We start from the raw sequence: 72,089 nt of genomic DNA on the forward strand, positions 1-72,089 counted from the left end.
AAGACTTATGAACTAGAGCTGGAACAGGATGAGGTATTGGAGAAGGGAAGAAAGAAAGGAGGTTCAGTTGCCTTGGTAGCTGAAAATGAGAAAGAATGCAGACAAGAAACTGTGAGATCTACATCAAACTCCAAAGATGGCACAAGAAAATCAGAATCAAGCAAGGGTAAGGAGCAAGTTGCTGAGAATGAAGACAACTCCAGCCAAGATGACTCTGATGGTATTGATGAGCATCTTGCATTTCTGTCCAGAAGATTTGCAAAGATGAAATTTAGGAAAAACACTAGAGCCACTAAACCTCATAAGAACATGGTGGACAAATCCAAGTTCAAGTGTTACAATTGTGGTACAAGTGGACACTTTGCAAGTGAGTGCAGAAAGCCAACTTCTGAAAAGAAGAAATTTGACCAAGTAGATTACAAAAAGAAATATTTTGATCTGCTCAAGCAAAAGGAGAGGGCTTTCATTACTCAAGAAAAAGACTGGGCAGCTGATGGAGAAGAAGAGGATGAAGATGTGGAATATGTCAACTTGGCTCTCATGGCTGATTCTGAGGAAAATGAAGTTAGTTCATCAAGCAACCAGGTAATCACTACTGATTTAACACAGCTTACTAAAGAAGAGTGCAATGATGCTTTTAATGACATGTCTACTGAACTGTATCATTTGCGTGTGTCTCTTAAATCTCTTGCTAAAGAAAATAGTAGGATTAAAGAGAACAATTTGTTTTTAAGTGATAGAAATGTTGTGTTAGAAGATAAGTTGATTGACCTAGAGAAAACTAAGCTACATTGTATATCTGTTGAAAATGAACTAGCTGAATCTATTAAGAAAGTAGAAATACTTTCTAATCAATTAGAGAGAGAGCAAGAGGTGATTAAAGCCTGGAAGACATCTAGGGATGTTAGTGCTCAAATTGCCAAGGTCCAAGGAATTGAATCATTCTGTGAGACTGCCTGGAATAAAAACAAAAAGAAACTGGAATTAATTGATGGGCTGTCAACGGATGTGGAATCAACGGATGATGAAAGTTATCCGTTGAAGGAAGAAAAGGAGCATCCATTGAAGGTTCCTCAATTAAAACAGGCAGATGTTTCTAAAAGTGAAAATCTAAGGAAACTCAACAAAAAGTTTGGTTCAACTTCCAAGAACTTTGTCAAAGAAGAAGCAAGCACATCCAAAGATTTCAGTAAGGTGAATATAGGACACATGACCTTAGAACAGTTAAAGAATAGGCTCAAAGTGGTTGAGGATAAAAAGGAAACTAAAAGGAAATCTAATAGAAATGGGAAGGTAGGGGTTAACAAACATAACAATTACACACCTGATAAGTATGCTCCTAGAAAAAGCTGTGTGCATTGTAGTAGTGTTAATCATCTATCTGCTAATTGCAAATCTATTAAGAAAACTCCCATACATGTGCCCTCTTCCATGCCTAATATGTCTGCATCACCTCTGCATGCTATGCCTGTTATGTCTCATCAGAATCCTTATGCACATTTTGCTAACATGCCATATTTTAACAATCCTTATCTTGCTGCATTTAGTATGCCTCAAATGCCATACAATATGCCAATATGGAATAACATGCTTGCACAATCCATGCCTTATCAAATTCCAAATGTGCTAAATGATTCTGTGACTAACCTTACACCTCAACCAACTACATCTAAGATCAAGGTTGACTCAAAGTTACCTAAGTCTAAAGATGCAGAAGGAATGAAGTCTAGGAGAAAGGCTAACAAGAATGGACCCAAGGAAACTTGGGTACCAAAATCAACTTGATTGATTTTATGGTGTGCAGGGAAAAAGAAGAAATCTATGGTACTTGGACAGTGGCTGTTCAAGACACATGACAGGAGATTTCTCCCTGCTCACAGAGTTTAAGGAGAGAGCTGGCCCTAGCATAACCTTTGGAGATGACAGCAAAGGGTTTACTATGGGATATGGCTTGATTTCAACAAGGAATGTCATAATTGATGAAGTTGCATTAGTTGATGGTCTCAAGCATAACTTACTGAGCATCAGTCAACTATGTGATAGAGGGAATACAATTTCCTTCAATTCAGAAGCCTGTGTTGTCACCAGTAAGAAAGACAACAAAGTGGTTCTAACTGGAGTTAGAAAAGGAATTGTGTACTTAGCTGACTTCAACTCTACAGATGCAGAATCTATTACTTGTCTCTTCAGCAAAGCAAGTTCAGTTGAAAGTTGGCTATGGCACAAGAAGCTATCCCATTTGAATTTCAAGACAATGAATGATCTAGTCAAAAAGGACTTAGTTAGAGGAATTCCTCTTGTTGAATTCTCAAGGGATGGTTTGTGTGATGCTTGTCAGAAAGGCAAACAAAGGAAAGCATCATTCAAAAAGAAGCTTGAAACAATAATTGATGAACCATTACAGCTGATACATGTGGATTTGTTTGGACCAGTCAATGTATTGTCAATTACAAGAAAAAGATATTGCTTGGTGATTGTAGATGATTTCTCAAAGTTTTCATGGGTCTATTTTCTTGGATCAAAGGATGAAGCAAGTGAAATCATTATCAATCACATCAGGCAAGTCAATAATCATCCTGACTTGAAGGTTAGGAATATCAGGAGTGACAATGGAACTGAGTTCAAGAATTTGACAATGAGGCTGTTCTGTGAAGAAAATGGAATCATGCATGAGTTCTCGGCTCCAAGAACACCTCAGCAAAATGGGGTAGTTGAAAGAAAGAACAGATCTTTAATTGAGGCTGCCAGAACAATGCTTGAAGAATCAAAGTTACCAACATATTTCTGGGCTGAAGCTGTTAATTGTGCCTGCTACACTCAGAATATTTCTTTGATCAATTAAGCTAAAGGCATGACTTCTTATCAGTTGTTCAAGAGAAGAAAACCAACTCTAAACTTTCTTCATGTCTTTGGATGTAAATGCTTTATACTGAGAAATCAATCTGACCATAAAGGGAAGTTTGATGCAAAGGCTGATGAAGGGATATTTGTTGGTTACTCAGCTGGAAAATCTTATAGGGTCTACAATCTAAGAACCAACATTGTTATGGAATCTGTGCATGTTGTGTTTGATGATAAAAAGATTGATGGACTAACAGATGAGGGACACCATGAAAGACTCAAATTTGACAACATTGAGATATATTGTGATGATAGTGAAGAGGAGATTGATGGAAATGACACTTCAAAAGGGATTCAAGATATGCCCTTGGATAATGCACAGAATTCTGCATCCGTTGAAAGAGGCAATGCAGTATCCGTTGAAAGACATAATGCATCATCCGTTGAAGTACATAATGAAGCATCCGTTGATCATAGTTCATCAACGGATAATCGATTTACATCATCAGTTGATAGAACTCCAAGTTCCCTACAAAGGACCAACAACTCAGGGGGAGTTTCAACTGATCAACACTCTGTCTCACATCACGACAATACTGAGGCCACCTCATCTAGAGCACATCTTCCACCTCAAAGGAAATGGACCAAGAATCATCCCTTTGAACTGATCATTGGTGATGCATCATCTAAAGTACAAACAAGAAAAGCTACTCAAAATGAATGTCTGTATAGTAGTTTTCTATCTCAGGAGGAACCTAAGAAAGTGGAAGAAGCCTTAATGGATCCAGATTGGATATTAGCTATGCAGGAAGAGCTGAACCAATTTAAGAAAAATAAAGTTTGGAAGCTGGTACCCAAGCCAAAGAACAAGAGTTCCATTGACACAAAATGGGTATTCAGAAACAAGATGGATGAAAATGGCATTGTCATAAGGAATAAAGCCAGATTGGTTGCTAAAGGCTATTCTCAACAAGAGGGAATAGATTTTGATGAAACATTTGCTCCAGTTGCAAGACTTGAAGCCATCAGAATCCTTCTAGCCTATGCAGCTAATGCCAATTTCAAAGTCTATCAGATGGATGTCAAGAGTGCATTTCTAAATGAGGAATTGGAGGAAGAAGTTTATGTAAGCCAACCTCCAGGTTTTGAAGATCAAAATTTTCCAGACCATGTGTATTATCTGTTGAAAGCACTCTATGGACTAAAGCAAGCACCTAGAGCCTGGTATGAGACTTTGTCAAAGTTCCTTCTAGATAATCATTTCACAAGAGGTACTGTTGACAAAACTCTCTTCTTTAGAAATGTTAATGGCTCTAAGATACTTGTACAAATTTATGTAGATGATATTATATTTGGATCTACAGATGATAAGCTTTGTAAAAAGTTTGCTAAATTAATGCAAAGTAAATATGAAATGAGCATGATGGGAGAGCTAACTTACTTTCTTGGGTTACAAGTTAAACAAGTTAGTGGTGGAATTTTCATTAGTCAAACTAAATATATTTTTGATCTTTTAAAGAAGTTTGACTTAATGGATTGTTCACCTGCAAAAACTCCCATGGCCACTGCCACTAAGCTTGAATTAAACAAGGCTGAAAAGTCTGTGGATATTACAAGTTATAGAGGCATGGTTGGCTCACTTTTATATTTAACTGCTAGTAGACCTGATATAATGTTTTCTACATGTCTCTGTGCTAGATTTCAAGCTGACCCTAAAGAATCTCACTTAGTGGCCATTAAAAGAATTTTCAGATATCTCAAGGGGACTCCAAATCTAGGAATTTGGTACCCTAGAGAGTCTGGTTTTGATCTAATTGGCTACTCAGGTGCAGATTATGCAGTTTGCAAAATAGACAGGAAAAGCACAACAGGCACCTGTCAATTTCTAGGGAACAAGCTTGTATCATGGTTCAGCAAGAAGCAGAATTTTGTTTCCACATCAACAGCTGAAGCTGAGTACATTGCAGCTGGTAGTTGCTGTGCACAAATACTATGGATGAGGAACCAGTTATTTGACTATGGTATGACTGTTGACAAAATTCCAATATTTTGTGGCAACACAAGTGCCATTGCCATTACTGAAAATCCAGTGCAGCACTCAAGAACCAAGCACATTGATATCAAGTACCACTTCATTAGGGAACATGTGATGAAAGGTACAGTGGAACTTCATTTTGTTCCAAGTGAACAACAAATTGCAGACATATTTACCAAGCCACTTGATGAATCAACATTCACAAGATTGGTAAGTGAGCTAGGTATGCTTAATTACTCTTAAAATTCATGTCCTTATTGCAATTTGTATTGAAGCCTGAAATGTATTAGCTGCTAGAATAAATTTGATTTTTAACACAGATTATTCCATCAACGGATATTCCCTATCCGTTGAAAGTCAAAATTGTTCTGTCAACGGATGTTCATTATCCGTTGAAAGACATATACATTTCTGGAATTTTTTTTTCCGTCAACGGATAAAACTGAAGTGCTCTTCAACGGATGACAGATTACTTTATCCGTTGAAATATCACATCAGTCAATTCAGGTGTTTCACAACCGTTGATTCTATTGTCTTAACCGTTGATACTCATACATACAGCTGTATGTATTTGTTTTAAAGGTAGTTTTTAGAATACTTACAGTTTATTCTTAAACGGCTCAAATTCACTTACATATATTTATTGTTTAATCTCTTATTTATGCTTTTTAATTTGAGAAAGTATATAAGCCCTTCTGATTTTTCATTTTTACTTTACGCTTTCTTGAAATTTCAAAGCTTTTACCATTTTCTCTCTACAAAACCTTCAAGTTATTCTCTGCAAATTCTACTCACAACAATGGCACCAGTAGTAAAGATTATGTCTCAATCCGGATTCATCTATGAGAAGAACAATTTCATAGCTTTGGTAGAAAAGAATGAAGCCCATTCCGATTATCACAAAATGATGGACTTCATCAAAAACTGTAAACTTAGCTATGCAATGCTGGAAGCCCCAACGATTTACTGTGAAGTAGTTGAGGAGATTTGGACAACTGCTCAGTTCAACTCAATAGATATGACTATCTCCTTCACCCTCAAAGGTAAAAATCACTGTGTTAACTGTGATGATTTACTAGCATGTTTTAAATTACCTGAGAATAATGCCATGACACCACACACTGATAATGATGTATCCAGCATGTTAGATTCCATAGGTTATTCTCTTAACTCTGCTAGTTTAGGGAGTATTAAAAGAAAAGGCCTTAGGAAAGAATGGAGTTTTCTTGGGGATGCCTTTATCAAGGTTTTCTCTGGGAAAATTAGCAATTTTGATGCCATAACTTCATCTCTTGTTAATATGCTCTATATGCTTGTTTCTGATAGGTATTTTAATTTTAGCAACTATGTTATGCTAGAATTGGGTACTAGATTAGGTAACAAAGCTAATAGATCTAATAACATCTATTATGCTAGATTCTTTATGTTATTGGCTAACCATGTTGCTGAAGGTTTGGTCATAACAAATGAGAATAATAAACTCAAGTGCTGGGCACAAGAGAAAAGAGTTCTTGCAGATTTATTGAGAATGGATCTCAACAGCAGTGTGCCATTGGTATATTTACCAATCATGAATGCACCACAGGTAAGTGAGGTAATTGCTTCTACAACTCCTACTTCTTCCAACCCCTCTATTTCTTTATCTTTTAGTGTGGCCATGGAATCTGTGACAATGCCCCAACAGATTCCTACCAAGGTCACCAAAACTAAACTTTCAAAATCAAAGACAAAGAAAACTACCTCTGTTGTTTCTCAAAAGACAACAGTTGTAACATCTACCATTAACCCTGAGGGGAGTGAACAGGGTGTGAGTGGTGAGGGGAGGGGTGAACATCAAAGAAACCCCCAGGATAAGGAAGGAGAGATAAGTGCTTCCCAAGCTAGCCAAGCCACAGTTTCTCAAAAAGCTGTGGTGGTTGAAAGGGTTACTAGCATATCCCTAGCTGCATCCTCCCAAAAGGATGTAACTATTGAAAATAGTTCCCAACCAGGAACACAGAACAAACGAGGGAGGGACAATAAAGCCAAACACTCACCAACAAAAGCCTTTATTAGAAGAAAGAGAGCCAGAACCCAATCTTCTACACAGGGTGCACACACTGCACAGATACATCCATCTATATCTATGCCTTCTCAAACTCAGTTTGATGTGGCTCCAACAAATGTGGAGTCACAGCCCCATTCTCTCACAATTAACACACATCAATCACCACACACTTCATCACCATCTCTAGATGTGGATATGTTATTCCCATCAATTCCTGATTCTCCCTCTTTACAACTCAGGGAGGAGCCCCACTCAAATACAGGTGATCATCATCTTTTAGATGATTTGTTGGATCACCCGCAAATTCTTTCAGATGTAATTGAAGGATCTGTGTCACCAAAACTCATATCAATCTACACAGATTCAACAGTTATATCACTTTCAATTTCTACTTCTTTTCCTTCTTCAACGGATATCACTCATCCGTTGACAAGTGGTTGTTCTTCAACGGATAAGCTTAACAGCAGTTATCCGTTGATACCATCAGTTTCACCTTCAACGGCTATTTCGCATCCGTTGATAGTCTCTACACACACAACTGAAACAATTTCAAGTGTAGAAGACTTGATTACTGTACAATCACTTCTAGGACTGAGGGAAGGGAGTGACAATTTGAGTGAGAGGCTGGGTTGCTCCCAGGCAAAAGGAGAGATTGAGAGCTCAAATATGCATGCTATTTTTTCCAGCATGGCAAAAGTAAGTGAGAGGAGTACCACCTTAGTAGGTGAAGGTGAGGGAGTGAGTTGTGTGAGCCAGGGGGAGCCCCTGATGCAAGAACATAGAGAAAATGAGAGAAAGGCAGGTATAGCAGATAGAAGGATGGAACCAGCCATTGCTAGTGAGTCAATGATTGTGAATGATGCTGAAAAGGAAAGACAATTTCAGCAACATTACAAAGCTGTAATTGATAACATTTCCTTGGATGCTGACACTTTTACTCATCCTGTTTCAGCCTATCAATTATTGGCTGCACAGGGCAATGTGGAGGCAGAAAAGACACTACATCTAGTACATACAACAGCATCTCTTCAAAGGGACAAAGCTGCTATTAACAAGATGCCTTCAACAGCTGGTGAGTCATTTGAAGAATTTGGAGTAAATTCTGATGATGATGACTTTGTTTCTTCTGATGGAAGCATGAACTTAGGGGGAGATGAAGGCCCTAGTTCTATTCCAAATCTACCTGAATGGGCCTTAAGAAAGGAGTCTACAACAGGGCAATTCAATGTCTCCTTAGTCAAACAAATCAGTACTATCAAACAGGCCATTCAGAAAACTTCTCATGCTGGTACAAAGGCTATCCTTACAGCTCACTTGGACTCACTGCATCTCATGAAGTTGCAGCAAGTAAGACAGAATCTGAGTGTGGATGAACTCAGAAAGGATATTGCTGACTTGAAATCCTACAATTCTGAAAAATTGGATTCAATCATGCCCTATGGTACAATGCAGGACATTTTGTTGAGATTGAAAAAGGAATCACATACTGAAAAGAGGCTGGCCAAATTGGAAGACAGAGTTTATGTTATTGAAGATTCTGTGGCCACCATTCTTCACAACCAACAATCTCAAACAAATCTACTTATGCAGCTGGCAAAAGCACAGGGCTTGACCCCTCTCCTTGATGATAACAAAAAGGGGGAGAGTAAAAGGGAAGGGGAAGGAGAGCCATCTACAAAAATCCAAATATCTAAAGTGCTAGTTCCTGCCATCACTACTTCTCCAATCATTCAAATCAAAGGAAAGCCTGATAGAATTGATTTAATCCAGCTAGCAGCAGCTGAAATTCAAGTGAAAGAGCAAAGGAGGAGAATTGATGAAAGGATGCAACAGTTGTTTGGCTCTACACAAGATAAATCAATATCTGTGAAACATAGCACAAAGGTTGAACCAATCAATATGGAGCACAAGCCAGAAAGGAGAAATAAGGTTGGAGAGACTTCTTTCAAGAATCTAAAACCTATAGTTCTCAAGCCCAACACTAGATCCAGCAAGGACTCCACAAAGAACCCTCTAGACTTTGCTCAGATGAAAGAAGTGGACTTTCCTCTTCCAAAGCCTGATGAAGACAAAGTTTTGGGTGCTAGCATCATAAAACACAAGGAGACCATGGATGAGGCAGTAAGGAGAAACATGGCTATTATCTTTTGAGAGGGAAAGAGCATATGTGTGATGCAAGGACATCCCAAATTCTCAATAGCCAAGAGGGAAGAAACCAAAAGGTTAAAGAAAGAAGCTGAAAAACTCAAGGCTGGCAAAAGAGCACAAGCAAAGCTTGAACAAAAGCTAAAGTCAAGTCTAGTTGAAAATGAGAAAGGAATTGAAGTCAGGGGTGAAGACAAGATTGCAAACTTAGATGAGGTTTTTGGGAGTATATTTGGTGAAAGTATGGAGGAAAAAGAGGAATGGCAGAAGGGAAACAGAAGAAAGGCCAAGGCACATAGAAGGAGTGAAGACAACACTGAAGAAACTAAATCTCTACCTTCCATACCTGAACCCTTTGTTGCTGATCCCACTATAAACATCCATGGTGAACCAATCATCCCAAAAGAGGAACCTATTGATAGGGACACCATCAATTTGCCTACCTTTTTAACCACTCTTCCACTACCAAAGAAACAGAAAAGAAAATCCAAATCTACACCTCCCCTATACTCTAAGAAATTCACTCAAAAACATAAACCTAACCCTAAGCCACCCATTTCTAAAGATGATTATGTTCACATCTGTGACATAAAAGAAATTTCAGACATTGAACTCTATCTGGATGAGCTGGAGGATGTAAGGGGAATTGCTGCCTACAGACAGCTACCAGAGAGATTGGTGTTCAGATACAAAGGAGCTGGGGAAAGAACATGGCCTCTCTACAGGATTCTGAATGAAGGCTACTCTACCTTGATCAGAGTCTTTTCAGCCATACAAAAGGATTCTGGCTTTACCAGGACTGCCAAGACTGAAATTCTCAACAAGATTGCCAACATAAGGAAAACTTGGAGGGAGCCCAATGCTTTGCCCAGAACCTTACTCATTCAAGAAAGGGGAACTACAATTCACAAATCACCTCATTGGTTGATGGAATTCAGAGATGATAAAGGAGTCAGAAGATTTTTCAGACTTGAAGACCAACTCAAGATTGCCAGCAATGAAACTCTCAAAGAAATGCAATCTAAGTTGGATATCAGTGATGAAGATGAAGCTGAATTCTTCAGACAACTCCAACTCCAAATTGAGGAAAATGACAAGGGGCTAGGAAAGAAAACCAGGGAACAAAGAAGAAAAAGATGATTTGCTCAGGCTAGAGGAGCACCCTTGGAAATACTGTAAATCTTCAATTACCTTCTAGTACATACACTTTTGCAGCACTTTTAAATTTCTACTTAGTTTCAGTTCATATATTTGTTAAGTGTTTTGTTATCATCAAGTTAACCTTGAATTTATGTCTACAATTCTTAGACATAAATAGGGGGAGATTGTTAGGAATATATGTGCATTAGTTTGATGATATGTTTAACAAAACACTTAAGTAGAAAACTAGTGTTTGTAGCCTCAACGGATAAGACCATTTTGGCTATCCGTTGATGGTATAGCTTTACTTAGAAATAAGTCTAGTGTTGTAGCACATTTCAGTCTCTGAATTTGAGATATAATTCTTAAATGTTGAGGGAAATTATAAGTCATGTTGACTACTAGAGGATATGCAGATAGGAAGGCCAATTGTAAATATTTCATGCTTGTAATTTTGTATAAATGAAAATGGTGTCAACGGATAACTTAAAGACCTTCAACGGATGAGAAACAAAGCTTCAACGGATGTCTCTAAAGCTTCAACGGATAACATCCTTCAACGGATGAGTGCATCAACGGATAGAGCTTCAACTGCTAACACATCAACGGATGAAGCCATCAACGGATGAAGGCTTCAACGGATGTTCTGTTAGATAGCAGTTGACAAGTGGTAGTTGTACCTACAAACAGAGGCACATGGGTTGACAGAGACAACTGAGATGTGGTAGCCTATTTCAGGAACATCAGAAAAAGCAGCCGTTCTACTCTAGTATAAAGAGGCAATAGTCAACAATATACTGGAGTAAAATGGAGAAGAAACAAGTGGAGAACTTATTTTATAATTGTACTTTTTATCTTTGTCTTCACTTGTAAACTTGGTAATATATAAACCAAGTAGCAGCTAGTAATTAGATATGAATTTTTCCAGAACTGTTTAGAAAAATCTTGAGAGAAAAATTATTTAGTTTGTACTAGGATGCAGCTGTGATCAACTTCTTGAATCACAGATTTTCTGAAATACCATCTCTGGTGGAACAACAATCTACCAGAAAAGTTTTTAAGGTCTGTTGTGTTCTTTACATTAGTGTTTGAATATATATCTGTCTGTATTAGCTTAAAGCAATTCATACACTTGTTTATCTTAAACACATAGCCTTTGAAACTGCTCAAAACTTGAAAAAGTTTTGAGATTTACATTCAACCCCCCTTCTGTAAATCTCATTGTTAGTTCATTAGGAATAACAATCATAGTACAAACTATAATATTCCTTACAAGTATAAATGGAATGCCATAAACTACCATAATGAAAACAAGGATTTTGTGGCTTATATCTAACAGACTGACTCTTAACTCCTGATTTTGAAGGTAAGGAGTTTATATTCTTATTCTTCCTGTAAAAAGAAGCCAGATGGTTAGAATTTCCACAGTTGTGACATGTTTTTCTAGGAGCATTAGGAACAGGCTTATAATTGTTACTTTTGTTCACACCTTCCTTTCTATTCCTATTTTTCCTAGGTGGCTTTACCTTGTTTACATTCTTAACATCTTTCAGCTTATGCTTAACCTGCTTCTTTGTCATTAAGCCTATATTAACTTCAGTTGGCTTATCCTGTTTAGGTTTGTCAGAAGTTACTTTCTCCTTAACTTCTGATTTCTCAATATCAGACTTTGCAGTTACAAACTTAACAGGATTTACCTTTGGTTTTTGTTTAACAACTATAGACTCAGTTTCTACAGTTCCCTTATTGTTCTTATTATCTCCATAACCTAAGCCCTCTTTCCAGTTTCCACTACTAAGAATATCCTGAGTTGCTTTACCAGAGTTAGTCCAAGCCCTGATAATTTCTCTTTCCTTTTCTAACTCAGTTTTTAGAGATTCATTCATTTTAAGCACTTCATCTCTAACATAGAAAGTATCATCTCTATCTTTCTGAGTTTGATGGAACATAACTAACTCCTTTTTTAAATAATCATTCCTTTTCTTAAAAGCCAGATTTTCAGAAGTTAACCTATCACATATTAAAGTCTGATCTCTATAACTAATGAATATGGTTTTAAGATAAGATCTCAACTCAGTAATATTATCAGTATCAAAAGCAAGAGTTGATAGAGGTACCTTCAATTTAGCAGTTTCAGGACTGCTATCAGAATTTGCCATTAAGGCATAGTTTACCTCTTTTTCAGAATCTGAAGTGTCTGAATGGTTTTTCTTGCAATCAGGAGAGATATGGCCTTTGTCAGACTTTCCTCCTTTGACTTCACTCTTTTTTAGCCCTTTCTTTTTAGGACTTCCACCTTTCCTGGAAAGCTTCTTCTCGGAATCTTGTGTCTTGGTGGGCATGGATGGAGTTTGTGTTTCTTCAGACATGATTGTTTTGGATATTTACTGTTTGTGTGTTAACAGATAGCTCTGATACCACTTGTTAGGTCACACACACTGTAGAAGGGGGTTGAATACAGTGTTTAGCACAATCAAATCGAATATAAGAACTCAAGTAACAGAAAACAGATTTTATTCAACACAATAAACTATGTTACAATATGGAACTGTCCTCTCTCAGTGATGAACAAATTATCACGAGAGCTGCTAGGGTTACAAAGAATAATAACTTCGATAATGATAACACTTATAGTGTAAACCCTATGCTTGTGTTTATATACTACACAGTTACAAGATAATATTCTAATTGATATGGAATATAATTCTGCTTCCAAAAATATATCAACTAGTTATCTTTTCTTCCAAGTATTCTATTCTTCATAGAATTCCTTCTTCATGCATATTTCTTTCTGTCTTAGTCTCGATCTTCTTTCCCTTCAATCAGCCGCCTGCCTTATCTGAAAGTCATCTTAAGTCCTGATATTATCTCCTGATAAATATCTTCTGATTAACTTAAGTTCTGATAACTTAACTTCTGATATCTTAAGTTTTGTCTTCAGTATAAGTGATGATTTCCAGTTAAGTACTGATTTGTCCTGTTAGGTAAGATCTGAAAACTAAACACAAATCATATTACACATGACATTATCAAATATATCTAACATTACATAGCTTGCAAATTTTTATTTATAGTCAGAGTTAATGTTCTCCAGCATTATTTCAGTCAGGCAAAAGTATTGTTGCGGTTTATTATTAAATTAATGTGAAGTTAAATTGAAGTTTCTAAACTTTATGCATTTGTGTTGCAGTAAGAGTAGTTGTCCCTTATAAAAGGAGCAGATGTCCTAACATATCCTCTCAAGACATGCCACCGACTTTTTCTTCCAAAGGTATGCATAGGTTCAGATGCATTTCCTTATTTAACGGTGATAAATCTCAAATATTTAAATAATTGCGTGCTTTTAAGAGTTGCCATATTGGATTGACGAGCTTCAACAGTAACATCCTGATGAGGCTATTTGTATGACAATATTTGTTTGATTCCAAAGATATAGTTCTTATTATATATGATTTTTTCCATTTTATGCTACAATGCATGCATATAGAGCAGAATGAATAACAAAATAGGATGTAGAAAAATAACTCAATGATTACTATCTAAATATTGTTAAGGATATAAATTTAAACAATAGTCAATTTGTCATACTCTGTTTCAGTATCTTATGGCTTAATCAGACCACTATCAAGTCATGTACTGCATATTATCAAGGCCAAATAAATAAAGAGTCGTCATTGGAACTAGTAAAAAAAAGAGTCGTTATTGAGTAAGATTCATGGAGTGAAAACTTTTTTAAAGGGCCCATCTGTACTATTTTTGTGCCATTCCCGTTATTTTTTCTTTAAATAAAGTATGTTATTCTTTCAAAACTTGCAATTTTTCAACACAAAATCTCTCTGCTTCTTCGTTTGTGCCATGGAAAAATCGCCATTACTAATCTTATCAATTTTCCTAAGGAATTTTCTTGCGTTAACCTATATATGTGTATATGAATTCTCGGCGAGTTTTAATATCACTTGCATGCCTCTGTCAGTTTTTTTATTTCCAGTTTGTTTTATTTAGTATGCTATGAAATCAAAGTTCTTGATCAATTGAATGACTATGTTATTATTGATGTTGTTAATTTTTTTTTAACCTTTTTATGCTGTTGGTCAACTGTTTTTGATTATGGATTAGCTTTACGTTCTATTTTTTTGAGTGCAATTGAGAGGAATTGCTATAAACCCTTGCCAGTTATTTTAGAAACGATGGTAATAAAACAAGATGTTTAGCCTATAAAAAAATTGATTACTTGAGTTACACAACGGGTGCAACTTATTTCACACTCTGCTTATGGCCATAACTTTTCTAATTTCTACAGTAATTGTACTCATTAGAATGGAAGAAGATGTGGATGTGGCAACACACTCATGCACACACACAGATATACATATATATATATATGAATAGTTTGATAGCGACAAATATGGTTTGCGTATTGATCGAAGTACTCTTATTGAGATCTATCCTAAAATGATTTGTTAAATAGCTTACTTCGTGAGTATGGAATATGATTTTATTTTGCATATTGTTGACTATGTATGCTATGAAGATGACAGTGCATGTATCCATTGCTGCTAAAATGCATGCATATAGAGTTGAACAAATAACAAAAAAGAATATAGAAAAAATTAAGCATTTCACTGATAACTATCTAAATATTGTTAAAGATGTAAATTTGAACAATTGCCTTAACGTATTTTTTTTGCGTCTTATGGTTTAACCAGTCCAGTATCGGGTCATGTACTGCATATTATCAAGGTTAGGTAAATAAAAAGTTGTCATCAGGTAATATTCTTGTAAACTTATCTAATTATGGTACTTTTTCAATTATGTTGTCCTACAGAGATGGATTATATAACTGCTAGTGCTATTTTTTACTACAGAAAGAAACAAGTGAAATATGTTTGTTATTCCTATGCATCGATGTACAAATGCATCTTGTTTTTACTTGTCAAATAGTGCAAGACCTTATCTTGTCGGTGCAAATTATTATTAAGCCCTTAAAAATAAAAAAAATCCAAATGCTATTCAGGTGTTATTCGACAACCCTAAATTCAGTTTTTGAGCTATTGGGAAATGGTAAGACGTCCTTGAAGAAACAAGCTATTAACTATTAAAAAATGGATCACTATTTCTTAGCAATTTAACCTTTAGGTATCAGCTGTTCGTACCTTATTAGTTTCTTTTCATTTTAGATTAAATACGCTTAACTATGGCCAATTAACATCAAGAGTAAGTAACTCGATAGAGTTAGGTTTTTTAGTAAAAATTTCACTGTTTTTTTGTTTTTTTTAAGTTAATGTGGATAATGTCATAGAAAAAATTGTTAAAAACAAAACAGTTCTGATCACCAGTTAAAGATGAGAAACGTTTAAATTATTTTGTTATTAGGTATTAGCTTCAGCTTTAGGCTTTTGATATTCTAGGATTGTTCTGTTGAATTAATTAATTCATCATATGATCATATCATACATCATAATCCAGTTCAGAACATTTTACTTTACAAATGAGCAATTATACTCGATAAGCGTGAGGCTTCACAAGCCTGCTTAATGTAGCTGCTACCTTTTTTAATAAAAAAATTTTGTTTTCTTGATATTAAAGATTTATCTGAATTCATGTTCAATTTTTTGTCCTAGTGTAAGAATGTTTGTCAATATTTAAATTGTTTCATGTTATGCGTGTCTAAGATTCTTGCTATTGAGATCTTGATGATCTAGTTTTCTTGTATTTGATGTGTTCTTAGAATTTTGAAATAAAGAATCGTTGATGATCTTCTTGGAAATTTCTGGGAACTTATGGAATTGTAAAGGGTGAGAAAGTCTTCCAAATCCGCAACTAGTTGTTCTGAGGGTAGTTCAGTTGCTCGTCAAATTGTAGTGATTGTTTGTGTGCCCAGACTTTAACAGATGCTCACCTTGATGTGGAATTTGAAAATGCAAAAAAGCGGTTTGATTACTCTCTACCTTCGTTGATCATAATGCATCTACTTCCACTAGTTCTGTCATCTACCAAGCCAACTTACCTTATCTTTAAGATTTGCCAAGTATCATAACTCATCCTGATGAGCATGGGGAAGTATTTTCCAAGTATCATAAATCATCCTGATGAGCATGGGGAAGTATTTGCCAAGTCTCGCAGGCCAGTGCTAGAACTTTATCTTGGCTTGCACTACCCAGCTACAGATATACCACAAGCTTCGAAATTTCTCTTCAGCAAAGTTAGGATGATTTGTGTTTGTTTGTCTCTGCCGGTTAAAATAGTTCAAGACAATAGACTGAGGCTGCCAATGAATCTTTCTGCATCTGTACTAAGATTTCCTCATGGGTGTCATAATCATGCCCAATACACGAAAATGTGTTCTGTTGCGGTGCTCATTATGTCTATGACTGTAACCATCAATAAAGGATGTGATTACATGGGAAGTGATTATAAGCAAAAGGGAAGAAAATCGTGGGGTTTGGTTGTTTGCTATCGAGGTTTGCTTTGAGTTCTTGCTTCAAGTCTTTGATATTCATGTTAGCAAAGAAGTGGAGTTGGCCGTTCAACTAAGGGAGAAGGGTATGATGGATCTTTTAAGTGTGAAGCAGCTGCATAATACCGTTCAAAAAAAAATTGGTAACTTAAGATTACTCTTACTGAGGTTCAAGTCAATGATATATATAGCTGGATGGCTTCTTGAATACCTCAAAAGAACTACAGGCCTAAGTACCTACGGACTTTTAGAGGCTGGCTACGCAGGTGATTCCGGTTTTGATGACGTTGTCTATGGAATGGCTGCTACACGGAAGACTTTAAAGAATTTTCTCTTTTGGTTTAGGTCCCATACAACAAACATGATCCAGTAAAGTGGTGCAAAACATGATCCTGGTGATAGCGATTATACAATAAGGATGCACCCAAGATCATCATTCAACGCCTAACCTTGAGGTGGTTAAAAACCTCATCCTTAGCTGGGAAGACGTGGAAATGGATGCAATCCATTCCTTAGAGTGCATATTAAGAGGGTCTTTGCATCATATTTAGACTACATTGTTTTCTTTTCCTTCCCCGTGCTTTTGATAATTTTAGTAAGAAATTTCTACACGGTGCATATTAAAACAGTTTCAGCCTTAATGATTCAGAACACACACACACATATATGCACGATTTCTGAAATTGATATGATTCGGGAATTAATTATGTTTCTCAGGGATAAATTATGTGTCTCTTCTCTTGTTGAGGTCCATCATATTCTACAGTTCATGCCTTACTGCAACTAAATCACCATTAGAGCAAGTTCAGATGTGTTTGGAATGTTGACTTAAAAGATGTTCAGAAGGAGCCTCTGTACTTTGTTTTTCTTCTTAAAAAAAAAGAACAGTAGATTGTGTGGTGCTGCCAAGATGCTCAGTTAGGACCCTGCATATTAGGTCCTTTTTTTTCTGTAGCTGGTCAAATTTGAGGTCAGTTATTATTTATTCGATCATATTTATTATTTAGATCCTAAAAGAAACATAGGAAAATAGGGAAATTTCCCATCAAATGAACAAAGTTGGATATTAATTAAAAAATACTTAAAATTATTTATAAATACTTAAAAAATATTTGACCGAGTTTGATTTTGAAAAATTGATTCATTACTAATAATTAATTCTGAATAATACATTTTATCATAAATAAGCCTAATTATTAAATATTAAATAATCCAATTTTTATTTTGATATATCATTCCGATAAATTTTGGTTTTATCAATAAAGTATTAGTCAATACATCAACCGATTAGTTTTAATTTTTAAAATCTATGATCATGATCAAAAGAAGCAATAACCACAGCTCATATTGTCTGAGCAAATAACATTCCCCTTTTTAAGTGCTTCATTCAAGCTCCAATGTTCAAGCTTTTATTCATGATATAACAGGTACATAATCTTCTGTTAATACTCAAATGATTAACTTGAATGAAAGGTGCAAGAACACGAGAGAAGAAACCGAATTGAAATTAAATAAATTGAAACATAATTGAATGTGAATTATGATTGTAAAATACTCCAACGGAAATAATAACTGATAACAGATATTCATTTATAAGGTTATAAGTTAAATAGTATAATAATTTACATAATAATATAATAATTTTATTAAACAATCCTGTGTAAATATATGGTTCTCGTGATATTATAAATTAATAGTTATTTATAAATTAATAGTTACTAGCTTATAACCAGTGCACCACTGATTAGTGATGGCAACTAAATCCGATCCGACGGATATCCGATCCGAAACCCGAAATTTTGGATTATATGAAATTTTGGATTTGGATATTAGATATATCGTCCGAAACCCGATCCAAAACCCAAAATCCGATCCAAATCCGATCCAAAATCCGATCCAAATCCGATCCGAACCCAAAAAATACCTGAATATATATATATATATATATATATATATATATATATATATATATATATATATATGTGTGTGTGTGTGTGTGTGTGTGTGTGTAATTTAATATACTTTTATGTAAAAGATATCATATATTACACCAAATTAGATAACGTCATAAGTCATATAATAATATATTTTAATAATTGCAAAAAAATAAACCGGACATTAAGGGAAAAAATGCCCCAAATGATACAAATTTAGAAATGAAATGCCCCAAATGGCATAATATAAAATATTGGCCCCATGTAACACTTTAAAACTCTACTTAAAGTAGCGTTTTGGTTTCCACTTCGTGTGACGTTGTGACAATCTTTTTCTTTTTATTTATTATTAAGTGCACTACTTACTTTAAGTCATGTTTTAAGATCGGTTTATCCGTAAACAACACTTGATGTTATATTTTTAATAATAGAATATAATTTAATAATATTTTTTATTAATTTTAAAAATATTAAAAAATTAAAATTAATTTTTTAAAATTCAAATGTGGACCATAAATCAACATTTCTAATATTTTAGGGTTCAACAATTCCCCATTTCGATTTTAGAAACATTTAGGAAAAAAATAAAATAAATAACACAACGCTTTAGGGTTTAGAATTTAGGGCTTTTAGGCCCTAAACCCTAGAGCCTAAACCCTAATTTAGGCCCTAAATCTTAGGAACCAAATTTTAATTATTAACGATTTTTAATATTTTAGGATACACCGATTTTTAATTTGAATTTTAAAAATATAAAAAATATTTATATATATAAATAAACTAAGGTGGACAAATGTTTAAAAAATGAAGAAATGAAGAAACGCAACATGAAATTGCGTTGATGTATTAAAAAAAAAGAACAACGCTACTTAGAGTTGCGTTTTATTATTTAAAAAAAAAATTATGCAACGGTACTTGAACTAGCATTTTGACTTTTGAAAATAAAAAAAAATAACAAAATGATGCACGAAGTTGCGTTGACGCTACACAATCTTCCGTTTTAAAGTGTCATTTGAGGCATTTCACTCCTAAATAGTGTCATTTGGGGCCAACACATGTATTAAGGTTACTCTCTAAGTAACTGGGTTAGACAATAGACACTAGACAGACCTCTCAAACAGCGACCGCAACTACCATCTCTACCAAGATTCAACTCTGCCGCTAACAGCTATCGGGAGACTGAGATTCAACTCTCTCAATTCTCAATCAAGAATTCAAGAACGGTTAGTTTTTATATATTCAAATTTTTTTAGTTTTCACTTTAAATTAAAACCTAGAACCTTTTATTCGGATATACTAGTTTGTTTTAGAAGCTCACAAATTCGAATCTCTTAGTTTATATTTGTAATTAATTCGTTTATTTCATTAGTCGGGTAACACAATTGTTGCATTTTTAGGGCAAAATTACGGGATTCCTTAATTTCGACGAGGTTAGGGGTTGAGGCAAATCAGCTGATTAATTAGGGCTACTATCATTGGTCTCTTCCTTAACTACTCTTAAGCTAATTTACTGTTTGTATATACATATTTATACATGTGTACTAGTATGTATGACTCTGTATTTGGGGTTTGTATGACTCTGTATTTGGGGTTTGTATGACTATGTATTTGGGGGGTTTATTTGACTGTGTATTTAGGGTTTATATGTAACTGTGTATATGATTCCAAAACCGAGCTTCACTTTCTTGTGCTTGATTTATATATGATTCGTTTGAATTGCAGAATGGATGGTAATCATAAGATTTTGAAATTTTGTTGGAGAGGTAAAGATTTTTGTTTAAGGGTCGATGTAGATAGATGTACCTTATTGGATATTATTGTGGATTATGAAGATGAAACTAAAAAGTTGGGTTTAAAGATGGATTACCATTATCCATGTTTTTCTTATGTATATAAAATGGATCATCGTTATTTACTGAGCGATAAGGATTTTATGTTGATGTTTGATAGGAATCCTGATAAGGAGTTGATTATCATATGGGTGGGGACTCAAATGAAACCTAATGCCTAGTATAAGTTAGTGTTAAATTTTAGGAGGAGGAGTGAGAGTAGCATTGCAAGAGTGGCTGATGAAGTTGATTAACATGTGTCACTTGATCAACTTGAGGATACAAAAGTGTTATGTTGTACCACTTTTAATTAACATTTTGCTTATGTTTAAACGTTTGGTTAACTTTTAATTAACAGAGTGTTATGTTTAGTGGAAAGACAAAAGTTTAGTTATACAACTTGTAAGTTCAAAACATGAAGTGGTACCAAATAGAAAAGTCAAAACCACAAGCGTACCATTAAGAATATCCCTAAAATTTTTAAATTTAGGGATATTCTTATTATTCTTTCTCCTCTCTTGCACAATATGTTTTAAATTTGAATTATATTTTGTGTTTATAATATGTGCAGGCCACTCCATGGCAGGGATCGAAAACCTCCCAAATCTGAATCAAGCTGCGGCGGTACTAACACCTGAAGTCCTTCTGTAAGTGAATACTTATATTGATTCAGTAGTATTATATTACTGTGTTTTATAATCTTCGCTCTCTTGTGCATATAGGAACATGTCTGTTTTATAAGCTAGTGTTGGATTTGTTTCGAGTGACTACTGTTAAAGCAACTAGATAACTTTTTCTTGGTTATTGTGTTAGGAACTTGTAAATAATAAGGATATGGTCAATAGTTTGTAGGACTTGAATGGCTACCTGGTTTATGATTATCTAGAATTATACAGCCACTAAATTTTACCTCAACATACCTTCAACCACCAACCAAGAAAGTGATGTATGTAAAGTTAATTTTCTCTTCAATTCTTGTTGTATAATTTTGTACTTGTTAGCTGTAAGTAACTTTTGTCTCAAATTTTCAATATAGCAAGTTCTAGAGATATCAGAGATAATATGGTAGTCTGAACAAGTATCTGCACAAATTGTAAATTTGTATAACCTGTGATATCCTTAAATCCAGTTGGATTATCTAGAGTTTTAACCGTTTGATTTACATATTGTATCAGATTACCATCAATTATATAACTGATCCCCTTTTTTGTTGTCGTTGTGGTTTTTTACTGAAACAAGCAACAAGCCAACCCGTAACCGGAATCAAATGATAAAGGACTATCTGATGTTAATGTTTATGCCCTCGTGCTTACGTATGTACCTTCATATCACCCGAAAAGAGGTCATATTTCCTGAAAAGAGGTCTGATTGCTGAAAAACTCATTGGCCCTGGTGGCTTCAACATTCATTCATTTTGGCCCTCCTACAAGTATAAAGGCACTAAAGGTGGCACTAAAGATTTAATCGTTGCACGAGGCATCATGGCATCAGATGATTTTGACATTGATCTCCTCATTCCATAGGTAAGTAAATTATGATAGAAACACACACACACACACACACAACACTTTGTAAGTTTATATTCTTGAAATTTACACACAACACTTGTGGTTTTGACTTTTCTATTTAGTTTTCATTAAAACTAATATTTTAATTATTTTTCCGATTATATATCTAATTTAATTTTAAAGTTTTAACTCATTATACAATTGATAATATATTGACATATATGATATGAAACAGAATATATAAATTTATATGTGCATATTATATGATTATATGATTATATAATTGTAAAATTCAAGAATATAAACTTACAAAGTGTCGTGTGTGTGTGTTTCTATCATAATTTACTTACATGTGGAATGGGGAGATCAATGTCAAAATCATCTGATGTCGTGATGCCTCGTGCAACGATTAAACCTTTAGTGCCACCTTTAGTGCCTTTCTACTTGTAGGAGGGCCAAAATGAATGAATGTTGAAGCCACCAAGGCCAATGAGTTCTTCAGCAATCAGACCTCTTTTCGGGCGATATGACCTCTTTTCAGGCGATATGAAGGTACATACGTAAGCACGAGGGCATAAGCATTAACATTCAGGTAGTCCTTTATCATTTGATTCCGGTTACGGGTTGGCTTGTTGCTTGTTTCAGTAAAAAACCACAACGACAACAAAAAAGGGGATCAGTTATATGATTGATGGTAATCTGATACAATATGTAAATCAAACGGTTAAAACTCTAGGTAATCCAACTGGATTTAAGGATATCACAGGTTATACAAATTTACAATTTGTGCGAATACTTGTTCAGACTACCATATTATCTCTGAAATCTCTAGAACTTGTTATATTGAAAATTTGAGACAAAAGTTACTTACAGCTAACAAGTACAAAATTATACAACAAGAATTGAAGAGAAAATTAACTTTACATACATCACTTTCTTGGTTGGTGGTTGAAGGTATGTTGAGGTAAAATTTAGGGGCTGTATAATTCTAGATAATCATTAACCAGGTAGCCATTCAAGTCCTACAAACTATTGACCATATCCTTATTATTCACAAGTTCCTAACACAATAACCAAGAGAAAGTTAGCTAGTTGCTTTAACAGTAGTCACTCGAAATAAATCCAACACTAGCTTATAAAACAGACATATTCCTATATGCACAAGAGAGCGAAGATTATAAAACACAGTAATATAATACTACTGAATCAATATAACTATTCAGTTATAGAAGGACTTCAGGTGTTAGTACCACCGCAACTTGATTCAGATTTGGGGGGTTTGCGATCCCTGCCATGGAGTGGCCTGCACATATTATAAACACAAAATATAATCTTAATTTAAAACATATTGTGCAAGAGAGGAGAAAGAATAATAAGAATATCCCTAAATTTAAAAATTTTAGGGATAATCTTAATGGTACGCTTGTGGTTTTGACTTTTCTATTTAGTATCACTTCATGTTTTGAACTTACAAGTGGTACAACTAAATTTTTGTCTTTCCACTAAATATAATCGGAAAAATAATTAAAATATTAGTTTTAATGAAAAACATAAAAAACCGCAAATGATAACTGAAATGTATGAATGGAGTATTGCTATGATTGTTTGTAGGAAGACGACACATTTCGATCAATAAACAATCATACTTGTTTGTCTAAAACTTTTTGAGTGAATTCTAATCAAACTATTTTAATTTTAATTTTAAATATTTCAAAATTAGGTATAATAACACATTTGAACTGTATAATGAAGTTATGATGAATTAAATATTTTTTCTAAATAATTTTTTTTTATTTAAAAAGAAAAATAAGAATAAAATGGTATAAAAAACCCCTCCCGCAATGTGTCAATGCAGGAGGTGTTAACCACAGCTACAACATATGTAAAATACGGCGGCGGGTGGTTGAAGAGCCATCTGCCGCATTGTTTCATTGCGACTGCCGCAATGAAACAATGCTTCAGGTGGCCGAGTCTATTTTTATATAGTTTGTTAACAAGAAATGTTTAACATTTTGGGGGCTAAGTTGTTTTATATTTTTTTATAGGTAACGAAAATTCGATAAAATTTCATTTTTTTAGTTTCACATTTTCAATTTTTAGCATTATATTTGTTTACTATAAATTAAAAATTGATAAATTAAATTGGACAAGTACAAGAAAAATAAAACATTAAATATTTTATTTCATTCAAATATAAATGTAGTACATTTTTTTAAACAAAATACATAATAACTTAAATATTTTATTCCGACGAGAATGATCAATCTTTAACGGTGTTGGAAGAACCGCCTTTATCACCCTTATCGTCGTCCTTCTTTTTCTTCAACTTTTCCGCCTTCATCTTTGCCTCATTTTCCATTTTTTTCTTGCGCTCAAGCGCCATTTGAATACGGCGGAGAGCTATTTCCATGTCTTCTTCTCTCTCGGGCCCGTCGTAAACAACACCATCGATAATTACCTTGTTATTGTCAAAATCATAGTAGAAAACCATTTTTCGGAAAATAGAGAAGAGAATGTTGAAGATAAAATGTAGAATGAAAAGAAATGAGATTACAAGAGCACTATTTATAGGATGAAAATCGGAATTTGAAAAACCAAAAATTAAATTTAGGCACAAAAAAAAAGTTGCGGAAGCAGGGGGGTAAGACTGTTGACTAATCTGCCGCAATGACACAATACGGCAGGAACAACTGCAGCAATGCGTCAAAGAGGCAACCCATTCTGCAGCAATGAGCCAATGCGGTATGTCGGTCAAACTCCTCAACGTTTGACCAGTCAATTTTTATTAATATTGGCAGAAAAATTGATATTAATTTAATATTTGCACAAAAAATAAGTTTGAATTCACAAAAAAGCATAAAATTAATAATATAAATTTTATTATTAAAATTTATAATATTATTTTTTTTAACTAAAATAACTCATATGATAATTTTAAAAAACATAAAACTCACAAATATTTCGTAATAATAAAATTCGAAAATATTATTTCGAAAAAATAATTAAAAATAACTTTTTCACTCAAAAAATTTAAATTTAATATTTAATTTAAATATTTTAGGTTAAAAAATTAAATCAAAAATAAAAAAATATAAGTTCAAAAAAATATTTAAAAATTCATTTTTAACAAAAAAAATGAATTAGAAACATTAAAGTTATTTTAATCAGAGTCCTCCCGCAATGACTCATTGCTGCAGTGCGAGTGTGCAATGCGTGATTGCGGAAGGAACTCTGCCTTAATGGCTCCAAAAGCTTGTTGGTGTTCATCTTTAATGGGTCACTCCAGCAATGAAACATTGCTGGAGTTGTGTTCACAGTTTGTTTGATACTTACTTTCTTCTTCCTCATTTTACAATTTACAATTTACTTTCAACAATTTCAAATTTTTTGGTTATTGATTCATCAAAGGTGATCTCAAAAGGTCAGTTTTCGATTGTTGATGGCTTCTTTTATATTTAAAGCTTGTAGTTCTTCTAGTGAAAATGATAATTACGATTATTATACCCCTGTTAGACGAAACCCCGTATCTCGTTGTAAGTTATTTGTCGATGAAGATATTGTAAATCTTGATAGTGATGATATTATGAATAATGTTGGTGGTGATAATATTGGTGTTGACAATGTTAGTGGTCATAATGTTGATAATGTTGGTGGTGATAATGTTGATTTTGATAATGTTGGTGGTGATAATGTTGGTGGTGATAATGTTGGTGATTATAATGTTGATGATAACGTTGATGGTGATAATATTGACGGTGAAAATGTTGATGACGTAAAAGATGAGAAAAATGTTGAGAAAAAGAATCTTGGATTTAAGAATAGTAACGATGTTGTGCCTTATGTCGGCAAGATTTTCGATACATTGGATGATGCGGAAGCGTTTTATAGGAATTATGGTCGAAAAGAGGGATTCGAGATAATTAGGAATACTCATAAGCGAACAAATATAAATGAACCATCGTACCGTTTGTTTATTTGTCGAAAAGGTGGAAGGGTAGGAGCGCGCCGTTGGATTTTGGTAAAGGAAAACGAGTTAGGGAGGTAATTCCACGAATGAATTGTGGTGCTCGAATGTGTGTCGTTCACAAAGTGAAGATGAACAAATGGCAAATTAGTTCGGTGGATTTAGAACACAATCATAAATTGGTGTCGCCGGAAAAAGTTCAATTTTTTCAAAGATCACTCAACATAGATCCTATGACGCGATCATTGATTGAGTTGTTTAACAAATCGGGAATTGAGACGAGCAAAGTAATGAAGTTTCTTAGCGAGACAAAGGGGGGTGTTGAAAATCTTGGCTTTTCTAATCAAGACGTACGTAATGTCATACGTGATATTCGGCGCCGAGTCTTTGATTCGGGTGATGCGGAGTGCGGATTACTTTTGCTACGAGAATGATAAGAAAATAGTTTTGGTAATTTCTTTTATCGGGTGGATGTAGATGATGAGAATCGTGTACGGGGTTTGGTGTGGGTTGATCCGCGGTCCATGAACGCGTACAAGAATTTTGGTGATGTGGTTACGTTCGATTCAACTTACCGGATGAATAAGTATGCCTTTCATACCTATTACGGGCGTAAACCACTATTATCAAAATATACTATTTGGATTTGCACTCGTAAAGGATGAGATTGTGGCATCGTATAAGTGGGTTTTGAGGACATGGTTGGAAGCCGTCGACAATAAACTGCCTCGAACAATAATTACTGATCAAGACATTGTATTGGGAAATGCCATTGCCGAGGTCATGCCTATGCCACAAACAAAGCATACATATTGTACATGGCATATAAGTAGTAAGTTTCCCAAGAAGTTGTCTTATTTGTACACAAATTATCCGGACTTCAAAACAGAGTTTAATGCATGTGTGTACAAGTCATTGACACCTACAGAATTTGAAGGTAGATGGGTGCAATTAGTCGAGAAGTACGATCGTGAGGATCATGCTTGGTTAAATGACATGTATGCTATTAGAACTCAATGAATTGGTGCTTACACGAAGCAACATTTTTCCGTCGGCATGACTACAACTTCAAGAAGCAAGTCTACAAATTCTTTTTTTGATGAATATGTGCAATCATCTACCGGTTTGAAGAAATTTATTGAGAACTCCCAAAAGGCTTTGGAGACACAATATCTGAAGGAGGTTTAAGCCGATACCGGAATGTCCAAATACCCAATGCAGGCTCCCAAACAGCATCTCTCAACGATATGCCATTAAGTATAGCATCCATGTACTTGCACACGTACACGCCACAATCATGGGTATTGGACTGCATCGGTCGTTCCTGTACGAAATGAACCTTCATCTTATGTCCATAAAATATGGAAGGATCCAAGTAATGCAACATAGTTGGCACTATGCACTCCTAGAAAGGTTTGGTTTCATATAATTAGTAACCAACAATGACAAGTGTATATAAATTGACTAGTAAAGTAATTACAAAGAACATAGAATACCATGGCATATATATATATCGAGAGTAAATACTCTTAAAACTATCCCCCCATTCAGTTAGAGGATCAATTAAAAGGAGCTTCTGTTGTTTAATGTCCAGAATGAACAAAAACCAGTGAGCATCATTGCAGCAAGGGTAGAAAGCAAAGTCACAATCCAATAATCGTGGCCCAATGCGCTGGACTGCATATGAATCATATAAAAAATGCAGACCGGCCAACTACACATCTGAGAGTTCAGCTTCGGAATGGGCCTGCAACATTGAAATAATTATAAAAGATCAAATGAACTACAAAATCAAAGAGTTATCAATTATCATCGATTATCATTTCTTACTTTTTAAAGTTATGAATTATCATTAACTTACTTTATCAATAAAGAGTTAACTTACTTTTTATTTATCAATTATCATTAACTTAGTAACGCATGAACTAAAAAGTACTTTTTGTTTTACCTTCACGTTCTTGCAATAATCTTTTAACAACAGTTGCACGAAAAAACTGAAGTTAAAGAAGAACTTTTTAGCCATGGGCTCCAGACCCGAGATGGACTCCCTAACCTTCAACAACTCTATATAGGCATCCACGACATTGCTGTCTACATCATATTCCGGCTTTAAGGTCTGGACAAAATCCCAAGTAAGCTCAGCAGTGCCTCTGTGATCTCTCCAAATAAAATTATTCTTGTTACCCTACCAGTGCTTGTATAGCCAAAAAAACCTTCATGTTTTTCAATGGCCTCGTCATATCAGCACGCCGCCCAGGGCCACCCCACCTCAGTCTACCCTTCAACTTGTCTTCATCAGTGTCCATCTGCAAATACATTTCAAAAGCATCAAATCAAACACATATTCATGACAAAAAACATTAAGCATATAGAAATGCATCAAAATACGTACTGCAAGAATTAAACATAAAAAATGGAATGATTCAACATACGTACATCAAGAATCATCCTCAAACTATCAGGAATAAAATCACTACGACTACCAAATTTTACCATGCCACCTGCAAGTGGAGTCAACTCAGTAGCAGGAGTAACAGGAGAACTCCTAAAAGTGCGCTCTGTAGTAGGAGTAACAGGGATAGCAGTAGCAGCAACCTACAAATGCATTGAGTACCAAACATTATATACATCTGTAAAATTAAAGAGTTAGACTACTCGAATAACATACTCGAATATGTATAAGACACACAATAGTAAAAAAAGTAAAGTTCTAAAACTAAAGAGTAGTACCTCAGACTCGAATAACATACTCGAATATGTATAAGACACACAATAGTAAAAAGAAGTAACATACTTTCAATAAAATCTGAAAATTCTTATAAAGTAAACATATACATAACACCATCACTAGTGAGTACTCAACATCCCATGGAAACCGACATAATCGTTACCAACAACCAAGACATATATTTTTGGCAATTCAAAAAACATAATGGATAATATTTTTTGGCAAAATTAAAAAACAAGGTTGGACCTAATCATCGAGTAATCAATAAGGCAACATCGAGTAATGCAACATCGACTAATCAACACCAAAACAGACACAATATTCACTTATATCTAGGGCTCATTGCGAAAGCAGCAATGACCCATTGCAGTAGTATGTAACTGTGTGTGTGTGTGTGTATACGTGTATGTATATGTGTGTATCATACCTGAGTAGCTGAATCGCCTGAGTAATGGGTTGAAATCGCCTGAAATCGCCCCCTGTCGCTGAATTAGGTTTTTGTTATTATGAAATTAGGGATTTCAAGAAGAAACGGGTTAAACCCGGGTCTCGTCTGCCGCAATGGCTCATTGCGGAAGCAGCAATGGGTCATTGCGGCAGCAGGGGCTGTTTTGTAATTTCGCAAATTTTAAGTCATAGTTTGTTAAAATAAAGAATTTATTAATAGAAATATATTAATACAAAATAAAAATATAACAACCAAACAATAAATAAATTAGGAATTTAAACATCAATTAAAATTATTTATATATTTATTATCTATTATTTTACAATTATTTAAAAATATAACTAAATTATTTGCAGCAATGAAGCATTGCGTAGGCAGCATTGAGTCAAAGCTGATGTATTCCCGCAATGTAACATTGCGTTGCCCGCATTGAAGCAAAGTTGTTATACACCCGCAATATAACAATGCGGCAAGTGGTTATTAGAACCACCTGTGCCTGTGGAAGGGCACCCAATATATATATATATATATATATATATATATATATATATATATATCTCATAACACAATCAAATAGTCAGGTTTATCCTGACATGAGCAAAATGTTAAGGGTGTAAGCCGATACAAAAATAACTTGGTACATTTTTTAGTCATCTATGGAAGGAGATCATAAAGAAATAGATTTGAGATAAAAAGATTTAAAAGAGAAGATTATTCACTTTACTTATATATATATATATATATATATATATCCATTCACGGTCTTATAACAAAAGCGAAAAATCATTCTCTATGAATCGATAATTAGTACAAAATTATGAACATAAAATAATATATATGAATAAATAATTTAGAATCAATATATACTACCATAAGCACATAATATGTGACGTCAAGTATGCCCGTGAATTGCTTGGGGAAGTAGTCTATACTGATAATATTTCAACGTGATGAGTATATAACGACGCACATAATGACTTATCGCCTATTTCACGATAATTTTAGAATTTTCATTACCGTTAAAAACTAAAAACGTCTTGGTATTAAATGTTTAGTAGTCATCATTACTAATAATCATACTCCACTTTAATTATTTTGGTCAATTCTTATTGTGTGGTTGATTCAAATCATTTATCTTAGCAGAGAAGAAACTTAAAATAGCATTTTCCTTTATACTACCGCCACTTTGAATATTACACGTTCTTACATAATTTTTCTAATAAATATAACCATATTTGCCAGCTACAAATATTTATAAAATATATTTATTAAATATAAAAATACTAAAATTAATATATAATACTAAAATTAATATATAAGAAGGTCTGCGTGTCTTTCACGGGTTTAGAAGGTGGTATTAATGGTAATTTATGTAATTTTTTATTTTTTTGACAATAGGGAAGATGTAATTAAGAAATACACGATTTATTCACTGGTCTTGTGAGTCTTGTCAGTACTTTATCTTCTTCCTCTATCAGGACTTGATCATGTAATTAAATCAACCTGAACATCTGAACATCTACAATAACACAATAAGTTCTAACAGCAAATTTACTGTACAAATTTGTTGGTCGTGGAATTGTCACCGATTGTAATGATTATACGTGTTGATTTATGTATGATATTCAAAGTAGCAACAATTGACTGCTGCAAAATTGATGTCAAAGACTTTAGACTACAGGTCTTTCTTCTACTTTTTTAAGCCAAGACTTATAGACTACAGGTCACTATATTCATTTTTCAGTTTGAAAAGGTTTGTATACTTGTTATTCACTCTGATCATGATACTTTTATTACATTCTATCAACATTTTATACCTTTTGCAAGTTTGCAGTACAATGTATATTGCCACCATTTTGGTTTGGTCTATTTTATCCTCTACCCTGATGAAATCAACAGCTGTTGACACCATCAGAGCACATCAGACACTTAAAGATGGTGACACCATTATATCAGCAGGTGGAGAATTCGAACTTGGATTTTTTAGTCCAGGCACTTCGACAAATCGATATCTTGGTATATGGTACAAGAAAATATCGGATAGGACAGTTGTATGGGTTGCTAATAGAGATCATCCTCTTTCGAATACCTCAGGCGTGGTACTGATCAATGACAAGGGAATTGCTCTGCAAAGTTTTAATAGTAGTGATGGGATTATTTGGTCGGTGAATGCGTCACAATCTATGAAGAAACCTGCTGTCCAGCTCTTAGATACAGGGAATTTGGTTTTAAGGGATGCAGATCATGTTATCAACAACGTCGAAGATTTTATATGGCAGAGCTTTGATTATCCCGGAGACAGTATGCTACCTGGGATGAAGTTTGGAATAGACCTGGTAAGTGGTGTAGAGAGGTACTATACGTCGTGGAAAAGTGTTGATGATCCGTCCCTGGGTGGTTTTACCTATCGGCTTGATTTCAATGGTTTCCCACAATTTGTTTTGTGGAAAGGTTCGGTGATTTGGTCAAGGAATGGACTATGGAATGGTTATAAACTTGGTGGCATCCCCGATTATAACCCAAATGGAATTTATAAATACAGGTTCGTTCTAGATGACAAGGAAATATATTTTGGCTTTGACCTCATCAATCAAACTTCTGTGTTTATAAGGCTCGTACTGACTCCGGGTGGAGAACCAAAACTTCTTGTGTGGAATGATCAACAACAAAATTGGATTGTTTACCTCAGTCTACAGGACACTGACTGTGATCGTTATGGATTATGCGGTGCTTATGGAATATGTAACATAGAAAACACACCAAGATGTGAATGCTTAAGAGGATTTGTTCCTAAATTCCCGGAGAAGTGGAAAGCAGCAGATTGGTCTGATGGATGCATCCACAGAACTAGTCTAGTCTGTGGGACTAAGGAGGGCTTTGTCAAATATTCGGGTGTTAAGTTGCCAGACACACATCACACCTGGTATGATCTGACAATTAATCTTCAAGAATGTAAGAGGTTGTGCATAAAAAACTGTTCTTGTACAGCTTATGCAAATGCAGATGTCATAAGAGGTGGACATGGATGTCTCTTATGGTTCAGTGACCTAACTGATATTAGAGAATACGCAGAAGATGGACGAGATATTTATGTAAGAATGCCATCCTCTGAACTAGGTAAAGCTATTTCTGCAAATATTTGTGTGGTCTCATTTTTAAATTATAGTCGAAGAAACTTTACCTCAACCTTGTTGCCATGTGAGAATTGTCATTCAGTTTTACATTTTTTGTTAAAGTAAAAAGCTGGAGTGCCGGAGTAAAGAGGAAAACAGAGGTTATTCTAATTACTGTGATGTCGATAGTAGTGCTACTCGGCATAATTCTCCGTACAGTCTTCAAGAAGAGAAAGTCGCTGGAACAAGGTAAATTATTTACTTCTACTAGGTAAATGTCAACTTATTAAGAAAGAACAGAAATTTGATCAGTAGCAGATAATATGCTGAGCCTAATTTCTTAGAAATAAGGTAAAACTAATTACAAAAAGGGAACAAATACTGACTTCTAAATTGTGCAGACCATTTGAATGCTCTATCATTGCCCATTTGTGTTTTTGCTTACTTGCTTTGCATCTTTTTCTACTTCAAACATTGCAGAAAACTTGGAAATTAGTATGGAAAGTGTTGCCTTGACCAAAGTTGAGGATGAAGATCTGCAGCTGCCATTATTTGAGTTCGAAATAGTTGCAAATGCCACAAGTAACTTCTCCAACAATAACAAACTTGGAGAGGGTGGCTTTGGGCTTGTCTACAAGGTGATTATATAGTGATAAATACAATGTGCTTTATATGTAGAAATTTGTGCAATGTATCACACCATCACTCTATGTAGCATAAGATTATCTGCAACTAGTGTCAGTACAGGAATGAGTTTAAATCACAAAAGTAAATAATATATACATGTACCTAATAACTGGAAACAAGTACAAGTGTCTGTGCCAAGGAAATCAAGAAGCTATTACTAACTGTAGATAGAAGCATAAAATTCTTGGAACCACATACCTGGTGCCCAAGCGGCCTATTTAGCAATGAGAAAATATGTTGGTGTTTAATTTATGAAGTGTGTGCTGAAGTATAGAAATGCATATCACAACTATTTTTAGGGAACATTGGATGATGGACAAGAAATTGCCGTCAAAAGGCTGTCAAGGGACTCAAGTCAAGGATTAGATGAGTTCAAAAATGAAGTCTCATGTATAGCCAAACTTCAGCACAGAAATCTTGTGACTCTTTATGGTTGCTGCACAGAGAAAGGAGAAAAGATTTTGATCTATGAATACATGGCCAACAAAAGTCTAGACTTGTTCATTTTTGGTATGGCCCAACTTGATTATATGATATGGTAATCTTTACTGTGAATATGTCATTGTTATTTTCCTGAGGTTTATACATACGTCTCAATGTACTAGTCAACTTTGATCTAATTTAATGAAAAATAAATAGATGAAAAGAACAGAAATACGATGGATTGGCCCAAACGATACAACATAATAAATGGCATTGCCAGGGGACTTATGTATCTACATCAAGATTCAAAGCTAAGAATTATACACAGAGATCTTAAAGCCAGTAACATTCTACTGGATCATGAGCTCAATCCAAAGATTTCAGACTTTGGCATAGCAAGAAGTTTTGGAGGAAACGAAACTGAAGCAAGTACATCAAGGGTGGTCGGAACATAGTAAGAATTTCTAAGACTGTAATATGCTTTTCTTTTTTGTGAGAACTGATAATTGTACATTGTACCTTTTAATCTCCTGCAGTGGTTACATGTCACCCGAGTATGCTATTGACGGACAATTCTCTGTAAAATCTGATGTATATAGCTTTGGTGTTTTGCTAATAAAGATAGTAAGTGGAGTAAAAAACAGATTATTCAGTCATCCTGATCACAGCTTAAACCTTTTAGGGCATGTAAGTATGAATATGTTATGAAAATCCTTCTGTTAGAGGCTTATACGCTACTGACAATTTACACACTACTGACAATTCACATAAATTTGATTTTAGGCATGGATGAGTTACAAAGAAGACACACTTTTGCAAGTAATTGATGAGTTGATCTTGGAGTCTAGTAACCATATGGAAGTTTTTCGAGCTATCCAAATCGGATTATTGTGCGTTCAACATGATCCAAAGGACAGGCCAGTTATGTCACAGGTGGTTCTAATGTTGAGTAGTAACATGAAGCTACCTCATCCTAAGCAACCTGGTTTTTTCATGGAGAGATGTCTGCTTGAAGCTGATAACTTACTGAGCAACTCAAAATTTTCATTATCCAGCCATTTGACAATAACTTCTCTCCAACCTCGGCAATAGATTATATTCATCTACCTAGATAACTATGTTATTTAGCTACAGTAACTAGGTTGTATGTAGAGAACTAATTCATTGGCATGATTTATCTACTAGATATTTTGAACTCAGGCACTTGCCAGATTTATATTGTCAAATAGAAAGAAGTACTTTATTTTAAGATTCAGCTCTCAAATTTATCCAGTACTGATACCCAAATCACCATTTTTTCCTTTATCTGCGTCTCATTATTCTTCCACAATCTTCAAAATTGCTAGCACTGGTAGTTACAGCTAGAATTTGCGGAAAAAAAGGACCGGACAAGCAGGGGCGAAGGTTCTCCTAGTGCTGGAAGAGTTCTAAAGATTGATTCTCCCCCCCCCCTCCCCTATACTTGAAAAAATGTCACCTTCCCGAAAAAACAAACTAGATGTTGCAGAAACAGTACTGCACCTAGCCTTTCATTTACAAAGTCTGTGAAATAGAGTTTGAGCAGATTTCAGGTATCTCGATGTTACATTGTTTCAAAAATTCTCTCTTGCAGAAAGTCATCAGCCATTACACACACACGCAGAAGTGAGACTGATCAAAATTGACATGCGGATTTATGCAGTTTCAGCATCTCTTAAAAATTTATTCATATGCTCTTAACAGATTTGCTGACTTGTAAATTTATTTCATGCCAAACAGTTTCATTTAAATCAGCGTATAGAAATTCTGTTCTTGTTTTTCATTTTCTGCCAAGTAAAGCTCTGTTCCATGTTAACATGAATTTCTTCCAGCAAATTTTCCATTTCTTGGACGCCCATTCTACATAAACGATTTTAGGAATTTCACGCTTAAGAAATCAAATGTGGACACTTTTAACAATTCTGAAGGCTTTTAAAACATTTTTATCTGATTATTTATTTCAGCAAAAATTTGCATCTCCGTCAGATTTCCTACAACTTGTTAATTATGTGTTTCTTGTTTCTGATCGTTCTATCCACTGCCGCTAAATTTGCATTACGCTTGTGTAAATTAGTTCGACTTGGGAGGAATGGCTGAGTTCATCCATTACTGACCTTCACGGCTGCAATCAACTTATCAAACTCCCTGATACATGTAGCTTCATGTCTGCGACCTTCTTGTGCCCTGACAATGAAGCAAGACGCAAACATGGAGGATTTGTCAAAAACTCCATCTCAAATAACCGACAATTTTTATCGATGTTTGCAGGTCTAATAACTGACGCCTATAGTAGTGTTGGTGCACTGATTTACCAAATTTACCCCATTCAGCTTTTTTATCAACCGCGCTTTATGCTTATTTTAAAGGAGCAGGTTGGCTGAAAAAGCTGCGGTCGCATTGAATTCTGTCATGGTGGCTGCCTCGACGAAGGAGATGGACAATACTCGTTTGTGCACTGAAGATCGTTCATTAGCCGTAATATTTATACAAATCATCATTCATGTAGGAAATAAAAAGGAAAACCCGATGTTTACAAAAATCAAGTACTTGTCATACAACCATTCACACTCATGAGCTTTTTCTCTACCTCTTATGACTGGAGAGGAACCCCACAGAGATATAAATTTGATCATTAATAAAATTGCAAAAGCTTGGTAACTACAGCATATGCAAATAAAACTTGGCAAATAGAAACAAGGTTACAAGTACAAATCCAAGCACTCCGGCAGTAAACAACAGCAGCATTTGTTGCAGTCCTGCTGTAAATCCAGCAAGAGCTATGGGAATAGCTACAAACATAGGATAACATATGGCCATTAATAGTCGCATCAGTAATCCCTCCAAATCTTGCGCTCCTTTCCCCACTATTTCTTCTACAATTGGCATCAAAAATCTTGAAAATAGTAGTGCTGATGATGAGCTTGGGTGAGCCAATTGATAATGGTATTTCCATGTATCTAGTAGCCACCAACAGCACCCTTTAACCTTTTCCCAATCTGCACTTCCTCCTACTCCTCCACTGCCGTCATTGGTGCCAGTCCGTCTACCTCCTCCATTTCCTTGACTGCCACCAGACCCGACGCCACTACTTTATAAGCCAGTGTACACAAAAAAGAGAAAAATAATAAGAATCAATGCTAAAGACTATAAAATAAATCCGAATAGTATCTGCCACTCTACATCCAGATAGTATATGCCGGATAGTATCTGCCACTTGAGTTTTTTTTTTTTTTTCAGGGAAAAGAGTAACTTTTATGATTTTAAGTATGCCACTTGATTATTTAATTTTATTAACATGATATTAACCACAATATAAAACCAGAATGGTTTAGTACCGGTATACTATTTAAAAGTGACAGGTTTAAAAACCAAAAGATTGCAATGTACTGCAGATATACAGGATCACAATTTCAGTATGAGTTGATTTCAAATTCTATATATATAGAGAGAGTTCATTGATCTTAAGCTTTCAAGGAGATTTAAGCCTTGAATACCTTATGTGTCAGAATAAAACAGAACTTCGAGTCTGTATCTTACCTAGATTTATCAAATGTCAAAACCTAAAGTATCAAGTCTGAATCGAATTTACTATCAAACAAAGTCTATCAAGTTTAAATCCATCTTGTAGCATGCTCAAAGTGCAGCACCAATCCTATCTAAGCAGAACACAGTTTGACCAAATTAATAAGCACTAGCATGTAATCAAAACAAAACTAGCTAATCTAAAAAAAATATACAACTTCGAAACTTTACCCAAACAGCCAAACTAGTATAAAACCCACCGTTGTTTAGAAGATTCAGACTTCAACCTCAAATACTCATAAATCAGTCCAAGTCAAATTTAACTCAAATCAAGCTCAAAATGTTACTTCTATCTATAGAATATCAAGTTATCGAGTGCAATACATTTTTCAAACAAAGTCCATTAACAAACTCCAATCTAAACCGAACCCATTTAATAGCATGTTGAACTTAAGTTGCAACCCTAATGCTATCTAAACAAGCACAGGTCAAACAAATTTATCTTTTACCTACATTATTAAAAAGAAAAAACTAGCTACTTCAATCATAAAATAAGAAGTTCAAGAATTTACCCAAAACTAACATCAGATCCACCAGTGTTCAAAGCCTCATTTTGCTCTAACCCTGTCTTTTTCTCATACTCTCCAGTGTTCTTGATATCAAAATTAAAACTTGAAGATGAGGCAGCACATGACTTTGCACCAAGTGATTTAAAGAATCTTGATTTTGGTCTGACTTGAATCTTCAAATCTAATGGTTTAACAGAATCTTTTTTGTTAAGGAATCCAAGATTCTCTGACAACACCCTGTTTGTGGGATAACTGTACTTTAATCTTGATATGGTACTTGCTGGATTGATAATAAATGCAACTGACATTTTTGAGTATGCTGTGTTTGATCAGGGATTAAGACAAAGTCATTAGTAGTTGATTAGGCGTGTCTTAAGTTGATTTATGGGTCTTCTTTGTTTATTCCAAAGATACTTTTCACTTTAACTAAAACCATGCGGAACTCTGAGATAAATGTGTGGAAATGTGGAGATTTTGCGTGTCCCTGGAATTTTTGTTGCATTTTTTAGGTCAAATTTTTTTGTGTTTTTATGACAACAAACGTTTATTACATGTACTAGGTTAAATCCCGTGCAATGCACTCCTTAATATTTTAAATTTTTATTTATCCCGTTATATTATAATTTAAAAATATTTATATAAATATATAATAATAATAATAATAAATTTATAAAAAGTAATAGTATCTAGTAGTTTAATATTTTAGTAGTTTAACGGATATATAACGCTATTTTTTAATAGTATGATAAGTTGTGATTGTAATTTAGTAGGATAAGTAGAGGACGTGTGCAGTAGTTTAATAATTTAGTAGTTTAGCGGATATATAACACTATTTATTTATTTATTTTAATAACCAAAATTAGGTGATAACCGTTGAACCAAATTATACCTCGTTCCGGTTATTATAGTATTTATTTATATGTAAAGAAATGGGATGGAATGCCACCGATTGGTGGTTCTCATTAATATTTTAAATTTTTATTTATCCCGTCATATTATAATTTTAAAATATATATATAAATATATAATAATAATAAATTTGTAAAAAAAAATAATAGAATAACATGTGGTCGTATTTTAGTAGGAAAAGTATACTATATTTAGTAGTTTAATAATTTAGTAGTTTAACGGATATATAACGCTATTAATTTATTTTTTAATAATATGATAAGTTGTGATTGTAATTTAATAGGATATGTAGGGATGGCAACGGGTCGGGTTCGGATTGGGTATTGTAAAATCCAAATCCAAATCCAAATCCAAATATTTTCGGATTATCCAAATCCAAATCCGTCGGATTTCGGATCAAATCGGGTATTTTTTGGATATCCAAAATTACGAATAATGTAGTCAAATTTAATATTATTTATACGTACAAACACTATTAATCACATTTATATAATAGCTAAAATTAAAATATATTAATTATAAGTAGTTAAACACATTATATTGTACGGGTTTACACAGTGAGTAACATCTAAGATATGTTGATAACATATTATTTAGTATTTTATCACAAATTATTATTTTTATAAATATATACAAAGTACATCCTACATAATAAAAGCTGATTTTGATATAAAAAGTTATAATTCACTAAATAAGTGTTGACAATATTGATAATAATATATTATTACACAAATAACACTACTAGAAAAAGTAGAATAGATATCGCCTTTTAGACATCGGTTACTCCTGGAGCCGATGTAAAAGGTTTTTTAGACATCGTTTTTAATCAACCGATGTCTTTTGTTAATATAGACATCGATTTTTTTAGCCCAACCGATGTTGTAAGTTTGTTTTAAAAAATGATTCAGCGCGCCTCCCCATTTTCCCCCTTAGCCAAATATTTCATTCCCTCTCAAACCCCCCTCATTTTTCCTTGAAATTTTTTAAGTATCCAAATGTCCCCCTCCCTTATCTAAAACATAAATAAAAAATAAAAAACATTCATTTCTATCTCTTTCAAACCAGCTCTCTCTCTTCTCTCTATTCTCTCTGCTGAAGAACTTGATTCAATTCATTGAGTGGAGAACTCGACTATCTATGCTCTTTGTGCTCGACTCTCTCTTGTCCCTCGATCCAATACCTCCCTCCCCAAACCGGTTCTCCCCAACTCCGCTCTCTTTTCTTCGGAGATTGAAAAAGTCTTAAAGAGGTAAGAATCCAAGTTTAAAGCTTAAGGAAGCCAAAACTTGAATTGAGTAACCTTTAAAATCTAATTTTTAAATTAGGGGTTGAATCTGAAACCTAATATTTTAATCAGTTAATTTCAATTAGTTTAAATAGTTGATTTGGAACCCTAATTTTTTTTAATTAGTTGAGCACTTGTTTGATTTGAGCATGTTAATTTTTAATTAGTTTTGTAATAAGTTGAGTAATTATTTGAATTGTTTATGTGGGTGTCAATTTTAATGTATATGCTTGTGTATATTGTGTCAAATGCATTTTTTTTATTTTTTCTTTACGTATAGTCATATTTATTTTTTGTGGTAGGGAGTGAGGATAATGTTTTGTTTTTTATTTTAACTTTTGATCAAGTGAAAATTTGGAGTCTTGCAAGGCAGTAATTTGGAGTCTATATCATCACCTAATGTAAGTTATTACTTAAGATTCTCTACTAGAGAATCTTAAGGCCTTCCAATCAATTGTATGCAATTCAATATCTTGTTTTTTTTCTCTTCATTTTCCCCTGTTAAATTTTAATGCGGACAATTCAGATCTGTATTCGTGTGTTGATGTTGTGATTATGAAACGGTGCATTTTTTGTTTCAGAAATGGTGTTCTTGCGGAGTGTTTCGTTGCTAAATAAGTTGCGCTCTCGGGTTGTGAGTTATATATTAGTGTTGTTTGATATTTTATGTGATTCATTTTCTGTTTAATATACAGTGCGTTGGTTTCAAATGCAAACCTCGACTTCTGATCTCGTATTTGACTCTTTTTTCTCTGTTGCTTGTTTATTTATGTAATAGTTGCACAGCGTTTGTTTATATGCTAGTTTTCGTGGCACGAAAAGAATGCATTCAATTGTTCCTCACCATCCAAATCATATGGGAGGCTATCGAAATAAATAACTTCCCTAGCTGCAGTGTAGCATAATTGGACTCTATTCTTCTGAAAAAGAGTCATCTGACAACCAATATGGAGGAATCAACACTGTACATTCTAGTTGTTTTTCCTCCTACATACGTAGCTAGTTGGACAAATGTAAAGGTGCAATTCAGCTACCTTGTTCATAAGACTATCTACCTTGTTTGACAGATGCCTGATGATAACATGAAGAATAGATGCTTTTGACTGTTGATAAAACCTTGCCTATGTTGTGTTATGTACTGACCGGTCTTTGTCACAAATCGTAATTATGATGTTCCTTGATCTTAGTGGAAGTTAAAATTCAAGAAACAAATTGAAGGGTTAGGTTCTGTTGCTACAGTTTTATAGGTAACCCAAGACTCAGAAAATGATACTCTCGAAATAGGAAATAATGACAATGTTTGCATACTGTGTAAAGAATATACTTCCGAGGCACTGACTTACCTGGATACAAACAAAATGCAAGAGGAGATCATACACATTCTTCACGGTTCCTGCTCCCAGTTGTACTCTCTTAAGGAAGAGGTATTGTTTGCTAAATGTAAGCACCAAATATTTTTATTTTTCCTTAAAATAACAAAGATCAACTTATTTTCGACATTGAACCACTTGTGCTTGATAGCTGGTAGGTAGTCCTCCCCGACCTCCTGTGATTATCCATTTTTTTCAAGTGTTTACATAGCTATGTATTTGATGCTTGACATGGTTTCATTTTATGATATTACTGTTTTATCTTGATAATTGATGTGTGAATCCCATAACCCATAAAATAGCTGCCTTTATATGAATGCTAGAGTGTCCCTCCTTTGTGGTCTACATATAAGAACTCTATGGTTATTTTATTACTACATATATGACAGTGTAATTATAAATGAGAATCACATTAGTTGTACCTAGCCACTTCCATAAGAATATAGCAGGCATGGTGATGCAGTTGGTGCATATTTCTGAGCATTTAGGGGCAAATTTCTACAACTTGGTACTGTTGCAAGAGAATACAAGGTTTAGTCATTTTGTACGTCTTGATCCAACTACATGTGTTGTTTTATTCTGGCAGTGTCTCGTATTGGTGGATTACTATGCTCCTCTTTTCTTTTCGGAGATATCCTCCATAGAGCCTGCCGATTTCTGTCAAAAGGTTAATCTCTGTGAACAAGTGGCTCTTAATTCTCAGCATACGAGTAAACATAGTTGCGAGCTTTGTCACTATGCAATTGTAGAAGCTTTAATAAAACTGAAAGATCCTGACACAGAGGTATGTTCTTACAATCATTAATTACATTTGATATAGATGCTTACAATTCTCTGCTTGAAGTTTGTTGTTCAAAATTATCATTTTTCTAATGTTGTAAATCATGACTTTCTTAGATACCTATTAGTTGGGCAAATGATTCAGCAGATGCCTATTACTATGACATCTTATGTTATATTTTTTTGCAGTTGGAAATAATTGAAGTGCTCTTCAAGGCATGTACAGCTGTCAAGGGCTATGAGACAAAGGTTAAATATTAATCTATAATTTTGGCACTCTTGAAAATACTTAAAATAAGAAAACTTAAATCTTGGTTATTAAGATTTCAGACATTCATATTCAAGCCATCTGATTATCACCATTGTCGATTTGTTTTTCTTGGCAATGTAAGCGAATGATATTCGAATATGGGCCTCTTATATAAATAAGCGTTTAAACATATATAAATTTTCTTATTCCTGTCTGGCAGTGAGTTTCATTTCTTTATCAAATAGAGGCGAGCAATACATTTTGCATGGCTTTCTGGAGCAGGTATTTACCATGGTGGGCTGAATTTTGGTGCACAACATAGGTACAAGAAAGCATTTATCATCCTTTTCGATATATGGATATACTGTAAGAAGGAATGATTTAATATGTCTGTGGATATTGCTTTTAGGTCTCTGATTTTGTACCTTATCTCTTATTTCATTGAATTTGTACTGAATTATTGATTGCAAAATGAAACACAATGCCCATTTGACAGACTTGTGACGATGACAAATGATGTAATGCAAGGCTTTTCAACATAAGAAGAAAGATAGAAAGGATATGACTCACAAGTCAGAATCAGACATTGGAACATCAAATTTGGATGCATAATCTACCAGGTTTGTTAGTAGCAACATAATGACTTAATGAATGGCAATGCTATTGAGATTGTAAAATTGATAAAAGTTGGTTTAAAATTGAATTCTCTTATGCATAATAGTGAGAGTGAGGTTTGTAATTTTCTTTCTTCTAGGATTTAAGGGTTTTTTTAATTGGCTGCTTTGTTTGATATCTGCTGGCGATATTAACATTAGATGAATTGATTTTTGACCTTGACATGCGCAGAAAAATAACACCCCAGGGAAGGCAAATGCCCATATTTTTAGGACTCGACGACCCAGCTCAGCTGCATTGATACCTGAAGAACCAGTGACCAGAATACATTTGTTTGAGCAATGTATGGATGATATTATAGGCGTAGTTATGAGAATTACAAGTTTTTAGTTTTTTCATTGTTGTAAGACTTGATTGGTTTGATTTGGTAATGATAATTGGAGTTTAATTTTAATAGTTTCTTCTTTTGAAAATTTCTTTGGCATCTATATTTTTAAAATGTGCAACATTTATTTCAATGAAAAATGATGTTAATTTAAAATAATAACATCAGTTTTAGTAGTATATATACATCAGTTCATCCAGAAAAACTGATGTTAAATACCACAACAATAGATTAAAACATCGATGATAAAGAGTACATTAGACAACGTTTTCTTACAAAATAGTGATGTTAATTATACTGATAGACATCAATTTTATCTACTATAGAAATCAGTTTTTTTTAAAAACTGATGTTAAAACTATTAGTAACATCATTTTATTATGAAAACCGATGTCAAAAGTATTAGTAACACCAGTTTTAGCTAAATTATACCGGTCAGAGGCAAAATTATTGCTTATCCAGCATATGTTAAATTGATTAAAATATCATATTATAGTAATATATAAATGATAGATGTGTATTAGAAATTTAACATTAAGATATAGATATCGGTTTCATATTTAAAATCGATGTTATATGTCCCCTTTCACATCAGTTTAAAACCGATGTTAAATGGGGGGTCTTTAACATCGCCCACGAAGACATCGGATGACATTTTTCTAGTAGTGTAATACAAGAAAACTATGTAAATTATATGTATTACATCTAAAATATTACATATAATCTATAATAAATGTGTCGGGTTTTAATCGGGTTTTGGGTTTGGATCGGATTTCGGATCGGGTATCAGTTCGGTATAGTTGAAATCCAAATCCAAATACAAATCTTCGGGTTCGGTATATCCAAAACTTCGGATTTTGGATCGGATATCCGTCGGATCGGATTAATTTACCATCCCTAAGGATAAGTAGACTACGTGTGTAGTAGTTTAATAATTTAATAGTTTAGCAAGTATATAACACTATTTATTTATTTTTTTAATAACCAAAATTAGGGGATAACCGTTGAACCAAATTATACCACATTCCGATTATTATAGTATAATATAGATAAAGAAAGCTCCTCTGTCGAAAATTCGAAAATACATCAACAGAGTATAATAATTCTGCCTAATTCCGCCTAAAGCACAAGTAGAGGAAAAACTGTATTATGTTAGTGTTGTTTGGTATACATTGGGAATTAACTTGCCATGTTAAATCATATTTCCTATCTTTTTAAATTTTATGGGAAACGAAATTTTTTGTTTGGTTAACATGCAGGAAATATATATATACACATGTATATATATAATTATAAGCAAATGTGTATATGGTTATTTTTGAGAATGGGAAGTGTGGATAACCAAAGGTGGAGTGGGTAATTAACTTCCTGTATTATGTAGGTATTTTAACCCCCTAGGTAATTCCACTTCCTCTCTTTTTGACAACCAAACAAGTGTTTCATAAATAAATTCCTAGAAAGTTCAAATTCCTGGCTGCATACCAAACAACCTCTTAGAATACGTAAGGAATTTAATTTGAACTCTCGAAAGTATGAAGGAACATCATACAATCAAATAAATATTCGAAAATTACGAAATATTTCATCGTAACCTAAAAGAAGGAGTCACTAATAGTGAATCAATTCTATTCAGATATATTGTTAGATAATCACAGATGTAAGTAAGATGAGAGTATTAGAACCCCAAAACTATTACATAAAAATTAATTACAAAAACACTTTAACTATTACAAACATTAAACGGAAACCTTGGATATAAACATTAAACCACAAACAAGAAAAATCTATCTTCGAATCAACAGGTTACCAAGTTTCAAGTCGTGTGAAGGACATCAAACTGAAAATTAGACCGTGTGAATCGATAAAATCATAAACAAAAAATTCCGAAAATACGATAAAGAAACAGATTTTTTTAGGGTGAAATTGACATCAATAAAATTTACATATTATTATTTTAACATTTAAAATATTTTTTAAAATAAATTATGTATATTCTCCAAGTATCTAAAACTCAAAAATCGAATCTACTCGGTTACGTATCCAAAATTCGAGTAATCGGCCAATTTTTTGAGTACTCATTTTCAGTATCCGAGTACTCGCTTAAATCCGAATCGGTTCACAACCGATTTCCAAGTACTTACCCGAGTATTCGTCCAAAATGATTGATTTTTAGAACACTAATAATCTCTAATAATATAGTTTAAAGACTATTTTAAAGTATGTAATATAGGTGATTTTTGGCTAAAATTTAGCGATTTTAACCGTAAAAAGACATGGGTCATTGTAACATGAAAAAGAAAATTTTTATTTCATGAATTATTTATTAATATTAATTGTTAGATGTAATTGATGATATCAGTAATTAACTATCAGAGTTTGCCATCTGTTAGGCCTTAAATCAACTATAGAGGAGGTGAATACAGTTTAAACAATCAATCGATTTAAACAACTCAACAGAATGAACATTTTTTATATTAATGAATAAAAACTGATTACAATACTCTCTGTTAGGAATATATTGTAGTCTTGATGATAATTCACCAAAACATCTTAAGTAGATTTGGTAAGTGTCTTTTGTAGCCTTTAACGGATAACCACATTTATCTATCCGTTGAAGGAGTAGCTTATGTAATTAAGTATGTAGCACATTCTGTACATTATAATAGCTAAGGGGTTTGAAAGTTTTAGTTATTTTTAAGTCATGTTGACTACTAGCAAGATATACAAAATAAGTGGGTTAAGTGTAAATATAAAATGCCTTGTAATTTTTTATAAGTGAAAGAGTATAAATTGCTATGAAAACAACTTCAACTGCTAAACTACAAGCTTCAATGGATGACTCTACAAGATTCAACGGATAACTCAATATGTCATTAACGGATAAGCTAGTCAAAAAGCCTTCAGCGAATATCAGGTAAAGCTGTTAACGGATGCTATCAAGAAAGCTTCAACGGATGACACCAATATAGTGTCAACGGATAACATCTATGAAGCTCCAACGGATAATCAACAAAGATAGCAGTTGGTAGTGACTTGATAGAAGATAACAGAGTCACATCAGTTGATAGTGTACAAACAAAATGTGATAGCCTGATTGCATATTTTAGAAGAAAATGAAGCATTTCCATTTCCATTCAAAATAAGCTCGTTCAAAGATGATTTATCTTACTTGGATTGTATTGGACAGAGAAATGAAGAAACATGTGATTGGACCTAGCTAATAGGAATATTATTCATGTCTTATTGCACATATAAACTTGGTGAATATATAAATCAAGTATAGCAAGTATCTTAGAACTAACTAGAATAACAGGTAGCACAAGTAAGTTGTATCTTTAGTACTCTCAATTTCTAAGTTATAACAAATACTTGTAAGCAGTTGTGTGCATTTTACATCACAGAGATTTTTTTAATATATACATCTTTGATGGAAAGACAAATCCACCATAAAAATTTTAAAATTGTGTTTATTTACTTTGTGTTAGTAGAATACTTTAAAAGTCTTATCTATATTTTTGCATATTCAAAAACACAGTTGTATATTTCAAAGAGTTATTCAGAAAAGCAAAAAGAAACTAGAATTTCATTCAACCCCCCTTAAGTAATTCTGTTGTTGTATATTTCATTGTTGATGGCAGCTATTGTGCACAGATCTATGGGTGAGAAATCAATTGCTAGATTATGATCTACATGTGGACAAGATTCCAATTTTCTGTGGCAATACAAATGCCATTTTCATTACCGAAAATCCTGTGCAGCATTCAAGGATAAAGCACATTGACATCAAGTATCATTTTAAAAGGGAACATGTTATGAATGGTAATGTGGAACTTCATTTTATTCCAAGTGAGTAACAACTTGCAGACGTCTTTACCAAGCCACTTGATGAATCAACTTTCACTAGGTTGGTAAGTGAATTAGGTATGCTAAACTACTCTTAATTTACTGTTTTTGATGTCCATGCAATTTGTAATGCAACCAAAAATAAATTTGATTTTCTTGATTAAGTCTTGAAAACGTGAAATTTTGGCTAAGTCAAAATTACTCTTTCAACGTATAAGGATTATCCATTGATAGTCAAAGATATTTCTGTATATATTATCCCTCAATGGATATGGTATATTTGACATCCGTTGATCTATCATAACCGTTGATTCTAAAACATCATCCGTTGATATATACTTACAGTCTTGTATGTATACGTTGATGGTCAATATTAGAATTTCTACAGTTTACTTTATTTTTAAACGGTAATTTTTGGCATATATCATTGAATATTAATTTTTATTTTTAATCATTTGTGTGTCTTAATTTGAGAAAGTATAAAAGCCTATTTCATTTACAGATCTCACTTTTATCCTTCTCTATTTTTTAAGGCAATTTTTACTCTCTATTTTTCCCAAAACCCCTTTTGTCCTTGTAACTACAAACTTAGCAAGAACGACATCAGTTGTGAAGATTATATCTCAAACAGAATTCGTGTACGAGAAGAACAACTTTGTTACTCTGGTAGAAAAGAGTGTTGCACATGAGTACTATCACAAGATGATGGAGTTCATTAGCAATTGCAAACTCAAGTATTGTATGCTCGAGTCACCAATTATCTTCTGTGAAGTTGTAGATGAGACTTGGACCACTGTTGTCTTTGATTCAAAAGACATGACCATTACCTTTACTCTCAAAGGTAACAATTATTGTGTAAATTCTGATGATGTCTAATCATGCCTTATATTGCCTAAAAATAACACAATTACTCAATGCACCGACACTAATGTGATTAACATGCTTAAGTCTATGGGTTATGCTCTAGAAACTGCTAGTCTAGGTAACATTAAGAGAAAGGGACTTAGGAAATAGTGGAGTTATTTTTGTAATGCTTTTATTAAAGTATTTTATGGTAAAATTAGAAATTTCGATGCTATCACTTCTGCATTGCTTAACAGGCTTTATATACTTCTATCTGATAGTTATTTTAATTTCAGCAACTATGTCATGCTAGAGATAAGGTATAAATTAGGGGATATTCAGAAGAGACCTAGAAATATATACTATGCTAGATTTTTCATGATGCTAGCTAACCATGTTTCTAAAGATTTGAAAATTGAGAACCCAAATAACAAGTTAGATTGTTGAGCTCAAGAGAAAAGGGTGCTTGCAAAGCTTATCAGGTACAACCTCAACAGTGAGGTGCCTCTCAACTATCTTCCAATCTTTGAGTCACCTCAGGTAAGTCAAGTAACCACTTTTATCTCAATCTCTTCCCAACCTCAAGTTTCTTTGCCTTCAACAGTGGCTATGGAATCTGTGTCAGTGACCAAACAGATTCCTACCCAAGCCACTAAACCAAAAGTTTATAAATTCAAATCAAAGAAACATACCACTAGTGTCTCTCAAAAGACACCAGTTGTAAAAACCACCAAAGCACATGAAGGGAGTGTTTAGGGTGGTAAGTAAGGTGAGGGAATGGGTAAAATCAAAGAAGCCCCAAGGATAAGGAGGGCGAGGTCAGTGTAACCCAAGCTAGCCACACTGCGGTCTCCCAAAAGACTGTAACGAAATAAAAGAAAATTAGCACATCCATAGTTGCATCGTCCTAAAAGGATGTGACTATTAAAATAAGCTCCCAATAAGGATTTCAGAACAAAAGGGGTAGGAACACTAATGACCTAGCTCAAACTTATATTAAAATGAAGAAATCAAAAACCATGGGGAAGCCACAAGGTGCGCACACAATGCAAACTCAAGTCACAGACTCGGTATCTGCACATTCTCAAATTTAGCTTGATGTGGCTCCAGTAAATGTGGAGTCACAGTCCCACTCTTTAACAATTGATACACCTCAAACATAAAACTCCCCAACTATCTCTCTGGATGTAGACATGATTTATACATCAATTCCTGATTCTTCATCTCTTAAATTCATGGAGGAGCCCAATACTCAAACAAGTGATCATCATCTAATTGATGATTTGTTGGATCACTTGCCATTTTTTTCTCAAACTGTTAATGGGTCTACACCAAAACTTAAAATCAATCTCTACATACTCCACAATAGTTTCAATTTCTCTTATTTCTTCTTCATCAATGGATATCCATCATCCGTTGATAAGTGATTGTCCTTCAACAGATATCCTTCACGGCAATTATCAGTTGATAGTCAAAACTACAACTTCAACTGCTATTTCACAACATTTGACAGTCATTGCACAAACACTTGATATTTCAAAATCTATTACAAGTGCAGATGACTTAGTAGTTGTTCAATCACTTCTAGGATTGAGGGAAGGGAGTGAACTGAGTGAGAGGCTGGGTTGCTCCCAGGAAAAAAGAGAGGATGAGAGTTCAATAATGCACACTATTTTTTCCATTGTGGCAAAAGTGAGTGAGGGAAGTTTCATCCTAGTAGGTGAAGATGAGGGTATGAGGACAGTGAGCCAGGGGGAGCCCCCGATGCAAGAATATAGAGAAAGTGAGAGAAATGCAGGTACAAGAGGAATAATGGTGACATCCATTGCTAGTGATTCAATGAATGTCAGTGATGCTGAAAAGGAAAGACTATAACAGCAAGAATGCAGAGTTGTTATAGATTCCATTTCCTTGGATGCTAAGACATTTATTCATCCTGTTACAGCCTATCAAACACTGGTTGTTCAAGACAATGAGAAGATAGAGTGGATATTGACTTCTGTTCACACAACTGAATCAATGCAAAGGGCCAAAGATGCAATTTCAACCTTACCTCTTACAACTGATGTTGATTCTGATTTGGGAGCTAATACTAATACTGATGAAGAGTTTTGTGAAGAAACTGGCATGAATATAGGGGGAGATGTAGGCCCTAGTTCTACAACAAACACTCCTGATTGGATGCTTAGCAAGGAGTGCAACTCTCATCATTTCAACTCCACTCTATTCAAACTCATAAATCAAACTTAAACAGCTTTAGCAGCCACTTCCAGTGTTGGTGCAAGGTCACTTCTGCAAGCCCATCTAGAGTCCCTCCAACTATACATAAGTCAACACCTCAAACAGGCTCTAGATGCGGATGATCTAAAACTCTCTCTATTGATGAAGTCAAGAAGGATTTGTACACAAAGATGGATGAGAAGCTTCCTGTAGCAACAATAAGAGAAATTCAGCAAAAGCTTAGGAAAGAAAGTGATCTTTCAAGAAAAGTTGAGGTCTTGGATATAAAAATGATTATTGTTGAAGATTCCTTGGCCAAGATACTTCAAGGTCAAGAAACTCAAACTTAGTTGCTCCAACAACTGGTGGCTGCACAAATTTCAACCTCTACACTCCAACTTGATGATAACAAAATGGGGGAGAAGGATGTGCACATTCAAGTCATAAAGGTAATAGTTCATTCGATTACTTTGCCAAAGCCACCAGTAAAAGGGAGTTGGACAACATATACCTCATTAACCTAGCTGCAGCTGAGTTAAAGCTTAAGGAAATACAACAAAAAATAGGTGAAAAGATAGCTCATGTATTTGGCTCAACTGTAAACCAATCAAAATTTGTGAAACACATCATACAATTGAGGCTGCTTGCATTAGGAGAATTGAAGGTGGAGAAAGGTAAAAAGGGAGAAACATCAATTACAAATGAACTCAAGCCCATTTTGGTGCTTAAGCCTAAACCATCAACTTTCAGATTCACAAGCAAACACCCAATACATCTAGATTATTCACCTCTCGGGCCTGATGAGCAGAAACTCTTGGGAAAAACTATTGCTAGCTACAAGAAAACTAAGGATGCGGCTTTGAGGAATATAATATCAAAAATTTACAGACATGAACAAATGATTTGTGTAATAAGTAGGCACCCTTAGCTTGTAAAAGCAAATAAAGAGGAAGACATGATAATTAAGCCATTGCCAAAGCCAAAGAAAAAGAAGGTTGTTAAGGGAGCTCAAAAGAAAATTGAGAAGCCTGCTACTACAACTGAGAAGAAAATGGCCAATGAAGAAAAAGAAGAGAAGCCTAAGTGGTAAACATGCAAAAGAATAAAGATGAGACCAGGTAGATGGACAAGCAGAATTTTAGAAGAAAAGGAGAGTGAGCCATCTCAATCTATTCCTACAAGTCAACCAATTATGCATATTATGGAAACAACTGAAATCAAGGTCAATCATGAGGTAAACTTTCATGGTGAACCAATAGTGCCAAAGGATGAACCTATAGATTGAGAGAGTTTACTAATTCCTGATTTAAACATACCCCCACCAATAAAAAAAGAACTTTAAGAAGGAAGAGCAAGCCAACCCTAACTCCAACCAAAGTCATCTCAAAACCAAAGCCTACTGTCATAAAGGATGATCAACTCTACATCTGTGACATCAAAGAATTTTCTGATATTAAGCTCTATCTAGATGAACTAGAAGAATTGAGAGGAATTGATGTTACTTTCAGACTTCCAGAAAGATTGGTGTTCAAATACAAGGGTGGTCATGCGATAATATGCTAACATGATTATCAATGAAAGCTATAATATCTTAGTCAAGGTATTTTCTGCAATAAAAAAAACTTCGGATTCTTAAAGGTTGCCAAGTCAGAAATACTCAAGAAGATAAGTCAAATCAGACAAAGCTGGAGAGATCCTAGTGCATTACCAAGGGTTCTAACTATTCCAAACACTGGGGATAGTGTACACATGAAACCTTACTGGATCATGGAGTTTAGAGATGAGAAGTATGTCAGAAGATTTTTCAGAATTGAAGACCAGCTTAAAATTTCAAGTAATGAAACTCTCAAAGAGATGCAGGATATGCTGGATATCAATGAAGAAAATGAGGTTGAACTCTACAGACAACTCTAACTCTAGATTGACGAAAATAATGAGAAGCTGGGGAAGAAAACAAGGGAATCAAGGAAAAGAAAATGATTTGCTCATACTAGAGGAGCACCTTGATAATGCCATGTAAACTTTCTTTAACCTTCTTTATACAGTTCTATTTTAATACAACACTTTGCAATTTATCTATTTTTTAATGTATTATTTTTATAGGGTGTTTTTTATCATCAAGTCAACCTGAATTTATACCTATAATTCCATTAGACATAAATTGGGGGCGATTGTTAGGAATATGTTATAGTCTTGATAATAATTCATCAAAATACCTTAAGTAGATTTGGTAAGTGTCTTTTGTAGTCTTCAACGGATAAACATAGTTATTCCTTTCGTTGAAGGAGTAGCTTATATAAATAAGTATGTAGCACATTCTGTACACTATAATAGCTAAGGGGTTTGAAAGTTTTATTTATTTCTAAGTCATGTTGACTACTAGCAAGATATACAAAATAGGTGGGTTAAGTGTAAATATAAAATGCCTTGTATTTTTGTATAAGTGAAAGAGTATCAACTGTTATAGAAATAACTTCAACTTCTAAATTACAAGTTTCAACGGATGACTCTATAAGCGTCAATAGATAACTCAATATGCCCTCAACGAATAAACTAGTCAAGAAGCCTTCTACGGATATCAGGTAAAGCTGTCAACGGAAACTATCAAGAAAGCTTCAACAGATGATACCAATATAGTGTCAATGGATAACATCTATGAAGCTCTAATGGATAATCAACAAAGAAAGCAGTTGATAGTGAATTGATAGAAGCTGATAGAGTCATATGAGTTAATAGTGTACAAAAGAAATGTGGCAGCCTTATTGCAAGTTTTAGAAGAAAATAAAGCATTTTCATTTCCATGCAAAACAAGCTCGTTCATAGATGTTATATCTTACTTGGATTGAATTGGACAAAAAAATGAAGAAATAGGTTATTGGACCTAGATGATAGGAATATCATTCTTGTTTTATTGCACATGTAAACTTGATGAATATATAAACCAAGTGTAGCAAGTATCTTAGAACTAACTAGAACAACAAGTAGAACAAGTAAGCTGTATCTTTAATACTCTCAAGTTCTAAGTTGTAACAAATACTTGTAAGCAGTTGTGGGCATTTTGCATCAAAGAGATTTTTTCAATATATACACCTCTAGTGGAGAGACAAATCCACCAGAAAGTTTTTAAATTTGTGCTTATTTACTTTGTGTTAGTAGAATACTTTAAAAGCGTTATCTGCATTCTTGTATATTTAAAAACACAGTTGTATATTTCGAAGAGTTTTTTAGAAAAGCAAAAAGAAACCAGATTTCCATTTAACCCCCCCTTCTGTAATTCTGTTATTATATTGTCAGGGAATAACACTCTCTCAAAGGATGAACAGATATCCTTGAGAGCTGCTAGGTTATGTGAATGATATATCAATCCGAACACATATTATGTAAACCTAACATGTGCTAATTATATATTGATTATCTACACAATCAATTTAAAAGATATGTTACAATTGAATAAGGAAAACTAATATATATCCATCTATTGATTGTTACAATTAGTAAAGTCCTATACCGACATATCTCAGCGAATATATCCTCCTGTGATATCTTGTGATTTTCAGCTTGATAAATACTGATATGAACAAATACTGATGGCAAATACTGATCAGCAAATACTGACAATAAATGCTGATGACGTCATCTTTATCAGACTCTGATATCAAATATTGATGGCAAACTCTGATAGCTAAATACTGATATCATCAATTTCTTCTAACAATCTCTCTCAACTTGTGCATTATGTAAATATGTATAAGTTTTTAATTGATGATGTCAAAACTATATAAATACAGAAATACTAACAAATGTACAATTTTACAGTTAGTTTATCAGACTTTATCTTCGGTCTTCAACCTTGGCAATCCAGTAGCATCATCAAAGAATTTCTTGAATAGATTTTTTTCAAGAACATTCAAATACATCTCCATTCTCTATCTGATATCCTTGAGCTCTCCTGTAGATTCATCATTCTGATAGATAACATCTTTGAGTTCATAAATATTTGATCTTCCAAGTGACAAATCATCCAGTTCTAAGAATCCAACTTTCTTGCCATTTGGATTGAAAGTAAGAATTTTTACACCAATAGATGTAGTCATTCTGACTCCTCCTGTAGGCATATCAACAGTATTTCCAGTTTCATCATTATACTTTGGAGTGTATTTTAATTTGTAAGTCATTCATCTCTGCTTCCTGAATACCAGGTCATTTAAATAAGCATACCACCTTGCAGTTGTAGAGTTGATTACCTTTAATAAAGTTATGACATATTCCAACTTCTGCCATAGTTTGTCTCTCATTTGTTCTTGAGAAATCTCCAACCTCTTCCCAGACTCAAGAAAATACAACATCTGTTCTTTTGACTTATTTGTATCATACAAATCAAGCACTATTTGAACTTAAAGAATCTTCTGTAAGTCTTCAAACTTCACATTTTTTTCTATCCCTATCAGATTCCCAGGCTCCCTTAGAAGTAAAGCATTTACAGTGAGGTTATTAGCATTTAGAAGTCCCTTACGACCAAGTCATCAGATTGTAGTGACATTTTTCTAAAAATTCAGGATCATTGTCACCGGATTGTAGTGATCATGCCATAAAATATGGGTTTTGTATTATTTTTGTTTATGTGGTATGTGTATTGTATGTATTGAATAATAATAAGAGAATATATCGAAATTGTTTATTTTGTATCGTATAAATTATCATATTTTGTTATATGTGTATATGTAGTTTGACCTACTAGTTGGATCGATTGGTTTTTTATTTGGATGTATAGCTCATTACATACAATTTCAAGTCTAAGATTCGAGGATGTGCTTTGAAATTCGAGGATCTAAGTTTTGGAGTAGATTGACTTTTGGAATTCTGTTAGCTGCGCTTTTTTAATAGTCACATTTGTAAGTGAATTTTGATCAGTAAATTATATCGTATTTTTAGTTTCGGTTTAAAGTTAATAGTTTAAAAAGTCGGGCAGTTATAATCTTGGACGCTGATTTTAGCTTCTTTTCCTTAAAGCCTTTGTCATGAACCATCATGTTGTCCTTGGCATTATTTACATTTGAATACCGTTTTCAACATTTTCGTTATCATTCTTCAAAATGAAGCCTTCGAATAAGATCTTTCACACTCATTTCCTTTCATTTGTGTTTTAGATAATTCTAGAAATTCATCTACGCAGGGGTCGACTTCATAATTATTGCACCTATTTGGAAGGATTTGCTCAAAAACATCTCGTCAACATGTATTTCCAGAATAATCAATTATAATTGTTGCGCTCAGATTATCACATGCTTGTAGTCTATCATGTTGAAATTCAAGAATAGAACCACCAAGAGTTCATTGGCTTCGTCCACTTTGTACTTGTGTGCAAAGATTCACAAAGTTGTTTAGCCAATTGCTTCACACTATAGATGATATACACTGAAGCGAATAATCCATTTTGAATATAATTCTTACAAAGAAATTTAACATATTTTCATACATGAATAACACTCTGAGTTTGTACATCAACTTCATCCTCTCGTACAGTTGGAGTCATCTTTGAAGAATCTCGCATGATTCAAAGTCGTCAAACAAATATTTTCTATTGTCATATTTTAAAATTCAGATAAGTGGACTTTTATGATTTCTCTTGTGATTCACAAGAACTGTTACTTATAAAGGATGATTCTATATAATCCGATCTTTCCAGAATTGACCCTTCGTAATTAAAGTTAGAGTTTAAGAATATCTATCATCTCCCCTTGTAATAATCTACACATTTGCAGTTTTTCGCCAAATCAAAAATACAAAATCTAGTTTTAGATGGTCAGAACTACAATATTTTTAGAATTCACATATATAAATGAAACTGAAAAATGACATAATAGAGTATTAGCAATATCAGTACAATTAACGAGAAAAGTCGAGGCACCATGGATCATAATGTATAATATTTTCCATGTTTTCGATAATTATTCATTTTTATAGTCATTTTAAATTTTTATACGTAATTTAAAACTTATAAATAACTAGTTTAAAACCCATGTGATGTATTGATCTTTTTTTAGTATTATATAACTTTTTTAAAAAATTGATTTGAATTTAAATCTTAAATTTGCTCATTTTAATTTTTAAAAAAATATAATTTCATGATAAATATATTAATACTCGTATATGTTCATGATATTTTTAATATGAGATATTTGAAAAAGACAATGATATTTGGTGAATAATATAGTTTTATCGATATTACTACGAGTTTTTACAAAAAATGATTATATTTTAATTAAAAGTTAAGTTTTACTTTGGATCAATGATATATGAATTATGTTTAGTCTAATATTAATTTCATTTTATCGTAAATCAATAGTTTACATTATTGTGTTTTAACCCGAGATTAATTACACTAACAAAATCCAACTAATAATTTTTAATTTGATTTTAGTTTTTCAAGCTCAGTTCAATATGATAATATTGTTTTAACTCGGACAAATAGTATATATGATTTTATTTTAGCTAGTCAAATTATATTTTGATAAATTAAATGTTTTTTTGCTAAATTAATAAATTAAATGTTGATAGTATAGATTTAAACATCTATAATATGTTTATAATAATTAAAGTATTTGTTATAGTAAAGATTGTTATAAATTTTAATTAAATAAAAATTAAATTAGTAGAATAAGTTGATTTCGGTATTAATTAGAATAATATAAACATCAACATGAATTAAAATTTAAATTTATAGAAGGTTTGACTTTAATATTAAATATAATAATATAGAGTTCAATATAAATTAGAATTTAAATTGTTAGAGAAAGTTGACTTCAATATTAACTAGCCCGCAAGGGTTGACTCAGTTGGTTAAAAAGGAGAAAACTATTCTCATGGTCACAGATTCGAATCCCACGGGAGGAGAATTTATGATTATGCCTCATGAGCCAGAGCATGTCGCTTAAATGCGGTTTACCTTGGTTCACGTGGTTTGCACGCTATTGCATGAGCCCGTAGGGTTTACCCAGTGCGCATTCGAAGGGTAGCGGCTGCGGGTTACCTACGATAAAAAAAATATTATTTAGAATTAGCATGACTGACCGACCGAACAACCAAATTTTTGATGTTCCGTCTATTATAATATAATATAGATAGATAGATAGTATAGATTTTGTTAGTCCCTAACAATGCAACAAGAATTACAGAAGGGGGGTTGAATGGAATTCTTGAAACTTTTTCACAAAGATATAAAATGTTCTATCTTAATAATATATAACTGTGTGAATTGATTTGCAAACTGCGGAATAATATCTTGGAATGAATCAAGACACAAGTAATTAAAAACACAAGTCTTTAAAAACTTTCTGGTGGATTAGAATGTATCCACCAGAGATATATATTATATCAAGAGAACTCTGTGTAGCAATTAGCTCACAGCTGCTTACAAATTTTAACAACTAAGTTTACAGAGAAATGCTAAGAATATAACTTACAACTGTTTCTCTGAGAATAATAATCTTGCTCAGTTGCTTGTTGTTCTATTTGCTACTTCTTGGTTTTTATATCACCAAGATTACAAAGTAATAAGACAAGATAATAAAACAAAAACCTATCAAGTCTAATACTATGTTGCTTCATTACTCTATTCCACCATCTTTGAATATCTTCATAATAGCATGGAAATGACAATGCTTATTTGTTCTCCAAAACCCAGTTGAATAGGCTTCCACATTCCATTTGCATACACTCGATGCATGTGACCGTGTTGTCATTGTTAATAGATGTTTGAATTCTTTATTCATCGGGTTCATGATCATCCGTCGGGTTGCCTTGTTGATCATCCGTCGAGTGGCATTGTTGTTTATCCGTCGGGTAGTTATCTGGCACTTAACTTCATTTCATTTATGTAAAATTACAAGACATCATCTATGTATAATTAATCAACATATTCTGCATATCTATTTAAAGTCAACATGACTTGAGTACTACTACAGGATCTAAACAATGTGTATGTAGAAATGTGCTACAGACTTATTGTTACACAAGCTACTCACTCGATGGATAATAAATCATCATCCGTCGGGACTTTATTGAGTCATCCGTTGGGACTATAATTCTTATCCGTCGAGTGCTATAATTTTCACTAAGTAAAATCTACCAAGGTGTTTTGTTAATGAAATCATCAAGTTCACAACATATTCACAACAATCTCCCTCAATTTATGTCTACTGGAATTGTAGCCATATATTAAGAGAAACTTGATGATAACAAAACACCCTAAAAATACAACTTTGAAAGTAAGTAGATAAAACTTTGAAGTGCTTCAATTAACAAAATGTACAAAGATTTGCTCACAGTCATTTTCAAGGTGCTCCTCTAGCCTGAGCAGATTAATCTATTTCCTTGAAGATCTGGATCTCTTTCCAAGCTTTCTGTTATTTTCTTCTATCTGATTTTGGAGCTGTCTGTGGAATTTCAGTTCATCAGATTATGAGAGATTTAACTTTTCTTGCATTTCCAAAAGAGTCTCATTGCTAGAGATGCTCAATTGGTCTTCTAATCTGAAAAATCTTCTCCCTCCTTTGTCATCCATGAGTTCCATCAGTCAGTAGGGCCTTAGATGCACTCTTCTCCCTGTGTAAGGAATAATTAGAGTCTTTGGGAGTGCATCTTTAGCTCTAATACTCCTCAGTTCTTCAATCTTCTTTAGAACCAGACTTTTAGCAGTTATATTGAATCCAAAGTTCTTTTTGAATGATGAATAAACCTTTATCAGTACAGCTTGGCTTTCTTGAAGGATCCTGTGAAGTGGCCATTGAATCTCCTTTCCTCTCTTGTACTTGAAAACTAACCTTTCAGGTAGATTCCTGTAGGCATCAATCCCTCTCACTTCTTCTAGTTCATCTAGATAGAGATTTAGATCAGAGAATTCCTTGATGTCACACAAGTACATGTAATCTCCCTTGTTGACTTTGGATTGTGCTTTTGTTAGAGATTTGGATTTGAGAGGTGACAACTTCACTTTCTTGACTGCTCTTGACTTTGTTCTTTTTGGCTTTCTTAGGACTGGCAAATTGAAGTCAGGAATTGGTAGACTCTCCCAATCTATTGGTTCATCCTTAGGCACAATAGGTTCACCATGAATGTTCTTGTAAGGATCCACCACTTTAATATCTTCAAATACCATAGAGGGTTTTGATGCTTGAGTTGTAGTTGGAGTGGATTCCTTGGAAAACTGATCCTCCAATTCCTTATCAACAAAGTCCAATTTCCTTTTGGTTCTTTTGGCCAATTCCTTGTATTTTTTAGGTTTCTTCTGTTGTGGTTCAACTTGCTTCTTTGGATCTTGAGATTCAGTGATTTCAGATAGCTGAGCAGGAATTTATTGTGTTGGTTTCACAACTTGTAGCCTGGCCAAGATAGCAGCTTGCTCTTTCTTTTATTTAGCCTTTTTAGCATCTAGAGCAACTTGCTTCTTTTCTTGCTTCAATCTTGCCTTTTCTTATCTCTTTGCTTGAGCAAATTGAGGATGTCCAGCCACCACACAAATTTTTTTCCCATTCCTGAAAACTTTAACAATTCTAAAGGCTGAATCAGCTGGATCCTTGTAGAAAGCAATTGACCTTGACAACAGTTTCTTCTCATCAGGCTTAGGTGTCTCATACACTGTATCCAAAGGGTTCTTTAATGATAATTTTGGATAGTTCACCCTTGGCTTCAGAATTATTTCAGCCTTTGGAGATTTGATGCAGGATGGCTGTCCCCTTTCCAGATAGTTCATGCTCATTTCATTCACAGAGATTTGCCTGACTTGAGAGTGATGAATGGCTGACTTTTCTGGCTTCTTTACTAGCCCAAACTTCTTCTGAATGTCCTCATCAATCTTCTCCCAGTTGATTGGCTTCAACTGCTCCTTTTCATCTGCTCTTAAATTGGCTACTGCTTCATTTATCAGATCAATGTTGTCTGTAACTGGTGGCTTGGTGAAAGCAATTGTAGGCACAATTACTTTATTGATTTGAATGTTAAGCTGTTTATCCCCCTCACTTGGTCCTTTCTCCCCCTTTTTGTTATCATCAAGTTGAGTAAAGGAGGAGATTTGTGCAACCACCAATTTCTGAAGCAAGTCTGTCTGTTGAGCTTGATGCAGATGAATTGCTATAAGAGATGCTTCCATAGCTGTCATCCTTGTATCCAAGGCATCTATCTTTGTGGAAAGATCAGATTTTTTTCTGAGCTGTCTCTTAATATCAAGCATTGTAGCTTCTGGAAGCTTAGAGTCCATTTTTTCAGAAATAGCCTTCTTCATCTCATCAATATCTTCTTTGATGGTGTTGACATCTCTAGCATGTTGGAAGCCTTGAATTTGTTATAGTTGCGGAGAAGCAAGATGTGCTTGAAGGAGCTTCTTGGTGTTGGCATTTGTGGTGGTTTGAAGAGCAGAATTTGTCTGATTTATGAGTTGAATCAGGGTTGTCTTGAAGTAGTGTTCATCACAATGCTTTGAAAATGCCCATGATGGCATGCCTGATCTTGAGCTAGAACCTACTTCTCCCCCTAGAGCCAACAAATCATCTAAAAGATGATGCTCACTTGCATTAGATTTTGGCTTCCCCAACAGAGTTAAAGAAGGGGAATCAGGAATTGATGTGTTGATCGTATCCACATCCAGAGAGTTTGTGGGAGAATTTGGTGTGTGAGGTGCTTCTATAACTAAAGATTTTGGCTGTGACTCCACATTTATTGGAGCCACATCAACCTGAATGGAGAAAGTGCAGTGACTGTGTCTTTAGCACCAGTTTGCACAGTGTGTGAACCCTGTGCATCCCCAAAGGTTTTTGATTTCTTCTTTATGGAATAAGTTTGGAGTGAGCTAGTGTCCCTTACCATTTTGGCTTGTGCTCTTGGCTGAGAGCTTTGTTCAATAGCCACATCCTTTTGGGAGGATGCAGCTAGAAATGAGTTCTTGTCATTTTTAAGCACTGCACTTTGTTGGGAAACTGCAGTGTGGCTAGGCTGGGAAACACTCACCTCTCCAACCTTATCTTTAGGGTTTCTTTTATGTTCACCCTGTCCCTCACCTACCTTACCCACCTTCACACTCCCCTCTTTGGGTTTGGTGGATTTTACAACTGGCATCTTTTGAGAGATACCAGAGGGGGCTTTCTTTGATTTGGATTTTGAAAGTTTTGATGGTTTAGTAGCTTGGGTAGGCAACTGTTGGGTCATTGACACAGTTGCCATAGCTACACTAGAATTCAAAGAAATCTATGAGGTTGGAAGAGTAAGGACAGATGAACTTACCTCACTTACCTGAGGTGCTTCCATTACAGGGAAATAGAAGAGTGACACCTCCTTGTGATGGTTTGCCCTGTTTAAATCTACAATAATTCTTCTCTCTTGAACCCAACAATCTAATTTGTTGTTTGGGTTCTCAAGCACAATTTCCTCAGAGAGGTGGTTAGCTAGCATCGTGAAAAATCTAGCATAGTAAACATTTTACCCCTCTTGTTTAACTCCCCTAATTTAAACCCCAACTCAAACAAAACAAGATCACTAAAATTAAAGAACTTATCTGTAACTAGCATGTAAAGCATGTTAAGCATAGAAATATTGACAGAATCAAAATTACTGATTTTACCAGAAAAGACCTTGGTAACTACATCACACATGAAACTCCATTCTTTCCTAAGACCCAACCTCATAATATCACTTAACTTAGAAGTAGAGAGTGCATAGTTCATGGAATTAAGCATATTAACAATATCAGTATCTGTGTGTGGTGAGGTCACAGTATTATCAGGAATTTCGAAACATACTTTAATAACATCACTATTGATACATAATCCCTTACCTTTAATAGTGAGTGTGATGGTCTTATCAGTAGAGTTGTATGTAGCAGTCGTCCACATATCTTCAACAACCTCACAGAAGACGGTGGGTGATTCTAGCATTGCATAGCTGAGTTTGCAGTTCTTCACAAAATCAATCATTTTGTGGTAGTCACTTGAATGTTGAATCCCCATGTTTACTAGAGCCGTGAAGTTGTTTTTCTCATAGATGTATCCAGTTTGTGACATGATCTTGACTACTGGTGCCATTGTTAGAGAGTGGAAATTGCAGAGATAGAGATGGTAATTGCTTCTGAGAAAGAGAGAGTTTAGAGTAGATGATTTGAGAATGATAAAAGAAAAATAATGGAAATAAATTAAGCTTTTATACTATCTCAAAAATAACTGTCAAAAATAATAAAGTAAAATAAAGTAACCAATAAGAATTGCCCAAAATAGCCGTTTAAAAATAAACTGTAAAAATTCCTTCAATTATCCGTCGTGTTATACTTATAAACTGTAAGTATACTCGATGGATAAAGTTCAGGGAATTAACGGCTAAGATTCAGACAATTCGACGGATGAGAATAAATCAGTTATCCGTCGAGTCATAAAATATTCCAGAAAAATAATTGATTTTATTAATAAAATGTATACCGACGGATGATCAAACTCGATGGATAAAGATCATCCGTCGAGATGTAAATTTTGACTTAGCCAAAATTCCATCTGAGACTGAAGAATCAATTAAATTTCTGGCTGCAATATAACTTGCAAATTATCCAGAAAAGATTTAAGAGTAATTTAGTATACCTAACTCACTTACCACCTTAAAAAGGTGAATTCATCAAGTGGCTTGGTAAATATATCTGCAAGCTGCTTTTTACTTGGAACAAAATGTAGTTCCACAGTACCATTCATTACATGTTCCCTTATGAAGTGGTACTTGATGTCTATGTATTTTGTCCTTGAATGCTGTACTGGATTTTCAGTGATGGAAATTGCACTTGTGTTATCATAGAAAATGGGAATTCTTTCCACTTGCAGACCATAATCTAGCAATTGGTTTTTCATCCACAAAATCTGTGCACAACAACTGCCAGCAACAATATATTCAGCTTTGGCTGTAGAAGTAGAAACTGGGTTTTGCTTTTTACTGAACCAGGACACAAGCTTGTTTCCTAAAAATTGACAGGTTCCTGTTGTACTTTTTTTATCAATTCTACAACCTGCATAATATGCATCTGAATAACCAGTTAGATCAAAACCAGAATCTCTAGGGTACCAAATGCCAAGTTTTGGTGTTCCCTTGAGATATCTGAAAATTCTCTTAATAGCTACTAAGTGAGATTCTCTAGGATTAGCCTGAAATCTAGCACACAAACATGTAGCAAATATTATATCTGGTCTACTAGCTGTTAAGTACAGAAGTGAGCCAACCATGCCCCTATAACTTGAAATATCCACAGACTTTTCAGTAGTGTTTAATTCAAGCTTAGTTGCAGTGGCCATGAGAGTTTTTGCAGATGTGCAATCCATTAGATCAAACTTCTTTAAAAGATCATAAATGTATTTAGTTTGATTAATGAATATTCCATCACTAACTTGCTTAACTTGCAAACCAAGAAAGTAAGTTAATTCTCACATCATACTCATTTCATACTTACTTTGCATCAATTTGACAAACTTTTTGCAAAGTTTTTCATCTGTAGAGCCAAAAATAATGTCATCTACATAAATTTGAACAAGTATACTAGAGCCATTAACATTTCTAAAGAAAAGAGTTTTGTCTACAGTACCTCTAGTGAAGTGATTCTCTAAAAGAAACTTTGACAAAGTGTCATACCAGGGTCTAGGTGCTTGCTTCAGTCCATAAAGTGCTTTCAAAAGATAGTAAATATATTCTGGAAAATTTGGATCTTCAAAACCAGGAGGCTGACTCACATAGACTTCCTCCTCCAAATCTCCATTCAGAAAGGCACTTTTGACATCCATTTGATATACTTTAAAATTGGCAGGGGCTGCATAGGCTAAGAAGATTCTGATGGCTTCAAGTCTTGCAACAGGAGCAAATGTTTCATCAAAATCTATTCCTTCTTGTTGACAATAGCCCTTAGCAACCAATCTAGCTTTGTTCCTGACTACTATGCCATTTTCATCCATCTTGTTTCTGAATACCCATTTGGTGTCAATTGGATTCTTTCCTTTAGACTTGGGCACCAGCTTCCATACCTTATTCCTCTCAAATTGGTTTAGCTCCTCCTGCGTAGCTAAAATCCAATCAGGATCTAACAAAGCTTCTTCTACCTTCTTTGGTTCTTCCTTAGAAAGAAAGCTGCTGTATAGACATTCTTCTTGAGTTGCTCTCCTTGTTTGAACTCTAGAAGATACATCACCAATGATGAGCTCAAAGGGGTGATCCTTTATCCATTTCCTTTGTTGAGGTATATTAGCTCTAGATGAAGAGGCCTCATTGTTGTCTTGATGTGGGTTTGAGTTTTGATTGTTATAAACTCCCCCTGAATTAATGGATCTTGAATTTGATAAATGAGAGCTTTCTATAAGTGATCTATTCTGACTTCCAGCTTCTTTTGATGACCCAACGGATGGTGAATTTTGAGTACCGACAGATGAGGTTGGTTGTCTCCAGACGGATAAGGCAGATTGTCTCCCGACGGAAGAAGTATTATACAACTCGACAGATGTTGAATTTTGTGCTTCATTGGTAGTAGATTTTTCTGCATTATCCTTTGGTATTGTTTCTTGATCACTTTCATCATCACTGTCATCACTAACCATCTCCACATTGTCAAATTTGAGGTTCTCATGGTAATCTCCATCTTGCAGTCCTTCAATCTTTTTATCATCAAACACAACATGTATTGATTCCACAACAATATTGGTTCTTAGATTGTAGACTCTATATACTTTACCTACATCATATCCAACAAAAATTCCTTCATCTGCTTTAGCATCAAATTTCCCATTCTGATCAGTTTGATTTCTCAAGATATAACATTTACAGCCAAAGACATAAAGAAAATTTAGAGTTGGCTTCTTGTTCTTGAACAATTGATAGGGAGTCATGCATTTTGCTTGATTAATTAGAGAAATATTTTGAGTGTAGCATGCAGTATTTATAGCTTCAGCCCAAAAATATGTTGGTAATTTAGATTCTTCAAGCATTGTCCTGGCAACTTCAATAAGTGATCTGTTCTTCCTTTCTACTACCCCATTTTGTTATGGAGTTCTTGCTGCTGAAAACTCATGCAAAATCCCATTTTCTTCACAAAATTCTCTCATGACAGAATTCTTAAACTCAGTTCTATTGTCACTCCTGATTCTTCTATCTTTGAAATCAGGACGATTATTGACTTGCCTTATGTGATTGATGATGATTTCGCTAGCCTCATCTTTAGACTTTAGGAAATATGTCCAAGTGAACTTTGAGAAATCATCTACAATTACTAGGCAAAATCTTTTCCTTGAGATGGATAACATATTGACTAGTCCAAACAAATCCATGTGTAGCAGTTGCAAAGGTTCTTCAATTGTTGAATCAAGCTTCTTTCTGAATGATGCTTTGATCTGCTTTCCTTTTTGGCAGGCATCACACAATCCATCCTTAGAGAACTCCACTTGAGGAATGCCTCTAACCAGTTCTTTCTTTACTAGTTCATTCATGGTCTTGAAGTTTAGATGGGATAGCTTCTTGTGCCATAACCAACTTTCATCCCGACTTGCTTTGCTGAGAAGGCAAGTAACAGATTCTGCATTTGATGAGTTGAAGTCAGCTAGGTACATATTTCCTTTTCTCACACTAGTGGAACCACTTTGTTGCTCCTCTTGTTAGTCACAACACAGGCTTCTGATTTGAAGGTTACTGAATTGCCTTTATCACAAAGCTGGTTGATACTCAGCAAATTGTGCTTGAGACCATCCACTAAGGCAACCTCTTCAATGATGACATTGTCTTTTGAAATCAAGCCATATCCCACAGTATAACCCTTGTTGTCATCTCCAAAAGTAATACTTGGGCCAGCTCTCTCCTTGAACTCCGTGAGCAGGGTAGAATCACCAGTCATGTGTCTTGAACAACCACTATCCAAGTACCATAGATTCTTTCTGTTTCCCTGCACACATCAAAATCAAATCAAGTTGATTTTGGTTCCCAAGTTTCCTTGGGTCCTGCCTTGTTAGCTTTCTTTTTCTGTTTCTTAGGTTTGATCTCATTTGACTTGGGGATATCAGATTCATCCTTAGTCATTTGAGTTGAACCTTTGAAATCATTCATAGCAACAGAATTATCATGCATATTTTGATTAACAGGAAATGACATGCTATTAGTAAACATATTATTCCAGTAAGGCATGCTAAATGGCATTTGTGGCATACTAAATGCAGCATAATAAGGATTAGGTGCAAATGGCATATTAGCAAACTGTGCATTCATATTCAGTGTAGACATAACATTCATAGGCATAGAAGACATGACATTCATGTTGGGAAAATGAGGTGGCACGGATATGGAAGTAGACATGGCAGTTTTGCAATTAAGAGACAAATGATTTACACTACCACACTTGATACAGATTTTTGTAGGAGCATATTTATCAGGTATGTAGTTGTTATGCTTGTTAATTCCTACTATACCATTTCTATTATTTTTCTTTTTAGCCTCTGTTTTAACCTCAATCTTTTCAAGTCTGTCACTCAATTGCTTGACAATCCTTTTTCTCCTTCTTCACTTAACTAGATTCTCCTGGAACAAAATTCTTGGAAACTGATCCATATTTCTCATTTAACTTGACAAGTTTGGCTTTACTCACAGGCTTGCTCACAGTCGACGGATGATGATTTATATCACTCGACGGATAATCCTTTTTGTTATCCGACGGATGACCCTCATCATCCGTCGAGTCTACATCTGTTAGCAATCCTTCAACCAAATTGGATTCCAGCTTCTCCTTATCCTTCTTCCAGGCTGCATCACAAAAGGAATCAATCCCTTGAACTTTGGTGATTTGAGCATGAACATCTCTAGATATTTTTCATGCCTTAATCACCTCATGTTCTCGTTCAAGCTGCTTCTTCAAGATCTCTTCTTTCTTCAAGGACTCAATTAATTCATCCTTAGCAATTTTACACTCAATTCTCAATTTTTCAAATTCAATGAACTGAGACGCTAGCACATTATTCCTCTCACTTAAAAACAAATTATTTTCTTTGATTTTAGCATTTTCTTTAGTAAGAGACTTAAGTGTAACACGCAAATGATATAATTATGTAGACATGTCATTTATAGCATCATTACACTCAGCTTTAGATAAATGTACAAGGTTAGTGGTGATTACCTGATTACTTGAAGAACTTGTCTCTGTTTCATCAGACTTGCCCCTTGCCCTTGTTTTCACAGACCTTTGAAGTTAATTCAACAGCTTTCATCTTCATCTCCTTCTCTTTCTCTAACTCAGCAACTGTGCAATGGATCCTCCTTTCTTCTTTCTTCTTTCCTCTTTCCTTCTCTCATCTTTCTCTATTTCAAGCTCATAAGTTTTCAGGATGCCATACAGTCTCTCCAAAGTAAACTCCTTGTAATCTTGAGAGTTTCTCAATGAGACTGTCATAGGTTTCCATTCCTTTGGAAGAGATCTAAGGAACTTAAGATTGGAGTCTTTTATCTGATATACCATTCCATGCAACTTCAGAGCATTTAGTAGTTTTTGAAACCTACTAAAGATGTCAGTGAGAGACTCACTTTCTTCACTATGAAAATGCTCATATTGCTGAATTAGTAGCTGCATCTTGTTTTCTCTAACTTGTTCAGTGCCATCACAGATAATTTGTATTGTATCCCAAACTTCCTTGGCAGTTTTGTAATTGATGATGTTGTCAAACATGTCACCATCAACTCCATTGAACAGGATATTCATGGCCTTCTTATCTTTCCTGACTTGTTCAATATCAGGATCAGATCATTCATGCCTTGGCTTGGGGACAGATGGCTCATTTCCAGTTACAGCTCTCACTGGTACATGAGGGCCTCTTTCTATGCAATCTACATAGGCCTCATCTTGAGAAAGTAAATGAAGATGCATCTTTACCTTCCAGTGATGGTAATTATCTTTGTCCTGAAAATGAATTTTTGACTCCAACATCCTTCTTGTTCATCTTGCTGTTTTGTTGTGATCTTTAAACTCTTTGTTTATCAAGAGCTTGCTCTGATACCAATTGTTAGTCCCTAACAATACAACAAGAATTACAGAAGGGGGGTTGAATGAAATTCTGGAAACTTTTTTCACAAAGATATAAAATGTTCTATCTTAATAATATATAACTGTGTGAATTGATTTGCAAACTGCGGAATAATATCTTGGAATGAATCAAGACACAAGTAATTAAAAACACAAGTCTTTAAAAACTTTCTGGTGGATTAGAATGTATCCACCAGAGATATATATATTATATCAAGAGAACTCTGTGTAGCAATTAGCTCACAGCTGCTTACAAATTCTAACAATTAAGTTTATAGAGAAATGCTAAGAATACAGCTTACAAATGTTTCTCTGAGAATAATAATCTTGCTCAGTTGCTTGTTGTTCTATTTGCTACTTCTTGGTTTTTATATCACCAAGATTACAAAGTAATAAGACAAGATAATAAAACAAAAACCTATTAAGTCTAATACTATGTTGCTTCATTACTCTATTCCAGCATATTTGAATATCTTCATAATAGTATGGAAATGACAATGCTTCTTTGTTCTCTAAAATCCAGTTGAATAGGCTTCCACATTCCATTTGCATACACTCGACGCATGTGACTGTGTTGTCACTGTCAACAAATGTTTGAATTCTTTATCTGTCGGGTTCATAATCATCCGTCGGGTTGCCTTGTTGATCATCCGTCGACTGACATTGTTGTTTATCCGTCGGGTAGTTATCTGGCACTTGACTTCATTTCATTTATGCAGAATTACAAGACATCATCTATGTACAATGAATCAACCTATTCTGCATATCTAGTTAAAGTCAACATGACTTGAGTACTACTACAGGATCTAAACAATGTGTATGTAGAAAGTGCTACAGACTTATTGTTACACAAGCTACTCACTCGATGGATAATAAATCATCATCCGTCGGGACTATATTGAGTCATCCGTCGGGACTATAATCCTTATCCATCTAGTGCTACATTTTTCACTAAGTAAAATCTACCAAGATGTTTTGTTAATGAAATCATCAAGTTCACAACATATTCACAACAGATTTTGTGAATTGTAAACATTTTTATTATTATTTTTTAAATAGTGAAGAACATCTATTATATTATTTGTTTTTTTGTATAATTTAAAGTGCGTACAAATTATACAAGACTAATATTATAGAATTAAAATAATTATATTTTTTTTTTCAAAAAATATGTCGAAGTAGCTTTCAATTAAGAATTTTATAGATTTTCTTTTTGGATTTTTGAAGTCCGCTTATTCAATTTAGATTTGTAAAATATCCTTTAAGAATCTGGAGTTATTCAATTTGAATTTTTAAAAATCTATTAAAATCTTAAATTATTTAATATAGACTGTAAAAAGTCAATTAGAATTATAGTGTATTCAATCTAAATTTTAAAAAATTCATTAAAATTTGATGGTATTCAAAAGGCCGTGAATTATGATTTATTTGATAAATTGACGAATTTAATAGATTTGCTAGTATATTTTTTTTATCATTTTTGACAAACTTCACAAATTTATCAAGACTTTACATGATTTTTAATCAATTTCGACAAAAATTATGAACTATTAAAATCAAAGAAAATCTTGTCAAAATAATGAATTATTTTAAAATCTGAATTGAATACATCCCTTAGTTTAATCTTTTTCATTTAAATTTTTGAAAGTTTCAAATTTCAATTTATTTAAATCATTCATAAAATTATATTTAAAATAAATAAAATTTTGAAACTTTTGTCTTATTATATTCGAGGATAGTAGTCATCTTAATAAAAATCTCAATAACATTTACAAAATTCAGGACTTTTTCTCTAGAAAAATATAACCGTATGGTATCTTCATTTCCTAGGACTACATTTTGGTCATCAAAATTCAAACAACCTGATTTATCGGGACACACGACACAAAAGAAATATACTACTATAATTTCCATATATCCTACACATATCATATCTCTCCGTTTAAATTCAAAAACACTCCTCTCGAGTTGAAATATGTAAACACCATTTCCCTTCTACCAGCTTTGAAACAACAGAGAAAAATATAAAATTAAAAAACATAGATTTGTATCTCTCTCTCTCTCACCCTCTCTCTCTCTCTCGATACTCGCCGGCACTCAATCCACCTCTATTTCAAACACTAATTATACACACACCGGTTTGTATCTATCCTCTCCCCTGCACCTACACACACAAAAACACACACATTCGTAGATTGCGATGTCGACGGAAGATGAAAAGTTGTTGAAAGAGGCGAAGAAATTGCCGTGGGAGGATCGATTGACGCATAAGAACTGGAAGGTTCGGAACGATGCGAATATCGACCTCGCCGCCGTTTGTGCTTCCATTTCCGATCCGAAGGATCCTCGGCTGCGTGAATTCGGTTAGGTTTTTGATTTTTCGTGTTTTCGATTTTTTCAATTTTGAGTTTCAGATCTGGTTGTTAGGGTTTGTGTTAATTGATGTGTGTTTTGTGACGAAATGTGTGTGTGTAATTGTGATTTGGTGTGAATTTTTTGTGATTAGGTCCGTTTTTTCGGAAGTCGGTGGCGGATGCTAATGCGCCGGTGCAGGAGAAGGCGTTGGATGCGTTGATTGTGTTTTTGAAAGTTGCCGATGCCGATGTCGGAAGGTAGAGTTTTAATTTAGGGTTTGGTGTGTTTAATTTTTGTTCAATTTTGGGGGATTTTTGATGTGTGGTGTGAATGTAGGTATGCAAAAGAAGTGTGTGATGCAATTGTGGCCAAGTGTTTGACGGGACGTCCCAAGACTGTGGAGAAGGCGCAGGCAATTTTTATGCTTTGGGTTGAGTTGGAGGCTGTTGATGCGTTTCTGGTATGCCGGTGTTTTTTTGTTTATGTATTCGATTTTTTTGTCACAATGTAGCTAAACGGTTAGGTTAACATGTTCTAAACACATGTTTGAGTTTGCATTGAGTTTGGTTGCTGAAATGTTGTAGCATGATCTTGCATATGTAATATGCCTGTCGGTGCATTTAACAATGTGATGCTAGCTGTCTAACTAAAGTAGGCCGGAACTTTGGAATTTTCTTAAGCAGACGATAGGCGATATTGCAGATCTCATTTATAAAGTTTTGATCATTCCAGGGTTATGCTACTTTTACTTGCAAAATTTTAAAGCTTCAGTCTTTTCTGTTGCATCATATGAATCACAAAATATTTTTAAAATGTTAGGCAGTGTCATTCTTAAATCTTTTCGTTAGTGTTCTTTTCTTTGATGCTTGGTTCTACTTTTCTGTACTAATTTACCACTTCATATGGTTTTTGAGCTTAATACCTATGCTGAAAATCAGGAAAGAACTTTCTTGAACAAATATGTGCAGCTTTTTATTTGTAAAACTTGTGCTGCATACTTTGGCAAGATTAAATAGATTAATTGTAATATGCTAATAACAGAGAATTACTTTTAAATTCTATATTTTTATCACTCATTAATTGCAGCCTGGAGACAAGGAAATGTGTACTTTTTGTAGGACTATGCATACAATATATGTCGTCAGGATAATAGTCCCCTTCCAATTAAATTTTGCGAAGTTTTTTGTATGTACACTTGCAAATTATTTTGGTACTGATGTTCCGGATGGTGCTCTTGTATTGACAGTTTGGTAAAAAAGCTCTCAATAAAATTATTTTAAGGTCTTAAGAAGAAACTATTACGCACACCAAAATAATAACGGCTAGTATCTTGCAGCCACTTTGCAGCAGGCTGCTTAAAATGTTGCGTTGTGTTGCTTTAAAATTGACAACAGTTGGACCACTTAACGCTCTGTCCTCTCTCTGAGAATCTTGACAAAATGAGTGAGTGGTGCGTGTTGTGGGTTATATTTCTCAATTCATGGATTTTTTTGCTGTCTGGCTTTCTAAGTAATTTTGTTTAAAACAAAATATCTGGAAATCACCTTAGCTCATCTCCAAGTATGGTATGGTTGCTAGAGAAATTTTGTTATGTAAGACGGAAATGAAAGTAACATGCTTGTTAGGTCCGAAACTTGCGGTCTCTTGTCAGTGCACATAAAACAAGAAAAAAATATTTTGAAAAAGATACAAAGCATTTTAAAGGACGGAATCCGTTGCATTCCGGAAGGTAAATGAAATTAAATTTTTTAGAGCAAGGCAGAGAACAGTT

General features: G+C 34.1%; 5 protein-coding genes and 1 pseudogene across 7 annotated transcripts in view; 5 read left to right on the forward strand and 1 right to left on the reverse strand.

Moving 5' to 3' along the window:
* Positions 1 to 16,260: 16,260 nt before the first annotated feature.
* LOC141673558 (phytochrome-like) lies at positions 16,261 to 17,216 on the forward strand (annotated as a pseudogene).
* A 9,272-nt stretch (positions 17,217 to 26,488) lies between these two features.
* LOC141673559 (protein FAR1-RELATED SEQUENCE 5-like) lies at positions 26,489 to 26,920 on the forward strand. The gene has a single exon (XM_074480310.1). The coding sequence runs from the start codon at positions 26,489 to 26,491 to the stop codon at positions 26,918 to 26,920; it is 432 nt and encodes a 143-aa protein (XP_074336411.1).
* Positions 26,921 to 30,550: 3,630 nt separating this feature from the next.
* On the forward strand, positions 30,551 to 34,559 carry LOC141670569 (G-type lectin S-receptor-like serine/threonine-protein kinase At4g27290). The gene is made up of 7 exons (XM_074476500.1): positions 30,551 to 32,193; positions 32,313 to 32,438; positions 32,670 to 32,827; positions 33,176 to 33,386; positions 33,516 to 33,753; positions 33,836 to 33,986; positions 34,083 to 34,559. Exons 1-7 carry the CDS (start codon positions 30,735 to 30,737, stop codon positions 34,389 to 34,391), a joined length of 2,652 nt encoding a protein of 883 aa, XP_074332601.1. The 5' UTR covers positions 30,551 to 30,734; the 3' UTR covers positions 34,392 to 34,559.
* A 1,261-nt stretch (positions 34,560 to 35,820) lies between these two features.
* On the reverse strand, positions 35,821 to 37,857 carry LOC141671956 (uncharacterized). Of its 2 annotated transcripts, none has more exons than XM_074478423.1 (2): positions 37,412 to 37,857; positions 35,821 to 36,402 (listed from the first exon to the last, which is right to left on the reverse strand). In XM_074478423.1, the coding sequence occupies exons 1-2, from the start codon at positions 37,714 to 37,716 to the stop codon at positions 35,976 to 35,978; spliced, it is 732 nt and encodes a 243-aa protein (XP_074334524.1). In that variant the 5' UTR covers positions 37,717 to 37,857; the 3' UTR covers positions 35,821 to 35,975. The 2 variants fall into 2 exon arrangements, with proteins under 2 accessions (XP_074334524.1, XP_074334523.1); XM_074478422.1 differs by having other exon boundaries at positions 35,821 to 36,405; positions 37,412 to 37,854.
* A 2,333-nt stretch (positions 37,858 to 40,190) lies between these two features.
* Positions 40,191 to 43,039, forward strand: LOC141675064 (uncharacterized). 2 transcript variants are annotated; one of them, XM_074481778.1, is made up of 6 exons: positions 40,191 to 41,026; positions 41,559 to 41,756; positions 41,942 to 42,001; positions 42,223 to 42,324; positions 42,499 to 42,622; positions 42,849 to 43,039. In XM_074481778.1, the coding sequence occupies exons 1-4, from the start codon at positions 40,961 to 40,963 to the stop codon at positions 42,223 to 42,225; spliced, it is 327 nt and encodes a 108-aa protein (XP_074337879.1). In that variant the 5' UTR covers positions 40,191 to 40,960; the 3' UTR covers positions 42,226 to 42,324; positions 42,499 to 42,622; positions 42,849 to 43,039. The 2 variants fall into 2 exon arrangements, with proteins under 2 accessions (XP_074337879.1, XP_074337878.1); XM_074481777.1 differs by lacking the exon at positions 40,191 to 41,026 and having other exon boundaries at positions 41,307 to 41,756.
* Positions 43,040 to 69,898: 26,859 nt separating this feature from the next.
* The window catches only part of LOC141672549 (protein MOR1), a 21,300-nt gene continuing 19,109 nt past the window's right edge, over positions 69,899 to 72,089 (forward strand). Inside the window, exons 1-3 of the mRNA XM_074479170.1 lie at positions 69,899 to 70,326; positions 70,470 to 70,575; positions 70,655 to 70,778. Of these exons, the coding sequence (XP_074335271.1) occupies positions 70,164 to 70,326; positions 70,470 to 70,575; positions 70,655 to 70,778 (393 nt within the window). The 5' untranslated portion in view covers positions 69,899 to 70,163. The remainder of the gene's footprint in view (positions 70,327 to 70,469; positions 70,576 to 70,654; positions 70,779 to 72,089) is intronic.

This window comes from Apium graveolens, chromosome 7, assembly GCF_009905375.1.
Source record: "Apium graveolens cultivar Ventura chromosome 7, ASM990537v1, whole genome shotgun sequence".
NCBI classification, from domain to species: domain Eukaryota; kingdom Viridiplantae; phylum Streptophyta; class Magnoliopsida; order Apiales; family Apiaceae; genus Apium; species Apium graveolens.

Coding starts and splice junctions, on each gene's coding strand:
- LOC141673559 (XM_074480310.1), top strand. CDS start 26,489: ATGCCTTTCATACCTATTACGGGCGTAAACCACTATTATCAAAATATA.
- LOC141670569 (XM_074476500.1), top strand. CDS start 30,735: ATGTCAAAGACTTTAGACTACAGGTCTTTCTTCTACTTTTTTAAGCCA. Junction 33,387..33,515: donor TCTAGACTTGTTCATTTTTG/GTATGGCCCAAC, acceptor AAAAATAAATAG/ATGAAAAGAACAGAAATACG. Junction 33,987..34,082: donor GCTTAAACCTTTTAGGGCAT/GTAAGTATGAAT, acceptor ATTTGATTTTAG/GCATGGATGAGTTACAAAGA.
- LOC141671956 (XM_074478422.1), bottom strand. CDS start 37,716: ATGTCAGTTGCATTTATTATCAATCCAGCAAGTACCATATCAAGATTA. Junction 36,406..37,411: donor GGATCTGATGTTAGTTTTGG/GTAAATTCTTGA, acceptor TGGCTTATAAAG/TAGTGGCGTCGGGTCTGGTG.
- LOC141675064 (XM_074481777.1), top strand. CDS start 41,373: ATGAGAATCACATTAGTTGTACCTAGCCACTTCCATAAGAATATAGCA. Junction 41,757..41,941: donor TGAAAGATCCTGACACAGAG/GTATGTTCTTAC, acceptor ATTTTTTTGCAG/TTGGAAATAATTGAAGTGCT.